The 72,089-nt window shown below is 33.7% G+C and overlaps 4 protein-coding genes and 1 long non-coding RNA gene across 5 annotated transcripts; 2 read left to right on the forward strand and 3 right to left on the reverse strand.

The window, feature by feature from the left end:
- Positions 1–1,081: 1,081 nt before the first annotated feature.
- Positions 1,082–16,251, reverse strand: LOC134719811 (uncharacterized). The gene is made up of 2 exons (XM_063582766.1): positions 16,156–16,251; positions 1,082–3,167 (listed from the first exon to the last, which is right to left on the reverse strand). Exon 2 carries the CDS (start codon positions 3,147–3,149, stop codon positions 1,449–1,451), a length of 1,701 nt encoding a protein of 566 aa, XP_063438836.1. The 5' UTR covers positions 3,150–3,167; positions 16,156–16,251; the 3' UTR covers positions 1,082–1,448.
- A 4,207-nt stretch (positions 16,252–20,458) lies between these two features.
- On the reverse strand, positions 20,459–23,609 carry LOC134718216 (myb-related transcription factor, partner of profilin-like). Its single transcript, XM_063580709.1, has 2 exons — positions 23,192–23,609; positions 20,459–20,736 (listed from the first exon to the last, which is right to left on the reverse strand). The coding sequence occupies exons 1-2, from the start codon at positions 23,607–23,609 to the stop codon at positions 20,459–20,461; spliced, it is 696 nt and encodes a 231-aa protein (XP_063436779.1).
- Positions 23,610–26,836: 3,227 nt separating this feature from the next.
- Positions 26,837–30,217, reverse strand: LOC134719812 (uncharacterized). Its single transcript, XM_063582767.1, has 2 exons — positions 30,153–30,217; positions 26,837–28,601 (listed from the first exon to the last, which is right to left on the reverse strand). Exon 2 carries the CDS (start codon positions 28,589–28,591, stop codon positions 26,894–26,896), a length of 1,698 nt encoding a protein of 565 aa, XP_063438837.1. The 5' UTR covers positions 28,592–28,601; positions 30,153–30,217; the 3' UTR covers positions 26,837–26,893.
- A 1,999-nt stretch (positions 30,218–32,216) lies between these two features.
- Positions 32,217–34,647, forward strand: LOC134719813 (uncharacterized). Its single transcript, XR_010107707.1, has 3 exons — positions 32,217–32,324; positions 32,855–32,994; positions 34,126–34,647. It is a non-coding gene; the product is annotated as an uncharacterized LOC134719813 (long non-coding RNA).
- A 13,790-nt stretch (positions 34,648–48,437) lies between these two features.
- On the forward strand, positions 48,438–67,877 carry LOC134719088 (collagen alpha-1(XXV) chain-like). Its single transcript, XM_063582032.1, has 16 exons — positions 48,438–48,648; positions 51,428–51,496; positions 52,823–52,874; positions 53,557–53,628; positions 55,076–55,291; positions 55,459–55,600; positions 56,505–56,892; positions 57,194–57,347; positions 57,767–57,846; positions 58,773–58,929; positions 59,734–60,000; positions 62,490–62,744; positions 63,527–63,599; positions 64,096–64,159; positions 65,392–65,477; positions 67,749–67,877. Exons 1-16 carry the CDS (start codon positions 48,454–48,456, stop codon positions 67,789–67,791), a joined length of 2,313 nt encoding a protein of 770 aa, XP_063438102.1. The 5' UTR covers positions 48,438–48,453; the 3' UTR covers positions 67,792–67,877.
- Positions 67,878–72,089: the final 4,212 nt, after the last annotated feature.

Here is a 72,089-nt window from a genome sequence, read left to right on the forward strand (position 1 = left end):
GATTTTATAAGATTACAAACGGCTTTTAATTATCAATGTAAAAGATTGATAAAAAGAAAAATGGGGGTCAATGTGCAAATTGTTTAAAGGCATTTCAATGGCTAAAACAAGAGAATTTCGAAAATCATACAAAAATTCCAAAACATGACCAGAAAACATCCTCAAGCTGGTGTATATTATAATTTTAAGGGGTACATGACAGTTTGGCATGTTTCATATGATCCGAATTCTAAATTCATGGTTCATTGGTCAATATAAGGTGTTGTATTTTGGTCTGTTTTGTATGTACAGAACTATACAATAGATATATATATGGTGGATAAAAAGATTGCATGTAAGGTGTACATGGCTGACTTCCAGGTATAATAATACCTTGACCTTTTCATCATAGTTCTTTGGTCAATGTTAAGTTTAATATTTTAGTATGGTTTTGCAATTGCTATAATCATTATGTCAAGTGTATTGAATTAAATGTAAGGTGTCCATATCTACCTGACATAATTTATCTGACTTTAACCTTATTGTAGTGCGTCTTTGGAATGTTAAATTGTGTGATACTTGTAGTAAAACCTTTATCTTTTTTCCTTTCAACATCAATGTTATAGCGAGACACATGCAAGTGCACACTAAATTCTAATTTTGGTACATGACTGTCATTAAAATACTCCGGGCTTGGTCTTTTCTTCAGGTATTTATTAATAAAGAAGAAACTCGAATTTTTATCCCCATCCATGCATCAGTTGACTTTCAGTTGTGTTTGGCTATTCTGTCTATGAGTCTAATTATCATTAACACAGCTCTAGTATTCTACTATTGAAAAGTAAAATCACAAAAAAAACTGACCTCGGAGGAACATTTTAAAAGGAAAGTTCCTAATCAGAAGACAAAATGAAAAACTCAAATACATCCAACAAGAGATTAACAGCTCTTATATTACTGACTTGGTACAGGCATTTTCTTATGTAGAAAATGGTGGATTAAATCTGGGTTTAAAGCTAGCTAAAACTGTAACTTGGCATTGTTTGGTTCTAATGGTTATACATACTGAAGGTGATTTTAATTCAAATTCAAAGCAGGATAACATAAAACAAATACATACAATCTTGTATAAAATGAAAGGCCAAAATCAATTTCAAGCACATTTTGCTACATGAATGGTTGAAACTCAATAATGACAAAAGTTAAAATCTTTAAACTAAAACTAGACTTGACCGTCGTTTACTCACTGTAGACAACATATCTTAATTCGAAAATATTTCGTAAAAGTATAATCAAGTTATTGCAAAGACAGTGTTTGTCAGCCGACCACCCGCCTGTCAACTTTATAGTATAAGATTTATTTTCTTTGGAATTCCAGTGTCTTTTATCACAAGTAAAACTACCAAACACTAGAAGATAAATTGATTTTGATATCAGATATAATTCGATTCAAAACATAAATTCAAATTTTAAATCTTATAAACAAAAGCTGTTTCATAATCTGTATTTCTATCTTCACTTATTTTAGTAGACACTATCATCATTCCTGTTTCTTTGTTTATGTCTATTCCATAAGGATGCTTGATTCCATCATCTTCTGATAGTATGGTCTTACAGATTTTACCATGTGGAGATACTACCACGACACTGTTTTTTTTAGAAGAAGCTATATAAACAAAGCCCTTTTTGTCTAATGTAATTCCTACTGGGTTGTCAATATCCTGGTGCTGATATATCCACAGAGTTTCTCTACTATTATAGCAACAGACTTTATTTTTTGAGAAATTTGAACCATAGATATTTCCTTGGAATAATGAAATATTCCCAACGTTTTCCTTTACGTAAAAGGATGTATGCGACCCGTCATTCAGATTCACTCTAGTAATCTGGTTGCAATCACTGATGAACAAAGTTTCACCAATACTTGCTACTCCATTACAAACATGTGAAATTTTGAATGTTTGAATAATTTTGTTCTTTTCTATATCCACCAGTTTTATCTGATGGGCTGTTCCTAAAGTGACAGCTACTGTATTATTTCTGACAAAGCAGGCATCAAATGGAACTTGTTTGAATGTAACTACTATTCTGATGAAGATCCCACCACTACTGAACAGCAGTAGTTGTCCTTTGTTGCTATCAAGTATAATACATTTACCATCAGACAATATACAACATGCATATATACTTAAAGTCCTCATATCTTTGGGAATCGTCAATCTGGTCAACAAGGATGGCTTTATTTCTTCAAATCCCGGAACTTTTGAAATCAAATGCTGGGCTTGATCTTTTCTTCCAGCCTTTATTTGGAGGGTAGAGGAGGTGGTATTGATAGCGATTTCTCCAAAGGATTTGATATCGAATAAAAGTGATTGAAGACCAGATGAAATGATAACCTCGAGATTCTTTTCAATGAAATTGTCTCCACTTTGTAAATCGTCTATATATTTCGCCGTTTGTGATGTAGTTTTCTCAATTTCTCTAAGACCAATATATATCTGTAGCTCTGTTGCATATTGTGTCATTTTGGTAAACTGGCTCTGCATTTGGTTAATCTGAATAGTTCGTTGTTCCATTTCCTGCACAAGAGTGGCCATGTTTAATGTGAGCTTTGAATGTTTAGACTCTAAGTCAATAAGAATGTCCTGCTCTAATTTGTCTAAGTAATCATTGATCGACTTCCTCATATACTTGATTTCATCAACGGCTTTAGTTTTCTTGGTATTGATGGCATTGATCCTGGTTTTCATGTATTTTATGGTTGTATCTAAGTTTTCCTTCAAATCCTTCAAATCCTTTTCAAAAATTTGAACTGATGCAGATGATTTTACTTGTTTCAGGACGTCAGACAAGGCTTTCAGATCTTGACATTTCTGGTGTTTATCACTGACACATTGGACACAGCAGGGACAGGCATGGAAAGAACAATACAATTCAAATTTCTTCTTGTGGTCTTTGCACTGACTGCTTATTTCTTGGATGAATGCAGGTAACTTATGATAGTCTTCAGATGACAGAGTTTTATGGTTCTTAGAAAGTCTTGACTTGCTGTGAGGTTTTGCACAGTCTTCACAAAACAAAACCTCACATTCTGTGCACCATGTGACTGCTCTGTTTGATAACCCATCATCATGGCAAATTGTACAAAAGTTGTTGACTGATGAGGCCATAACTTTATATATTTATCGCTGAAATATATGAAAAAACTCTCTAAAATAAAACTGTACATCTAAACATAAAATAGATATAAAAAATAATGCTGTAGGATAATTAAATACTAGTAATATCATGCTTTTTCAAAGGATGCATTATGTCCAGATATGGAAGTACAAATACACATAATAACACCTATTTAAATATTCACAATTATATCAGACAAGTGAAATGTTTAATCCTCCATTTTTCTGTATAAGGAAATGCCTATACCACGTCAGAAATATGACAGGAATTGTCCTTTTGTTTAATTTGTGTGAGCTTTTGATTTTTAGGTCTTTCCACTTTTCTGTGGAAAGCCCTATTGTATTTCTTCTGATAATTACTAGGTCCTTCCACTTTCCTATGGAAAAACCAATTGTATTTGTTCTGATTATTATTATTAGGTCTTTCCACTTTTCTGTGGAAAGGCTTATTGTATTTGTTCTGATTATTATTATGTCACCCGATCGACAATGTGGGGTGACATATTGCTTTTCCTCTGTTTCTGTATTATTATGTCACCCGATCGACAATGTCGGGTGACATATTGCTATTCCTCTGTTTCTTTTTCCCTGTTATTATTTTTCTTCAACATAATTTTGTCCGCCCGTTTCCTAGGAACCAAAGGAACCAATCTAAATGATAGTTCACTATAACAAAGAACCCTGACTCTCGAGCAGTGCAACTTTGGAACTAAAAAAAGGCTGCCGATACCATGGAAACAGAACAAATGTGAAAAAATCCATTTTTTGGTTTTAATGAATTATTTGGATTATCTTAAACTCAGAATCATTATATTTTGATACAATGTAGGTGCCCAATATATACTGATTTCGGAGGATTTTTGCAATCATTGGAACTACTATGTTGCCATGGAAACTACACCAAAAGTATCAAAAATATGGAAATGGTCCAAATTTTTGGAAACTTTACAGTAATGATGAGCAACATTGGTTGATGTGGAATTTGGCGTTAGAATTTCAAAAATGTCTGCCGTTACCATGGAAACAATGCAAAACAGGTCAAAATGGTTTAAAAACCTTAAAGTGCCCTTTACTTTCTTAAAATGGTAGGTCAAATTGATCAAAACTGTGATGGTATGGTCCCTCCTATGTACCAATGTGGTATATGTCATTAAGTTTTGGAAAGGGTCTCTGTTGCCAAAGGAACCAATCAAATGTCAAAAATTTCAAAATGCTCCAAAATTGATGAAACTTAATAAGATTGTTGACTGTCAAGTCTGCATGAGACTTATTAAGTTGGAATTTCCAAAATGGCCACCGTTGCCATGTAAACTGCAAAAATGTCAAATATTTTCAAATGCTCCAAACTTAATGAAACTGAACATTAATGTAAACTGGCATGTATAGAAAAGACTTTCGAATTTGAAACAATCAAAATGGCTGCCGTTACCATGAAAACAGCAAAAATATCATGTTTTTAAAATGATCTAAATGTACTTAAAATTAACAGAAAAATGTATAGCCATGCAAATATGTGCATTCACTGTTAAAAGTTTTTGAAATGGCTGCCGGTTAGTGGCAATTGGGGGAAGGGTGACATCCGCTATTGCTTGCAATAGCAATTCTAGTTATGTCACCCGATCGACAATGTCGGGTGACATATTGCTTTTCCTCTGTTTCTTTTATTTTTCTTACACCTAATTTTGTCCGCCCGCTTTCTCAATGCCAAAGGAACCAATCTGAATGATGGTGCACTATAACAAGGAACCCTGACTTTCCAGTTGCAGAGCAACTTTGGAACTAAAAAATGGCTGCCATCATCATGGAAACCGAAAAAAAGTGAAAAAATATAATTTTGGAGTTAGGTGAATTATTTGAGAATGCTTAAGCTTAAAATCTTTAGATTTTAATACAATGTAGGTGCCCACTATATACTGCTTTGGGATGATTTTAGCAATCATTGGATCTGCTATGTTGCCATGGATACTACACCAAAAATTTCCAAAATGTGGAAATGCTCTAAATTTTATAAAACTTCACAGTAACGATGAGCAGCATTGGTATTGGTGGAATTTGGCGTTGGAATTTCGAAAATGTCTGCCGTTACCATGGAAACAATGCAAAACAGGTCAAAATGCTCCAAAAACTTCAGGGTTTGGTGAATAATTTTGGTATGCCTTAATTTAGAATAATCTAATTTTCATACAATATAGTTTTCAACTATATACAGGTTTTGAATGATTTTGACAATCATTGGAACTACAATGTTACCATGGATACAGCAGCAGAAATTGCAAAAAATTCAAAATGCTCTAAACTTAATGAAACTTCCCAATGATGTTGACTGTCATGTGTTGAAGCAGAATTTGAAGTTGGAATTTCCAAAATGGCTGCCGTTGCCATGGAAACATAAACAATTTCAAAATTTTCAAAATGCTTCAAATGTTCTGAAAATTTGTAGAAAGATGAATTACCATGCATATATGTGCATTCACTGTTAAAAATTTTGAAATGCCTGCCGCTTAGTGGCAATGGGGGGAAGGGTGGCATCCGCTATTGCTTGCAATAGCAATTCTAGTTATGTCACCCGATCGACAATGTCGGGTGACATATTGCTTTTCCTCTGTTTCTTTTTCCCTATTCTTATTATTATTTTTCTTCCACCTACTTTTGTCCGGCAGTTTTCTCAGAGCCAATGGAACCAATCTTAATGATAGTTCACTATAACAAGGACCACTGACTTTAGAGTTGCAGTGCAACTTTGGAACTTTAAAATGGCTGCCGTTACCATGGAAACAGCAAAAATGTGAAAAAAAATCAAAATTGCAAATACATTCAATCTTTCATTATAAGACCCAACCTAATGAAACTTTATTGGAATGTTGCCTGAGATGCCAAGATGTGTTGACCATATTAATACATTCCAAAATGGCTGCCATTAGCATGGAAACTGGATACACATTTACCATTAGACCCTACGGGTAATTCTTAAAAGTAGCATTTACTCCCTTATAATGGTAGGTCAAATCCATTGAAACTTTTATGGTATGTTCCCTCCCATGAACCAGTGTTGCATCTGTCATTAAAATTTTGAAATTGTCTCTGTTACCATAGAAACACCAGCCAAAATGTCAAAAATTTCAAAAATTTCATAATGCTTCAAAATTGATGAAACTTATTATGATTGTTGACTGACAAGCCTGGATGAGACTTTTGAAGTTTGAATTTCCAAAATGGCCACCGTTGCCAAGGAAACTTCAAAAAAGTCAAATATTTTCAAAATTCTCAAAATTTAATGAAACTTAATATTATTGTTAACTGACATGCATAGATAAGACTATTGACTTTGGAATTTTCAAAATGGCTGTCGTTGCCATGAAAACAGTAGAAATGTGAAATTTTTAACAATGCTCTAAATGTACAGAGAATTCACAGAAAGATATAACGCAATTCATAGATCTGCATTCACTGTTAAATTGTTGTGAAATGGCTGCGGCTTAGTGGCAATGGGGGGAAGGGTGACATCCGCTATTGCTTGCAATAGCAATTCTAGTTATTATTATTGTTCCACCTATTTTGTCCGGCGGTTTTCTCGGATCCAATGGAACCAATCAATATGATAGTCAACTTTAATGAGGAACACAAAATTCCGGGTTGCAGTAGGTCTTAAGACCTTTATAAATGGCTACATTTACCATGGAAACGGAACAAGTGTGAAAAATTCCAGTTTTTTGTTTTGGTGAAATATTTGGAGATGCTTAAACTTAGAATCATTTTATACCTATAACTTTCAGAACAATAGAAGTCTCCTTGAACACTGACAAGTCTAATATACCATACCAATAAAACAGTAGATGTCTTCTTAAGCACACTAACAAGTCTCCTATACCATACCACAAGGAACAATAGATGTCTCCTAATAAATGCTACCAATTTGTATATACCATACCACATACAAATGTAAATGTCTTTAAAGTACATACATAAGTCTCAAGTACCATACCACATAGAACAAGTAGAAATCTCCGCCTAAAACCTAACAAGTCTCATATACCATACCACAAGAACAGTTGATGTGTCCTTATAGAGAATAACTAGTCTCATGCATCATACCACATTTATCTATACTTCTATAGATGCTTAGAGTAGAAAAGGAAATGTTCAACTAGGATGGAACATATATCTTGCCGTACTGGATACTTGATATCATACGCAAAACTTTAAAATAACTATTCTAATTTTATTAACAAACTAATGTACTAAAACACTATTGTATACACAGTATACTAAAATCATATTCACAATCATTTCTACATCTTTTATACTAAATACATATGAAAATAATAATAAATGTATCATTTGGCTTTCTAGGGGGCTACTCGTTAAAACTTACAATAAAACAAATAAAAATAACCATATGAAAAACACTACCTACTCAAATTTTTTTTTTTAATTAATCAAAAAGTAAATTGTCTTAATTATGCAATTTAAGAACCTACAGTAGAGCCCTGACAGGTGAAAAATTAATTTAAGAAACCTGACTGGTAGAGCCCAAACAGGTATAAATTTGAAAAATGAGAATATCTGCGGCAGATCCCAGCAGGTACTTTTAGAACCTGAATGGTAGAGCCCAAACAGGTATAAATTTGAAAAATGAGAATATCTGCGGTAGATCCCAACAGGTACTTTTAGAACCTGAATGGTAGAGCCCAGACAAGTATGAATTTTGAAAACTGAGAATTCCTGCGGTAGATCCCAACAGGTAATTTTAGAACCTGAGTGGTAGAGCCCAGACAAGTATGAATTTTGAAAACTGAGAATTCCTGCTGTAGATCCCAACAGGTACTTTTAGAACCTGAATGGTAGAGCCCAGACAAGTATGAATTTTGAAAACTGAGAATTCCTGCGGTAGATTCCAACAGGTACAAAAAATAACTTAATTATCACCCTTAAATAAAACAAAGCCTTAATAAATTATAAAATGTATTAATGAAATGGGGGAAAATAATTTCCCTGAAATTAAGTAGGCCAAATTGAAACGAGTAGCATGAGTGAAAGCCCCCAAGAATTAATTATATACACCAAAAATATCAATAATATCAAAATGCTCCAAATTTTTTGAAACTTCACAGTAACGATGAGCAACATTGGAAGATGTGCAAATTGGTGTTTGAATTTCCAAAATGTCTGCCGTTACCATGGAAACAATGCAAAACAGGTCAAAATGGTCCAAAAACCTAAAAGTGGCATTTACTTTCTTAAAATGGTAGGTCAAATTGATTGAAACTTTGATGGTATGGTCCCTCCCACGTACCAATGTACCATATGCCATTAAATTTTGAGAATGGTCTCTGTTGCCATAGGAACCAATCAAAATGTCAAAAATTTCAAAAATTTTCAAAATGCTTCAAAATTAATAAGATAATCTTTATTTGTCATATAAGTAACATTATACTTGTGACATAAACAAAAGTAACAACAACAATAAAATAACTGAGTTGAACACACACATATCTATATATATACAAGTAAAACTAACTAAGAGTCCCCTGTCCTCAGCTCTAAAGACTGTTTTATAAAGGAACCTGTTTTTTTCACTTGGTTTATATTAGAAGGATTTAGTAGAATTACTAGTTTTTGTGTATCAGATAGATTTGGAAACATAAGATTATCTATTGCCATGTCATTACAAAGTTTTATACGTAAAACGTTATTAATTTGACAGTGGAGGAGAAAGTGATTTTCATCTTCTAAGGTATTAATGAAACTTCATAGGATTTTTTACTGGCAAGTCTGCATGAGACTGTTGAAGTTGGAATTTTCAAAATGGCCACAGTTGCCATGGAAACTGCAAAAATGTCAAAAATTTTCTTAGTGCTCCAAACTTTATGAAAATTAATAGTATTGTAAACTGGCATGTAAAGATGTGACTTTTGACTTTGGAATTTTCAAAATGGCTGCCGTTGTCATGGAAACAGCAAAAATGTGAAATTTTTCTAAAATGTTCTGAATGTACTGAAAATGTAGAGAAAGATGTAGTGCCATGCATATATGTGCATTTACTGTTAAACAATTTTGAAATGGCTGCCACTTAGTGGCAATAGGGGGAGGGTGACATGCGCTATTGCCTGCAATAGCAATTCTAGTTATCATTATTATTTTTTGTTCCGCCGAATTTTGTTCTTGCGATATATATTTGATCGGCAATATTTCGCTAAGATATTTCATATATTTTATCTAACAGTGTTTTCGACAAATTTCTATTTCTAACTTGTTCGTTACATCATCAGAAATATTTGGCCAATTTGGATCGAAGCGATTTGATGAAATTTTATAGGAGTCATCTTCCTTTACCAAATAAATTTGTCGGTATGTTTTTTTTAACTCATAAACCAATAACCGCATAACCCTGGTATGTTTTTATTTTAGGCCCCTGGGTCCTAACTTAAAAAATGAGGTCAAGGCCAAAGGTCAAGGTCAAGTTCTCAATATTGAATTTTCCTCATTTTGGCATTTTCTCCAACACCTTAAATGATATAAATAAAAGAACAAGTGCAAAATGTTTGCATTATTGTAATGAATATATGTTACATATGGTCTGAAACAAATTAATGGCATCTTATAGGAGTTAGTGCCCCTGAAATGTGTAATTATCAGGTTTCTTCTACCATAACTTACGCCCATAGACTACCCAACTCTATACACATAACACTAATAAAAACCAAACTAAAGTTCAAATTGAATACCCACCGCAGTGCCATGTGCTGATTTTAATTGCACAATTTGATACATAATATTATGTCGACAAAATATATTCAGTAATTGACAATTAATACTGAAATCAAAAAATTAAATATAACATCAAAAAAATTCACATGAGCAAGATAAAAATTTAACTGGGAAAATACGTCTAATCGAGTCGGCCCTGTCGTGCTGAATGGTTATATCCAATGAAGCCGCGGGAATACAAATAATGGTCTATAGGCACACAACTAAAAGAAATAATTTCGATTTAATTCAGTTTCTTCAAACGGTTGAAATTACCTTTATTGATTATTCATTCAACTTGGTTCTTTATAGAGCCATTTGACCTGGAAACAAAAAGCTTGGCGACATATGACGTTGAAAAATGACAACCGGAAGTGACCTTGAGAAAACTAGAAGTAGCTATTTTTGGACTTTTTTCATAAAAAGGTTCTCGGAATTCATATTTTTTTTAAAATTTGAATACATTAAGTTATCACAAAAGTCTACAAGTGACTTTCAATTAACCGGAAGTGGCCAATTATCTCCTGATTTACAGGCAAAAGTATAAAGAAACTATATATTTTTGGAATCAGAGTGGAATAAGCAATCATATGAGTCCGGAACTGATATTTACTTCATCGGAAGTAGCACATTATCTCCATTATTTCACTCTAAAGTATATAATAACCACTTATTCTTCGCATCAGTATAAAGAAACGATGCCAATTTCAACTTTGAGTAAGCAGGAACTAGCTTCTTCTCAATAACATTGAAAATTGATGTGGACAGACCTTCAATTGTTCTCTAAACAATTGGTTTTTAAATATTAATTTCATTTTTTCCCTGCCTAATTTTGAAATTTTTGTTTTGCAATATGTCGCTTCGATATTTCTTATATTGCATAGTACAATTTATTCGCTTTTAAATTTCACCCTGTTTAGAAGAACAATTTTCTTTGTAAGAGTTATCTCCCTATTAAATGTTTATCAAATGTGTGCATCTCCTTCGTAACAAAAAAAGATATCGACAAATAAAATTGAGAATGGAAATGGGGAATGTGTCAAAGAGACAACAACCCGACCAAATAAAAAAACAACAGCAGAAGGTCACCAACAGGTCTTCAATGTAGCGAGAAATTCCCGCACCCGGAGGCCTCCTTCAGCTGTCCCCTAAACAAATATATACTAGTTCAGTGATAATGAACGCCATACTAATTTCCAAATTGTACACAAGAAACTAAACTTAAAATAATACAAGACTAACAAAGGCCAGAGGCTCCTGACTTGGGACGTTCTTTTCACAAATTGTTCGTTACATCCTCTGGAATTTTTGGCTAATTGTATCGAAGTGATTTGATGGAATTGTATCGGAGATGTTTACCTTTACACAATAAATTTGTCGGTATGTTTTTTTAACTCATAAACTGTTGACTGTGTAACCCTGTAATGTTTTTATTTGAGGCATTATATAGATATTACTCTGAAGTAAATAATAACACTTATTCTTCGCATCAGTATAAAAAAACTTATGATTTTAAGACCTTTAATTGTTCTCGGAACAATTGATGTTTAATTATGTCTATCCACTTTTCTGTGGAAAACCCTATGGTATTTGTTCTAATTATATTTTTTTTTGTTTTTTCTTCCGCCTAGTTTTGTTCTTGCGATAAATATTTGTTTCGAAATATGTCCCTTAGATATTTCTCATAATGTATCATATAGTTCATGTGCTTTTAAATTTCACCCTGCTAAGACGAACACCTTTCTTTGTAAGAGTTATATCCCCGAACACTGTTTTACTTGTGACTACATCTCCTCCGTTACGGTAAAACAAAGCGACAAATTTGTTTTATAATATTGTTCATTATATCCTTGGCATTTGTCCCATTTGATCGAAGCGATATGAACACTCCATATGAGAGTTATTTCCCCTTATGCATGTGATATAAGTGAAAGGCATTTCTATTTTGTAAACCATAAGTGATAGAAACCTAGGATCTTTTGATTTGAGGTTCTTGATCCAAAAATAAGAAAATTAGGTCAAGGTCAGATGTCTAGGTCAAGGTCATATTTTAAATTTTGAGATTGGCTTATTTTCATTTCTTTTTAAAAACCGTATAAGATATCGACAACATATTTTTACTAAATTGTAAGTTGCGATATGTCAACACATCTATTTTGGTTGAAAGTGTACGCTTATATTAAATTGGAGTTTTCTTCCCTCTTATATAAAAAAAAATAGGCAAATAGTGATATAACTCATTAACCATATATAATTAGGACCTTTGGGCATTTGATTTGAAGCCCTTGTGTTTTATGACCTTGAAATTGAAATCAAGGTCATAGGTTAAATTGAAGTTCTAGAGTTTGACCTTTGCTTTTACCTCATATGAATACATGATAAAGCAATGGGACTTTTGCATTACGTTGCGACACTTGACCATGGAAAAGCCAACCTGAAGCGACCTTGTGTAAACCGAAAGTAGCTACTTTTTTGTACTTATTTAATGTAAAACTATATTGAACATTATTTTTTTTAATCAGTATCAAGTAAACTGTAAAATAAAACCGGATGTGACATATTTCAAACCGGAAGTAACAATTTATCTCCCTTACTTAGAACAAAATGTATAAAAACCATATATACACCTGGAAAAAAGTATTGCAACACCTGATTTTTTTCATTAGACAAATTTCAAACCTTACGTGTACCAATAGTTTCTAAAATATGGTTATATGTTCATAGTTTTGGGGTGAATTGTTTTTTTGTTTAAAGGTGATAGACATGGTGAACACTGAAAAGGTCAAATTTAATAATACAAAATTTTATTTAAAAAAAGACACAATTTTTTAGCACATATGCACTGTTTACAACTATTGGTCTACGCGATTCCAATTCCAATCGGACAACTTCGAATTGATGTCAAACACACCCATGTTGGTCCATTTTGTCAATTTAAACCGGAAATTTCAATATTTTGTATAACTTCCGTTCACACGGATCACTGCGTCCAGCCGCCTTCTCATACCACCACATAACCGTCGTTTTTGTGTTTGTGTTAACTGTTGTTCATGGTGCAGTGCATTGTCCAATTCTGCAAGATTTTGCACAGGAGGTGTCATTTTTCGCACTTCTCGACCGACGATATCCCAAATGTGCTCTATCGGGTATAAATCTGGAATACATGCTGGCCAGCGCAATGTCTCCACTGACTCGTCGTGAAGATACGCTGTTACAGTCCTTGATCGATGCGGTCGTGCATTATCGTCCATGAAAATGGGCCTTGTCCTCAACGGGTGATTGTCAAAATGCGGCAGTACACAGGATTTCCTGCTGGTATATTTGCCCTTTAAGGTTACCACGAACAGTTTTCAGGTCCAACTTGCAGTCATAAGACATTCATACCCACACCATTACGGAGCCACCACCGAAAGCGACTGTCTTAACAATGTTCCTTTCAGCATATGCGGTATTTGGCTATATGCCTTAACGACATTCCAGCTTCTCGCATCGCAATTATTTGCCATCTAACATCAGTAGAAAGTTGAGGAGGACCCATTTCATCAACTGTTGATAAGTTTTTCACAAACAAGCTAACATACAGCATACATTTTGACCCGTACCTTAAACTTGACTTTTGAAAGGTTTAAGTGACGGCAACGCACGGACAGATCAAGGGGAAATGCATGGGTGAAAACAATTAATTTAAGATCAATAAGAAGGAAAGGGGGTACTCTATCAGATAAATAAAAAAATTAAAAAAAAACAAAAAAAAACCAGTTTTTTATTTTCATTTTATATTTGGTGTTGCAATACTTTTTTCCAGGTGTATATTTTTGTAATCAGTGTACAATAAGCTATCATTTGACGATGGATATGACATTTCAAACTGAATTTTCATATATAGTTCTATATCAAAATTGATCTTTATTAAAATTATTCATTTTTTTTCTTCCGCCAAATTCCGCGGCATATTTGGTAGATTTTTTCATATTTGAGCTTGAATCAGATCGTGTTTAATGACTAAATCAGTTAAAATATTTCATATACATTAATTGATTCAAATGAAATAGACACTTAAGTGTTTAAAAAGAGGCCAACATCTTTCGCCAGATGAACCTGAAATTTTGGGCCAAAATCGGTCCTTACCAGACCTTCTCCTTTTATATGAGTTATCTACTTTTACGAAATAGATTTTTCGGTATGTTATTAACTCATAACCGGTTAACCGTATTACCCTGGAATGTTTTTTATTTGAGACCCCTAGGTTCTAACTTAGGAAATGGGGTTAATTTCAAGTTCTCAATTGAGACTTTTCCTTGTTTTTGCATTTTCTCCAACACTTTTAAAGATATGTATGAGTTGGGTGACATATGACCTTGAACAATGACAACCAGAAGTGACCTTGAGAAAAGTGGAAGTAGCCTTTTTGCACTTTTTTCTTTAAAAGGTTCTCGGAATCCATATATTTTGTGTAATTCATATAGCTTAACTTATCATAAATGACTAGAAGTAACTTTCGATCAACCGGAATTGGTCAATTATCTCCTGATTTACAAGCAAAAGTATATAGAAACTATATATTTTTGGAATCAGTGTGAGAGAAGCTCTGATATGAGATCGGAAGTGACATTTACTTCACCAGAAGTAGCACATTATCCCCCTTGATTTACTCTGAAGTAAATAATAACAACTTATTCTTTGCATCAGTATAAAGAAACTGATGGTTTGATGCCAATTTCAACATTGAGTAAACAGGAACTAGCGTATTTTCAATAATTTGAAAATTAATGTGGAAAGACATTCAATTGTTCTCTGAACAATTGGTTTTTAATTCGTTTTTTTTCTTCCGCCAAACTTTTATTTTCAGGCAAAAGCATATAGAAACTATAAATTTTTGGAATCAGTGTGAAAGAAGCTATCATATGAGACCGGAAGGGAGATCGAATTCACCGGAAGAGCACATTATTTCCCTCATTTCACTCAAAAGTATATCGAAACCATTTATTCATTGCATCAGTATAAAGAAACTAGCTTCCTTTCCAAATTTCTTTGATGTGGAAAGACTTTCAGTTGTTTTCAGAACAATTGGTTTTTATTTTTATTTATTTCTGAATCGATTTTTTCCTTGGAGTTCAGTATTAGTGTTTATGATTTCATACAGAACATATTTATCTGGGAATTAATAAACACTGTTTTACGGCTTTAACCTTTACATTCTTATAATCAGATGTGAAAATTAAGTGTGAAAAGAAGATCTCTCTCTCCCTCTTTGTTTGTCTTTTGTTGTGTATCATTTTACATTTAAAAAAAAAAATACATATACCAGACTGTTATAGTTTTTCCGTTTGAATTGTTTTACATTTGCCATTTGTGAGTCATTTACAGTTGACTGTTTGGAATGGGTTATACTCATTGTTAAAGTCCGTACAGTGACATGTAGTTGTTATCTTCTATGTTATTTGGTCTTTGGTGGAGTGTTGTCACATTGCAATAATACCATATCATCTTAGTTTTATATTAAAACTGTACAAAGAAAGACAATTGTAGGTGTCTATGCAGGAAATCGTGTGAACTATATTATTTCTTGTTCTATACAATCATCTTTTAAAAGATTGAAATCCTATAAATTAACTATGATTCTTTTTTAAAATTTTTGCCAACAACAAAGTAAATGGTATTTTTTTGAAAACATTCACAATCATTTGTTTGTTTCTAAATAATTAAAGGCCAGATAATTGATTTTCAGATTTTAAAAGGAATATAATATACTGGTTTGAGCAATTAAAAATGGTTTTCCCTTGCTATAATACAGCTCTCAGATTCATTGAATAAATAAAGTGTAATAATTAAGTTTGGTATATTTAAAAAGGACACATCTTTAATTGAACTAGGATACTTATGAATATTCAAAAGTTCTTCTCTTTTCAAATACATAAGTACTTAAGCCACCACACCCTTCTTTTATATTCTGCGTTGCAGATAATAAGAAAAAAAAGAGAAAATACGAGACTGACTGGAGATATTATATACACAATTTGTATTGTGTCCGAATGAGCAATAATTACCCATAAAGGGTAAATTCTCCAAATTCGTTTGATTTCAGTCAAGGTGAACTTTATCATGTTTCCACTTTCTGTTTTGATTAAACATTGATTAAACATTGATTGATCTTTTTATCATAAATGTTATGCACCTATTATGGACAGTTTAATAAAATATGAATTTTAAGTAACATAAATGAACAATTTGATTATTTGAACATTCTTACCATGAACATGTTGACGAAAAGGAATTCGCACAGGGAAGTAAAATGTCCAATATCGGGGACACTTCTGAAGAATTATTGATTTAAATTTAAATACTTGTCTGACCAGTTTAGTATTTTGTTTTGTGTACACGCAAATTTGACATGAATTAAATGTATTGATTAAATGTATGTTCTGTTCATTTGACAAAAGCACTATATAAACTTTCAAGTATCGTATTTCTTTATAAAAAAAAAATCTTTTTGTGCTTTAAATAAAGACAACGCTTTTTATTGTATAAAACACTTAAACAAATATTGAATTGAAATTAGTTTTAGTAAAAACAAGTGGGATTTTCAAGACGAGATGCGTGTAGTTCTTTTAGTGAGGTAAGAAATTACTATGATGGACTTTTGCCCGAGTTTAAAAAATTACGATTTTTTTTTAATATGAAATCAATGCGCAATTGGATTATTTAAATATTCTTACAATAAACATGCTAACAGAAAAGTATTTGAACAGGGAAAACTAATTCTGATATCTGGGACACTTATGTAGATGTATTGATTATAATTTAAAAAAATGTCTCAACAGTTTAATAGTTTGTTTTGTATCAACTCAAATAAGATATGTACTGATTAAACACGTTAAATTATGTACTTTTCAGAAAGTAAAAGCATTAACAATTATCTGTCTGTACATGAAACAACAACTTACACATTTTCAATGAATTTAACAATTAAAAGAACCTTTGACTTGGAATTTGTGTGTACATGTTTGGTTTGAAACGCGCGTCTGTCATTTCAAATTATAAGCCTGGTACCCTTGATAACTAATAAGTATAAACATGTCGGACTATCATTACATAACATGTAGCTTTTATTGTTGGATGAATTCGAAGAAATTACTAAATTAAATTTTATTTCATAATTCAGATAAAATATTTTTGAGACTAAAACGGGCGGATATAGAAATGACAATTTTATTTTTCAGACGAGAGTATCAAAAACATGTTAGAATTTCTCAAACAGCATAAGTTTCACGGAAGTGTAAGCACAAAAGCTGACAGACATAGCTGTGTACGTCTACGGGAAAATTCGTATATCCTTAGACAAACCAAAAGTTGTTATAGATAATGCATATTTTAAAGGTTTTTCTCGTCGTACTGAACTTCGGATAACCACAAGTTCTGGTGGAGGTTACAAACACTTGTCTTAGAAAAAAAACAGGACTGGGTTGCACAAACGTTATTTAAATTTAAGTGTCATTTAAATATACGTTAAACCTTAATTAAAATTAAGCAACCGTTATTCCTGTTGCACAAATGATTATTAGAGGTAATTAACACTTAAAGGTTACTTAAACTTAAATGTGGCAAAGGGGTAATTTTAAATATTTAGATATCGATAAAATATGGAAGACATGCTGCTTTTCGGCAACCTTGCTGGTAATATAAGGCCACCATTGGCACCTAGAAAGTATAGAGAAAGGCTTCTCACCCTAAATGATTTGACAGACAGGCAGCTTCGTTCCAGATATAGAATTGGGAGACAATCTATCCAAAGGATAACTGATATTGTTCGTGATGATATTACACACCCGACCCAGAGAAGTCACGCACTAAGCGCAGAAATGCAGGTACTAAATGTAGATTTAAAAATTCTTGTAAACATGGTTTTGAAAAACAAGCACATTCTCCAATGTTTGTTTCTATTTTTGTGTGTTTTACGAACATAACCATCATTTGCGACATCCTAGAATAAAATCAGCTACACAAGGTCATCTGCACACTGAGTATTAAATCCTTCCATAAATGCCGAAATCAAAAATATTTGTCAAACATTTCCCACCATAAACTTTGTTTACGTTTTTTCAAAGGGACGTAATACATTTTACGGGGTTCATTAAGGGATACACTTTCCTTTAAAATTAAACGTTATGTAAAGTCATTGGGGGAGGGTAGGGAAACCCGGAAACGGGTTATTATATCTATGAAATTCGTTACATATTCATGTGACATTAATAGTGATATCAAAGGGACACACTGTTAAAAAACAATAATTATTTTTAACACATAACTTCAACATGCACAACTTTATACCTACTAGCTTTGTTATTATTTTAGAAATAATACGAATTAATATGAAGTGGGGGCAGGACCTTTTTCGGACGTCAGGATCGGGTGTTTTTATGCTCGGGATTTCGGGATTGATCCTTTCGGGATCCTGGAATTCTTGTTTCGAATTTTAGGATGCCGGGATTTTAATTTTTTTAAATTCTGGACCTCGGGATTTCATTGGTTTAAGCCCGGGATTTCGCGATAAGGACATTCTATTAAGTATCAATATATATATATATGTATAGTAATTAATAATTAACAATTATTCATTTAATCGCTTAACTAAGAAACGTTCCTGCATGTTTAATCTTGAAAATATGAATATAGATATTAAAATACATATATTTTTGTATAAAGAGAATGTTTCGAACATCATACGGTTGTGTGCAAACGTGTCAAAATACGAAAAGGACCCGATACTTGTACCTTATTTCGGGGTTGAGGGTTAAATTCTTGCAATAAAATGCATGTATATAATTTTGAAATTTTGTATCTAAGCAGCATTTTTAGTCTATAATATATATGGGTTAATGAACTGTTAACACGTAAGTTTTACAAATAAACTCATCATAGAAAATGTTTTAACATGTGCTTGTTGCTTTGAGGTTATTTGCATCTGGTAGTTTCATGCAGGTCATAGAAGATACTGCGGGTATAGACAAATCAACAGTTAGTAGATGTGTTAACAAAGTATCAAAAGCCCTTGCTTCTAAATCTGACCAGTACATCAAATGGCCGTCAGAACAGAGGAAACGTGATATAAAGCAAGTTTTTTATGACAATGGATGATTCCCCGGAGTAATTGTTTGTATAGATGGCACCCATTTGAGAATTGCAGCACCCTCCAGCGATAAACCATCATTTGTCAACCGAAAGGGCTTTAATAGCATAAATGTGCAGGCCATTTGTGATAGTGAGGGTATTTATCAACATAAAATAATTTTTATTTTCCATTGATGCCACGCATATAGAACTATAAACATGCAGCCGCAATGAATACCTAACATTACTTTATCATTATTAGTTCCTAAAAAAAATGTCAATATTTTTTTAAGTATATAAAAATATCATCGAGTGAATCCCATAAAAAATCAAATTCATCTTGAATTAGTTAAATATTCAAACAGTTATAAGCATAGCAAAAAATCATGCAGATCGTTCGTCCATTTCACTGACAAATGCCAGAAAATAAACCCACTGCTTAACTTGACCGGTCAATTGTAATTTCGTGGACTTCTGGATGTTTGGCTGTTTGAGCGTTCCTGATAAAGTAAAATCCAGACCAGCGCTTACAAAGAAAATTCTATGAAAAGTATAAGTTCTAACAAAACATTTGAAAAGGCATTTCAAAACCTTTTAATGGTGTCATAAAATTCTCAATTCGGAATTTGCTACGAATTAAAATTATGTTGTTTTAAAAATCAATAAAAATCTAAGTTAGCTCTCAAAAATTATTTTTTTTGATTTAGTATTTCTTGATTTATATTATACAACTATTGTTTTCGTAGGTAAATTTACAAACATTGTAGCGAGGTGGTCTGGAAGTGTTCATGACAGTCATATCATGAGATGTTCACAAATATCTGAACATTTGGAGCAAGCTCATAAATGTGTAGAAGATGGATTAATACTCGGTGACAGCGGCTACGCATGTAGAGGTTTCCTGCTGACGCCTTATATCAGACCGACAGAGCCGTACCGCGAGAGATTTAATACAGCTCACACGCGCACAAGATGCTGCATTGAAAGAACCTTTGGGTGGTGGAAGAAAACGATTTTATTGCTTACACGCAGAATTAAGACTGCAACCAGAGAAAGTATGTACCTTGATTATGGCCTGTGCAGTTTTGCACAATCTTGCAATAGAGATGAGAGAACCGATGGAGGATCCTGACGATGAAGTTCAAATGTTTTGGAACATCAAAAAAGATTTCCAAGGACCAGACGAAGGACGTGTTGTGAGTGATCACATTGCCAAGACATTTTTTGCATAACAATTTTATTATATTGTACTAAAGCACATTAAAGAATAAAAAAATAATCACAGATAACATAAATGATTAAAATTGTACATCATTTTTTTCTTTGTTTTATTGTTCATACATTTAATGCATCAAGAGTTAGTAGGGCTTCGTTCTCTTGTATTTCCCACTGGTTCAGCCTTCTAATTTCAAGTTTAAGTTTTTCATTTTCCAGTTTTATTTTCTCTACCTCAAGTTTATTTTAAATTTTTCTTCCTGGACATCATATTGTTTCCTTGCTAGCATTTCCTGAGTTATAACATGTGAAGTCCTCGATGGGTTTTTCTTAGAGTATGGAGTGCTTGTGTATCTTGGTAAAGAAATTGCAGTAGCGGGAGTGCATGTAATAGTATCAGAGGTATCATTGTTTACTGACAAACAACTTTCTGGTTGAACTTCAACCTCACACGCTGAGAAAGATTCAACTGGAGATATATCTGGTGAAAAGATTGAGTCTGAAGTACCTGAAAATGTAAAGATTAAAACTGCATGAATTATACGGTATCGATTAGACATGAAGAGTGTAGTGTTTGAATATATTACAGAAAGAAAGTAAAATACTTAGTGTTTTAACCTGTCAAAAGATTTTATACTTTGTCCAATCTTCAATAAAATGTCAATTAAAATTTTGATATATATAAATATATTGAATTGCCGTCAGTAAAATTAAAACTAGATATATACATCATGGGCCATAGTTCATTCTGATTAAAATCACCGTTTATTTGTGTATATTGTGGTTTACAGGCAGGGGCGGATCCAGCCATTTAAAAACTAGAGGCTCTTAAGACCCTGTGTTGCTTACCTTGGTCTATGTGCATATAAAACAAAGGACACGGATGGATTCATGACAAAATTGTTTTTGGTGATGGTGATGTGTTTGTAGATATTACTTTACTGAACGTTCTTGCTACTTACAATTATCTCCATCTATAATGAACTTTGCCCATTAGTAACAGAGTAAATTTACAATAAATGTTGTTAAAAATTACCAATTTGAGCCCAACAACCGGAATCCAATTCATCTGAAAATTTCAACCTTTTAAGTATTAATTTCTGACTGCAAGATGTTTTGAGGAAGATGTACTGTATACGAATTCAATGTTCAATGATCAGAGTAAAGTATAATTGCTAATGAGAGAACTAACCAGCAAAGTTCGAATACATTAGATGTATGCACTGATGGGCAACCGTGCGGCCTTTAATAATGATGAGAGAGAGAAAAAAATATAATGCAAATGCCCCGACATGGAAAATATGAAGCAATACATTCAACTTAGGAAACTGATGTTGTTCAGCCTAATTGACAATAAAACAATGATTTAAGAAAATTGATTGAATGCACGACCTTTCGCAGTCTAAGCAACGATATGTTTGTTCTATGATATGACTATTATTTTTGACTCAGCAAAAAGGTAACTGCAAAATTACCAATTTTGTGTTGTAGCAATAAACTGATAATAATGGAGGGGGAGGACAGGGGTAAGGGAGACAGGGAGAAAGGGGGTAGGGGAAAGGAGAAAGGGGGTGGGAGAAAGGAGAAAGGAGAGGAAGGCTGGGAGAAAGGAGAAAAAGTTGGAGAAAGGAGAAAAAATAAAATATCTCTCCTTTTAAAAAATGATCTAATATTTCAAGAAAAAATATCTCAAAAGGAGATGTTTTATTCTAATGGGAGAAAGGAGAACGGGGGTAGGAGAAAGGAGAAGAGGGTGGGAGAAGGGGGAAGGGTACCCCCCTGTCCTCCCCCTTATAGTGACCAACATCTAAATTATGTGTTAATGTTTATTGCATAGATTTCTTTCTATTGGCATAAATATTTTCCAGGACTACATTATTTTGAACTATGGCTACACAAATGCTCCTTGAGTGACGAAAAGCATTAATATTTGGAAAAAAAAACATGATATATATATGCTCCATTTAATTTTTGCGTAGTAAAAAGGTGGGGTTGGAGGGGTCCTGATTCCGAATTCCCGAGCTTAAAGACACAAAATCCCGAGGTCCCGATTTTAAATAAACTTAATTCCCGACGATCCCAAATTAGAAAAAAAGAATTCCCGGATCCCGAAAGGGTCAATCCTGAAATCCCGAGCTTAAAAACACCCGATCCTAAAGACCCGATAAAGGTCCTATCCCCTCTCTAGTATGAAAATACTTTTAAAATAATAAAAAAAAAATCATTTATCTCAGAACAGGTCGATTGTTTCTTTTAAAACTCAATGTTTAAATAACGTTTACCCAAATTATTAATTGTGTTTATGCAAGAGATATACTAGTATATATATCACTTTATAAATGTTAGAAATGATACTAAATATTCAAGTAAAATAAAACAATCGATAGTGGTGTGCTTTAAAAACACCAACAATTGTACCTCATTACTTCTGTGTGACGTCATGATAAAAATTGAAACGCTAAAATACTTCAGTAAGAGGCATTAGTGCAGGAGAATTGAATTAAAAATAATAATATTTGTGAGAGTAAGAATATAGGGAAATATTGGATTATTACACAGAAACCGGTAAGGTTTTTTTTCTATTTCTGAAGTAAGCTAAAGTGAATATCCATTCGACTTTATTGACGGTTGCGAAATGTGATTGGTCACAGTCATATGGTTTCATTTTGACTTATAATTGAGAGGTCAGAGAATAAGAAATCGTAAATATTGAAAAATTAGTAAATAGCGAATGACGATATTCATTCCACAAGCAGTGTGTGAGCGTCCTTATATATACAATTAATTTTATTATTATACAAATGTAGACTACCCTTCAAAAAGGCCCCAAAATTTATTTTAGGAATTTGTTTACAAATATTGATCAGCTGATGCGTAGTTGAGAGAATTAGAATGTGTATTTCCTTTATTTTTAACTTTAAGAGCAATGCGATAAGAGAATTTAAAGAGAAAAGATTAAGCACCCTCAGAAGTTACAAGGATCACTGAAGATTCACAACCATTCAGGCCAACGAAACTGGAACAATCCTTCATCATTTCAACTATTTTCTCTGTTTCATTTGACATTGGTTTAGGTGCCGGCCCACCACCTGTTTGCTTTGAATATTTGTTTTTTTCAGCATACTGTGTTTTTGCCTTTGATTGCAAGTTCTGCCATTTGGTTTTAACTTCTTTGCCTGTACGACAGTGTAACCCAAGAGCATTGATTTGGCATGCTATGGTCTTCCAGACCCCGGTCTTCTGTGCATTTGTAATAGCGTTGGTCAATTTGCTTCTTATTATAGTTAAATTTTGTTCAACAAGTTGCCTGAGTAAAGAAATTTCTGATGAATTCCAGTTTGATGATCTTTTTTTTCTATCAGCGTCTACTTGGTTCTCCATTTTGATTCCGTACAAAATTCGCGAAAATGCACGTGAATAAGGGAACTGTTTCAGAACCTGTTAATTCTGGATTAAATAATACTGAAAATTGTTAAACAACTCTTAAGTAAGTGAAGGCCTAATTAAGCTTTGAGCAACGGATTTTAAACTGTTGTTGAACTAATTATTATTTAAGAACTTAAGTATCATTTATCTTTTAAATAACGTTTAACTTAAATGAAGTTTGTGCAACCCAGTCCACATCTCTAAACCTGAAAGTTCGGATACGGTACAAAAATGTATTTTTGTTCTGAGTCAAATTCGTGCGTTGATGATAAATAAATTACAGGGAGTTCAACCTCATCGTAATAACTATCATTTTGTAGTGATATAATCATTTGTTATCAGTATACTCTGGTTTGTTGCTATATATTATATTAATATTTGTATAACAGTTATATATGATTGTCATCCATTTATATATCAATCTATTCCACTATTCTAATGATAGTGCAATGCAAGTGCACGTTGGATACTCTTCTGCACTTATTCGGTTTTCTAATAAATTGGACTTGAGAAGGCGTTCATATTTTCTGCGTTTGTTGCAAAACGTTCTTGAGATTTTCTTCCGAATGCGTTTGCACAAATTTTTGATATTCTTAATTTGTTATTGATATATAATTTCTTACTGAGCAGACAAATTATTTGACAAAGTGTAAAATTCCAGTTTAATGATAGATTTCTCAATTGCTATATTGGTTTTAATTAGTAATTTTTCAGGGAAACATCATTTTTACTCCACAGGTCAGTTGTGTATATTTGTTTTAACTTTATGTTAATAGTCTTAGAGATTTTAACATAGTCATGATAGTGTGCAAGATTTTGTATACAACGTAGTGTGAAACAGATCTTGATAGTTTAAACATATTTTATTGTTCAAAATGACAAATGGATCAGACACATGTTTTGTCCATACATAAGTGATATATCAGTACATTTGCCATTTTTGCTATAAAAGGCCCCGAAATGACAAAAATAAACAATTCAAACGAGTTAACTAACGGCCTAATTTATGTACAAAAAAAAAACAAATAGGTAACACATAAACAAACGACAACCACCGAGTTACAAGCTCCTGACTTCGGACAGGCACAAACATACTAAATGTGGCGGATGTGTGTCAGGTCAATGAATCTATCTGACAGGATTTATCTGATCTTTCTTGTGATACTTGTAGTAAAAACTGTATTTTAAAAAACTTCACCATAAAGTTAATGGTCAGTTTAGCAGACGAGACTTTTTTTCTTTTGTAATTCCTTATTTTGGCACATGGCACACTATAAAATACTTTTTAATGTATTTATTGATCAATTTAGAAATAATTAAGAAACCAGAATATTTATCCCACTCCATTCTTTAATCGGCTTTAGGTTGATTTTTTTGGGCTATTCCTTTTCATGGTTTTTTTTTGTCATGGGTATAGGTCAAGTTTTCAACTTTTGATATATCCTTGACATTGACATTGTTTGGTTCTAATGGTGGTAAATACTGAGAGTGCATTCAACGAATACTTTATTTACTTCTTTCTTATCCAATCTTTAATCATATGTGATTTGAGAGTAAAACATATTGCTGTCAGATTTTCCTGCATGGAGATGATATTTGAAAATCTGGACCCCAAACAGGATCAAGTAAAAAATAAAACATGTGTAGTGTCAGACATGGAAAGGCCAAAATGAATCTAAGTATCACTTTTTGCTACTTATAGTTCTGCAACTCAAGAACGATAAAGGCTAAAAATTGAACTTCATTTACTCAAACACCATTGAAAATATTTACTTAAAGCGTACTCAAGTTATTACACAGACACATTTTGGCAGCCGACCACCTGCCTGTCCGCCGTAAACCACTAGATTAATTACCGATTATTTTCCTTTGGAAATCCAGTTAGAAAGTTAAATTTTTATCAAAAGAAAATTGAACTAACATTTTCTGGCAATAAATCGTATGCAATAATGAAATACGTCCAATGTTTTCCATTTCTTCTAAGATTGTATGAGTCATGTCATTCAGATTCACTCTAATACTCTGTCTGGCATTACTACTTATGACTAAAGTTTCACCATCACTTGCTACTATATAACAATCATGAGAAAGTTTATGTGATACGTAAAACCTTTATCTTTTAAACATTCAACATAAACATGATAAAGTTAATGGTAAGGAAAGCAGGCGAGATATTTCAGCGTGTGCACTTTTGTAATTCCTAATTTTGACATATGACCGTTTTTGAACGCGCGTCTGGCGTACTAAATTATAATCCCGGTACCTTTGATAACTATTTACACCACTAGGTCGATGCCACTGCTGGTGGACGTTTCGTCCCCGAGGGTATCACTAGCCCAGTAGTCAACATTTCGGTGTTGACATGAATATCAATAATGTGGTCATTTTTATAAATTTCCTGTTTACAAAACTTTGAATTTTACGAAAAACTAAGAATTTTCTTATCCCAGGCATAGATAACCTTAGCCGTATTTGGCACAATTTTTTGGACTTTTGGATCCTCAATGCTCTTCAACTTTGTACTTGTTTGGCTTTATAAATATTTTGATATGAGCGTCACTGATGAGTCTTATGTAGACGAAATGCGCGTCTGGCGTACTGAATTATAATCCTGGTACCTTTGATAACTATTGAATATACTTTCAAGATATCTATTGATAAATTTATGAATTAATACTTAAGTGTCTATCCCCCCTCCATGCATCAGTTGACTTTTAGTTAAGTTTGGCTATTCTTTTTATGGGTCTTGTTGGCATGCACATAGCTCTAGTTTTCTACTTTTGTTATATCCTTTACATTGACATTAATGTTATAAATGCTGAAGGTGATACAATTTACACCAAAAACAGGATCACGTAAAATAAATACATGAAATCTTGTAGAAATTGAAAAGCCAAAATCAATCTCAAGCACTTTTTGCTACTTGATGGTCTACAACTCAACACCAATAAAAGTTAAAAGATGAAAGCTAAAACAAAACTTACTCACAGAAAACAACATATCTTAATTCGAAAATGCAAGACACCGTTCATCAACCGACCACCCGCCTGTCCACCATACAACACCAGATTAATTACCGATACTTTTCCATCGGAAATCCGTGTAAAAATTAAAATATTTCATGATAAGAAAAATGAACACACATGTATTCTAATAAGTAATTATTTGCACGGCTTAATAAGGAAGGCGTAATGATCTTGATATCAGATATACTTTTCTTCAAAAAAATAAAACTCATTTCAAATTTTATAAAAAAAAACTGTGTCATAGTTTGTATAACTGCTATCATCACTTATTTCACTAGACACTATCATCATTCCTGTTTTTTTGTGTATGTCTATTGCCCAAGGACGTTTGATTCCATCGGCCTCTGTCAGTATGGTCTTACAGGTTTTACCATCTGGTGATACTACAACAACATTATTGTTTCTTTGAGAAGCTATATAAACAAAACCCTTCTTGTCTAATGTAATTCCTCTTGGATAGTCAATGTCCTGGTGGTGAAATGTCCACAGAGGTTCACCAGTACTGTCATAGCAGCAGACGTTGTTTTGATGGTTTATGGTGCCATAGATATTCCCTTGGAACAGTGAAATTCGGCTCACTCCTTCCATGCCTGCTAATATTGTATTAGACATTTCATTCAGATTCACTCTGGTACTCTGTTTGTCTCCACTACTGATGACCAAAGTTTCACCATCACTTGCTACTCCATAACAAACATGAGAAAGTTGTATTGTTTGAATAATTGTATTCTTTTCTAAATCCACCAGTGTTGTCCTGTTGACTGGTCCTAATGAAACAGCTACTGTATTATATCTGACAAAGCAGGCATCATATGGACCTTGTTTGAATGTAACTACTTTTCTGATGAAGATGCCATCTTTACTGAACAGCAGTAGTTGTTTTTTGTTCTTATCAAGTATTATAAAGTTACTATCAGGTAATATACGACAGGCATATATATTTAAACCATTCATATCTTCTGGAATGGTCAGTTTTGTCAACAAGGATGGTTTTATCTCTTCAATTCCAGGAACTTTTGAAATCAAGTGCTTGGCTTGATCTTTTCTTCCAGCCTTTATTTGGAGGGTAGAAGAGGTGGTATTGATAGCGATATCTCCAAAGCATTTGACATCGCGTAAAATAGATCGAAGAGCAGACGAAAAGTTAACTTCCAGACTTTTTTCAGAAAAGCGGTCCCCTCTCTCTAAATCTTCTATATATTTTGCCGTTTGTGATGTAGTTTTTTCAATTTCTCTTAGACCAATATGCATCTGTAGCGCTGTTGCATATTGCGTCATTATGGTAAACTGGCTTTGCATTTGGTTTATCTGACTAACTCGCTGTTCCAATTTCTGCACGAGAGTATCCATGTCTAATTTCAGCTTTGAATGTTTAGACTCTAAGTCATTAAGTATGTCTTGCTCTAATTTGTTTAAATAATCATTGATCGACTTCCTCATATAACGGACTTCCTCTACGGCTTTAGTTTTTTGTTTATAGATGGTACTGATCCTGGTTTTCATGTATTTTATGGTTGTATCTAAGTTTTCCTTCACATCCTTCAAATCTTTTTCAAAAACAGATGAGTTTACCTGCTTTAGTATATCAGACAAAGGTTTGAGGTCTTGACATTTCTGGTGTTCATCGGTGATGCACTGGACACAGCATGGACAGGCGTGGAAAGAACAATAAAGTTCAAACTTCTTCTCGTGGTCCTTGCACTGACTGCTTATTTCTTGCATGCATGAAGGTAACTTGTGGTAATCTTCAGATGACATGGTTTTATGGTTCTTATAAAGTCTTGACTTGCTGTGAAGTTTTGCACAGTCTTTACAAAACAAAACCTCACATTCTGTGCACCATGTGACTGCTCTGTTGGAGATTCCATCATCATGGCAAATTGTACAAAAGTTGTTGACCGATGAGGCCATAACTTTATCTCTGAAATATATGAAAAAAACTCTGTAAAATAAAACTTTACAGCGATACATAAAATAGTTATAAAATTAATACTGCAAGATAATTAAATGCAAGTAATATCATGATTTTTCAAAGGATGCATTATGTCCAGATATGTACTGACAAATATACATAATAACACATATTAATATAATCAAAATTATATCAGACAAGTGAAATGTTTAATCCACCATTTTCTGTATAAGGAAATACCTGTACCACGTTTGATGTGTATGAGCTTTTGATTTTTCTATTTGATAATAGACTTTCTGATTCGAATTTTCCTTGGAGTTCAGTATTTGTTGTTATTTTACTTCATACATAACATATTTATCTGGGAAGTAATAAATTATGTTCCTTGCCTTTAACCTTTGACATTCTTATAATCAGATGTTAAAACTAGGCGTTAAAAGGAAGATCTCTCTCACTCTCTCTTTGTTTGTCGTTTGTTGCTTATCATATTTGCATTTCGGTTTTTTTTTACATATATCAGACTGTTAGTTTTCCCGTTTGAATTGTTTTACATTTGCCATTTGGGGATCTTTTACAGTTGACTATTTGGTATGGGTTATGCTCATTGTTGAAGGCCGTACATTGACCTATAGTTGTTAACTTCTATGTTATTTGGTCTCTGGTGGAGTTTTGTCACATTGCAATAATACTATATATTCTTAGTTTTATATTAAAACTGTACAAAGAAAGACAATTGTAGGTGTCTATGCGGGAAATACATTTGAACTATATTATTTCTTTTACAATAGAACTATTGTTTTAAAGATTGAAATCTAATAAATTAATTATGATCCTTTTTTTTCAAATTTGCAAAGAACACGGTAAATGGTATATGCACCAACATTTGTTTTTAATTGTTTGAAAACATTCAAAATCATCAGTCAAATAATTAAAGGGCAGATAATGATTTATAGAGTTAAAAAGGAATATAATATACTGGTTTGAGCAAGTAGACATGATGTTTCTTTGCTATACTACAGCTCTCAAATTCATTGAATGAATCAAGTGTAAAAGTTCTTTTCTGGCACTCCTTTTTGGAATTTAAGGTCCTTAATGCTCTTCAACTTTGAACTTGTTTAGCTTTTATAATATTTTGATCTGAGCGTCACTGATGAGTCTTTTGTAGACGAAACGCGCTGGCGTATTAAATCATAATCCTGGTACTTTTGAAGTATATTTAATTACGTGAGCACTTGAACCACCACACCCATTTTTTGCATTCTGTGTTGCAGATAATAAGAAGAAAAAAGAAAATACGAGACTGACCTGAGATATTATCTACATAATTTGTACTGCGTCAGAATGATCAATAATTACTCAAAGAGGGTAAATTCTCCAAATTCATTTGTTTTCAGTCATTGTGAAGTTTATCAAGATTCTACTTTCTGTTTTACTTAAACATGTATTGATCATTTTGTCATGAATGGTATGCGGTTATCATGGACAGTTGCCAGAGTTTAATAAAATATGAATTTGAAGCAATAAAATAAATGAACAATTTGATTATTTGAACATTCTTACCATGAACATGTTGACAGAAAAGAATTTCCTCAAGGAAGTAAAATGTCCAACATCGGGGACAGTTCCGTAGACTTATTCATTTAAATTTAAATACTTGTGTGACTAGATTAATGTTTTGTGTTGTGTATTCACAAATAAAACATTTATTAAAGGTATTGATGAAATGTTTATACTTTTCAGCAAAAATAAGCATTATAAATGTTCAAGTATCGTATTCAATTATAAGAAATTAATAATGGTAGGATCTTGGCTATACTAAAAGTAATAACAATTCGAAAGTGTTTTATACAATAAAAGTGTTGTATAATTATTAAAAGTACAAACACGTTTTTTCTCCTAAAATTAAATACGATACTTGAAAATTTATATAGGGCTTTCTTTGTCTGCTTAAAAATACTACATACATTGAACCAACTTTTAATTCATGTCAAAACAAAACATTATACTACACTGGTCAGAAAGGTTTTTAAATTTAAATTGAAATAAATAATTCTTCTGAAGTGTATCCGATATTATTTCCGTCTGCAAATTCATTTCTCATGTTTCTGTGTACAGGTTTATGGTAAGAATTTTGAAATATTCCTCATTGATTTTAAATCTATATAATATGTTTCTGTGTACAGGTTTATGGTAAGAATTTTGAAATAATCCTCATTGATTTTAAATCTATAAATTCCTTTTTGAACTTTTTTCGGAGTTCAGTATTATTGTGATTTTACTTTTTTCGTCAATTATTAAACTCTGGCAATTGTCCATAATAATAATTTCTTGCTCCACATATAGACGCGTTTATCTATAACTGACCTAGAAAACATGGGTGCATCCATAAACCTTTCACGTGACCGATCCGCCATTACAACCGTGAAAAATAACGCACGTGGAATAGGATCCCAGTTACGGTAACCAGTCCAGTACGAATGTAGTTCTTAAAAAAAAACTATAACTTTTCTCTAAAATGGTGTAGTGTCATTATTACACAAGTTCTGAAACTGAATGTAGATTTATTTGAAAGGGTAGGCTTTCTAGTTTGAATTTCTGTAAAAAAAATGATTGATTTAAATAAAATCTGGCGTCAGTGCATGGATTAAATTGTCTAAATTCTAGCCTTTATTCTTCACCGGAAGTAGACTGAGTGACCCTGTTGTCAATCAAAACAAAATTTTGCAACGGAATGCCGGTCATGAGGCACTGAGATTGCACTCAGAAACTTGGAACCTAATGCCTAACATGAAACAGAAGTCCCAAGGTGGCTATCAAAATTATTTAACGAACAGCACCCCATTTATTTACTATGACTTTCAATGCGTTCCAATAGGGCAAATAACTGGGTCCCCGTTCCTGTCAGAAGGCATATATTGAACACTTCAATCTACAACTGTAAGCTTATTTTTCGAGTAACATGGATGAAATTTTGCTACAAACTTCAAAATTTAATAAGGAAAACAATGGTGTAATTATTTTTTAAATTTGAATTAAACTTTTTAAATTAAATTGAAATTTAAATTTATGAAATTTTAAAAAAGTTTTTTTTTCATTTGAAAGTTTAAAAAGAGGTCACAGTGAGGTCATTTGTTGGAAATTTAAATTCATACACTTGTAAGTTAAAATGGAGGGATTTTTTGAAAAATATAGGCAAAAAATAATAGAAAAGAGCCACCTGGCAAGAAATCATGAATGCTTTTTATGGGATCAGGGAACAACAAAAGATGGAAAATATGGGCTTATTTCTTTTCTAGATCCTATTTCTGGTACCTGGAAAAAGAAAAAAGCCCATAGATTCAGTTACATGGTTTATAACAATTATTTAGAGTTAAATAAAATATTTGATGCCAGTCATTTGTGTCATAATAGTTTGTGTGTGAATGCGGCTCACATTAATTTAGAGCCGCATCACATAAATAACAACAGGATTTATTGTAAGCACCGCAATTCTTGCCAGGGCCATGCCAATTATCCAGATTGCCGCCTGGATTTATTTTTAGAAGATATTTAAGGGGTAGGGCTATAGCTTATATATAAAGAATTTTGACTAAATGTACAACAATTTTAGACTCTTTTTGAAAGATTTGGTGGTCCTTAAAAGAACCTTTAATTTTGTCTTTATCTTTTTCAGATGTAGATGGATGCAGCTATGTCTTCTTTGACTTTGGAATTTTTGAAGTACAGCTTCTGGTAGGTATATTCTTCTTAGCAGGCATTACTCTCCCATATGAATGATCGTCCTTTGTGCTTTGAACAAATGCCGTATTAAGTTTGGGATCAAGTTGTCCTTTTTGATATCGGTCTTTAAATTTACTTTGTTCCTTTTCTTCCACATGATCCTTAATTTTCTGTCCGGTTTGTTGTAAATTTTTCTTTTTCCTTTCTGGAGTATTTTGGTATACTTTGTTCCTTTCACACTCCCTTTGCATCTGCTCTAAGTGTTTAAATGAACCTTGTGATATTTTAAAACCAATACATTCTGCTTTTTGTTTCCAGGAATTAGCTATACCATTATTCAAAGTGTGAATTATTGCTGATGCCCTCCCTTCAAAATTTCTAGAAAAGTTCACATTTTTTGGTAAGGATACACTTAGTGCTCTGTTAACGGCTTCACATTTTTGAGTGTTGAAATTAAATTTCATTTTCATTAATGCTTCCTCACTAAGTTTCATTTTTAAAAGTTCCTGCATTATTAATTTGTCATTGTCATCCATATTCAGGTTGGTTAACTTGTTTGCACCCAAGTACATGGATCTCAGCCACCAACAGTTTGTGTGACCACCACCACACACGTATGAGCTAGTGGGACATTTAGAGCAGTCGCCGGTATAACACCGCACAGTAGCATCAAGCACTCTAGGTAAGCATTTTTAATCTTTTCCAAATTTCCACAGTTTTCTTTCCACATTTCATTGAAAACTAAGCTACATCTGGCTTTCAAATCTTGACTTAAAACTTTCTGTCCTTGTTTTTTCTTTTCACGTGTCGAACCATAAAACATGTTCAAACTAAAATTTGCAGAATTACTTTGTCGAAACTGTGATCTTCCGAGATGAATTGGGTCAGCTTGGCGTTCAACTTTCCACAACGGGTGTAAAACTTTGAGTGCATCATTTATACCTTCTGCTCCACGTCCGTCTCCATCTGTAACTGCATACTTTACCAGCACATTTTGCCTATCAATCTGAAGTCCAATTTCTTTACCCATGAGATATTCACTTAAAGGGTTGGTTGGCTTAACATTGGCTGTACATGTACCAGCATGTCCATCTGGACAGGTTACATTAAGTCCCTTCCCTTTAAGCCAAGAACCTGTCCAGCAAAGTTTATTGTGAAAAACTGATGCAACAATGAACTTATGGTCAGTCATTTGCTCACATGCCAATGATATTGCCTGGGAAGCATTTTGTCCGGTTTTTTTTGTGCTTACTATATGCATACTGTTATAACGTGTGTCGATTGCTACAGGAATATGTGACGGCTCTTTTACACCACGAATTCTGTTAACTTCTTTCACAGTTTCAAGTTTTTTCTTCATATCATTGTCATTTAACTCTTTAATATCATTCGCAACAAAATTAGAATGCCTCTGCAGTGTTCTTTTAGTGGGTGGTGGTATATTTAGTCCTGCGGCCATCAGAAATCTTCCTCTTTTTATTCCAATAGGAGTCTCCTGTAAGGCAGATACAAGCATGCGGGTTAACTCTCCAGGGTTAGGTCCACGTTTTGGAGTTTTAATTTCATCGAACAGGTTAACACATGGTGATGTAAACTTGCATTCTGTACATTTATATATGCACTTTACACAAGATCCATACTTAATTAACTTTGTCAGTTCAAAGTTTGGGTTATCACATTTAATGTCTTGTAAATTGTGAAATTTAACAACTACATTAAGTAGCAGAGTAACTTTATTCATCTTAACAACTCTATATGACTCATCTGTAACATGTGTTGCATCATGAGACTCAGATTTAGCTTCTTCTTTCAGAACCTTCAAACATTTTGGCTGTGGACGTAATAACTTGGCAGATCCAGGATTTCCCTCGACATCTGGTAAACTGTAGGAGGTGCCGTCTTGACCGGATTTAGCTACAAGTGAGAACTTCTCTGCATCTAGCCTCTTCCATTGTGTATTAGATGAACTTGGCTGACTGTTTGAAGACTGTGTTTCATGCTTTATTCCCTTGTTATGGGGTCTGTTACCCGCTTTGAAGCAAGATTTACGTCGATTTTTGCCACCTTTCATGTTAATTTACAGTACCATTGACTGATAATTTATGATGTTCTACATTTTCTTGCATTATTTATATCACTGGAAGATGCTGTCAGCTTCCTTGACACAATTTTGCCACTAATTGCTGACAGTGACACTTTTATGGGGATTTACAGGTGCTGGACAGTGTATTCTAAGAGATCATGTGTGTGTACAGTAGGGCTTACATTTTATTGGATTACCACTAATTGCATTACCATGTAAACTACTGCTTTTCATATATGATAAGGAACTTATTTGCCTTCATAGATATACATTTTTTGTAAGTTTTTCACTTTTAACTTCTTTCCTTTTGTAATTCCTATAAACAAAATAAGGATTTTTTATTTTTTTAATTAAAAAATGATTTTAATTAAAAAAAATTTCATTAAAATTTAATTTTTACTAAATTTTCATACAATGAATGAATTTATCTACCATGTGCAATTTACAGAATGTAAATATCTTTTCAAATAAAAATGTTGTGCTGATTTTAAGCAAATTTACTTCATGAATATATGATTTTATCCGACCAATTTTCTGATATTTGAGGAGAAATGAGACGTTATAGATAAGGATCAATAACTCTGTAACTGTTCGATGAAATTTATTAAAACTTTTCAGAATAACTACTGAGATGTATATCTTTATTTTAAAAGTAAAGTTTTAAGTCTGGAACAAAAGTTAAAGTCTGACAGGAATAGGATCCCAGTTACGGTAACCAGTCCAGTACCCACGAATGTAGTTCTTAAAAAAAAACTATAACTTTTCTCTAAAATGGTGTAGTGTCATTATTACACAAGTTCTGAAACTGAATGTAGATTTATTTGAAAGGGTAGGCTTTCTAGTTTGAATTTCTGTAAAAAAAATGATTGATTTAAATAAAATCTGGCGTCAGTGCATGGAGTAAATTGTCTAAATTCTAGCCTTTATTCTTCACCGGAAGTAGACTGAGTGACCCTGTTGTCAATCAAAACAAAATTTTGCAACGGAATGCCGGTCATGAGGCACTGAGATTGCACTCAGAAACTTGGAACCTAATGCCTAACATGAAACAGAAGTCCCAAGGTGGCTATCAAAATTATTTAACGAACAGCACCCCATTTATTTACTATGACTTTCAATGCGTTCCAATAGGGCAAATAACTGGGTCCCCGTTCCACGTGTATTGATGAAAACATTATCGATTTTCTGTTTACGTAATTTTGTTATTTATTTTACTATGAATACTGCCGAAAGTTATTAAAAGGTGGAGGTATTTCTAGTGCAGTTAAAGGTTGTACAAATAACCGTAGAAAATTTCAGATGTGGAAAAACTCAATAAATAAAATATGTAAAAATACAAGATGTGCCGACTACACACAATACGTTTTTTTAAAAATAAAACTTGATACACTGGCAGAAGAATGTTGACACTTCATCAAACTTAAATTATGAAAATTATTCCGATGATTATAGTTCATCTGCCTCTGTTTGTATCGAATACCTGCACATCAGATGCAAATCCAGGATTTTGAAAAGGGGGGACCACGGGTCCTCAAACAAGACACAATTTGTAGTGGAAGCGGTAAAAAATTGGATTCACCATAAATGAAGCTTCATAAGGGGGCCCGGACACCCTTCTCAATCCGTTCCTGCACATTTCTTTAGATAATAACAACGAAACCTTCCCCGAGTCCACATGAAGTGTTACGTAATTATAATCTGTTGCATATCAACCAAGAATGAAGAGACGATTTTTTTATACGTACTAGTAGATGACTATTTTTATGCTCCAAAATGGACAGACATTACGACAACATACGCTTAGACAAACATATTGTTAACTGCAGACGAATGAGGAGACGAGTAAGGAGCTTAATCTTTAATAAAAGGGGGAAACCAAGTTAGCGTATAGACATATTACGCATCGTTCTGATGAAATTAACACTTAGTTTGATATTTGGTTATTTATGATGGCGCATTTATATTTCGAAAATAAGCGGCTTGTAAAATATTTTTTTTCAGTAGTGTCAGGTCTTGATGAAAAACTAAGTTTTTACAAACAGCTGCATCCATAGACAAATCCCAACAAAACTTACTATTAAGGCCACTTCTCCATAAACCTCGTTTTGATGGTCCATATATGAAGGCACGTGTGCTTAAAGTATATATCCCCTTTGTATACAGTATTTCCTGTTGAAACTTGATTTGAACTTTCCTCAGTCGATTATTATGTGCATGAATTATGAAATTTTACACATTAGAAAAGATTTTTCAAAGGTCTTTGTGATCAACTAGATTACTAGAACATACGGAAGCATAGCCATAATGTAACAACCAGAAATTCCGACAGTTCACTGAGTAGGATGATGGTCCAATATACATCCCTAATGTCATACTTTCATACTGTACTATATACATTGGAAATTTATAGAGGGGTCTAATACCAATAGGTCTTCGACACATCGAGAAAATTCCGCACCCGGCAGCGGGCATCCGCTCGCCCTTAAACAAATATATGTACTAGTTCAGTAAAAATGGACGTCAAACTAAACTCCTAAGCATATAAATGAACTAACTTAAAAAAAACAATCATACAAGACTATAAACAAAGGCCTGAGGGTACTGACTTGGACCAGGCGCAAAATGCGGCGGGGTTAAACATGTTTAATGAGATATCAACCCTCCCCTATACATCTAGCCAATGAAGATTAAACAAACACACAGCAATATGCTAAGTAAAACTCGGTTTAAAAGAAGTCCAGTAATTTTTCTGCAAAAGAAATCAGAATCGAACACCTAATAACTATATGATAACATGGGTCGTAAAATTTCAAAACTTCTTCGCAAAAAAAAAATCGCAAATTTTACATATGTCCCGACGCCATACGAAAACGTCACTCAATTTTGAGCACTATACGTGAGTCGAACCACAAGCAAAAAAGGTCGCTTCTGTGAAAAAGCTTATCATCAAACGGTACATGTGTCTATAGGTATATTTTTTTCAGATTATGTAAGTAACCACGCGCCGGAGAAAAGGCATGCTGTCGAATTATAGGACCGTCGGATTACAAGATTGTTGAATTTTAGGTCCGACCACAGAAATGTATTTGAGTTAAATAAAATTGCATCTGGGTTTTTTTTCGGATTTATCACATTTGATCCGGCAAGACATTTTATTTTATTTATGAATGTGTTATAATAACAAATATATTTTAATCGATTTGTAACCTGTGTATTAACAATCATATGTATTTTGTCAGGGTTAAAACGTATCAAATACCGTGAGTTATATTTTAGGACAGCGGACACATGGCCTGAAACACACTTATACTTTTAATAATTTTAATCTTCATTCCTTTAAAACTTATTACTTTATTATTTTTTTTCTGTAATTTACCGAGATCAAGTACGCTTCACTTTCTTGTGTTTACGTTAATTGCATGCGGTCTGGAAGATAGATGTATATCTTGTTTACATTTTCACGGTTGTAATGGCAATCGCTACTACCACGACGCCTAGGAGTCGCATTACAAACTAAGGCAGATAATTGGAAAAACCTGTCTATAAGAGCTACATGTATCTTGTTATGGTAGTTCCACGTGGTTATACTAAAAGTAATAACAATTCAAATGTTTTATACAATAAAAAGTGTTATTTTTTTAATAGTACATATTTTTTTTTCCTAAAACGAAATACGATACTTGAAAGTTTGTTTAGGTTGCACTTTGTATATACAGCTGTTTCCCAAACCACGCCTCTTTTGGGGAGATTTAGAATATTAATTTTGTTTACATACTGGTTCCCAGTATTGCTCCTTGTGTTCCATCTCATAGAGACATAATTTGGGAATGTTACCAGTAAATGCACATGTGCATATTGTTTACATTGAAATCTGTGGTAACCCTTCATTCGCGGTAGGGGTAGTTAAGAAGATTAGTGTTACTTTAAACTCTGAAAAGTTCAGGGCATATAATCGTTGAAAATATGCCGCACAGCCCTATATTTTCACCTTTGAAAAAAATTGTAGTGCATATGAACTTTCAATTCTAGGATACGATTTTTTTTCAAAACTTCATAGTAAAAGTGGTACAGTTTTAGCCGCAAAAGGAGTTCCTATGGGAAATTGCATTGTCAATATTTACAGAAATGCAACCTATAGTGCTTTTTTCTGTTGTAATGTAAATACAATTGAGAATAACAACCAATGGGTCATACATTTAATCTCTACACTTAATTCATGTCAAAGATGTTTGTACACATAACAAAATACTTCACTGGTCAGACAGGTGTTTAATTTCAAATTTAAATCAATAATTCTTCAGAAGTGTCTCCGATATTATTTCTATAAATTCGTAAATTATTAAACCCTGGCGCCTGTCCATAATAAAAATTTCTTCCTCCACATAGAAGAGTTACAGGTATCTTGGCATGATAGTCCCACGTGGTTATATTAAAAATAACTCTACCTATAAGAGCTACAGGTATATTGGCATGATAGTCCCATGTGGTTATACTAAAAGTAACTCAACCTATAAGAGCCACAGGTATCTTGGCATGATAGTCCCACGTGGTTATACTAAAAGTAATAACAATATAAATGTTTTATACAATAAAAAGTGCTGTATTTTTCTTAAAAGTACAAATTAACAATATCTATTTTTTCTAATAATAAAATACGATACTTGAAAATATGTATAGTGCTTTCGTATACGGATAAATAAACTGATCGTAGATCTTTGTTGACAAGACTGACAATTCCAAAAGATTTGAATACGCTAAGAATATCTGCCTGTCGTAATTTACCTGATGGTAAATTCATAATACTTGAGTATAATGAAAATCAGCTACTGCTGTTTAGAAAAGATGGCATTTTCATCAAAATTGTAGTTGCATTTACACAAGAAACATATGATGCCTGCTTTGTCAGAAATAATACAGTTGCTGTTGCATTATGAACTGAAAATCAGACAAAATTGTTCAAACAATTACACTTTCTCATTATTGTGATGGAGTAGCAAGTGATGGTGAAACTTTGGTCATCAGTAGTGCTGACAGACAGAGTACAAGAGTGAATCTGAATGACATGTCTCTTACCATGTTAGAAGGAATTGGAGGAGTAGGTTGTATATCATTATTCCAAGGAAATATCTACGGTATCATTCCTTTAGAAAACAAAGTCTGCTGCTTTAAAAGTACTGGTGAACCTCTGTGGACATTTACGCACCAGGACATTGATAGTCCAGTAGGAATTGCACCAGACATGAACGGTTTTGTTTATATAGCTTCCTATGAAAACAGCAGTATCGTGGTAGTATCACTAGACGTAAAACCTGTAAGACCACACTATCAGAGTCTGATGGAATCGAAAGTCCTTATGGAATAGACACAAACAAAGAATCAGGAATGCTGATTGTGTCCAGTAAAATAAGGGAAAATAGCAATACAGACTATGACACAGCTTTTGTTTACAAGATTTAAAATTTCATTATTATTTTTGAATAAATATAAAATGTAGGAATAACAAGAGTGCATTTTCGCTATACTGTACTGACCATTTAACTTATGATGAAAGTTTTAAAGATGAAGGTTTTACTGCAAGTATCACAAAGCTTAACATTTCAAAGACCGGTAACACAGAAGTCAAGGCCAGAAAAATCTTCTCACATAAATATGTACACCTTAAAATTATTCCATTCGCCTGCCCTATTGCTTATGGTAACAGACAAAAATACTAAAACTGAACGTTTACCAAAGAAACATAAATTTAAGGGTAGGGTCATATGACACTTGCCAGAGTAGTCATGTACATTTTCAATTAATTATATACACCAGATTCAGCTGTCTTACTACCTATAGTATCAGAGAAACAGAACTTATGTTAGTTGACCCATGACATGATGTCAAGGTCAGGTGAACTCTGTCTGGAAGACATGTTTACCTAGCAAAGAACCCATATATCATAGTTATTACTCATTATAAGTGAGAAATACACATGACAAAAAAAATGTTTGTTATTCAATTAGTCGCTGAACCATGATAATTAGTACGAAAACAGTCACTGAATCATCTACGAGAAACTAGAAGAATGTATATATGACAGATGGAAATTTCGTAACCTAAAGTATCTGCACACAGAGTATAAAGCATCCAGGTCTTCCAACTTCTAGAGCTTTATACCAAAAGTTTTCGCAACCACTTGACAGTAATTCCCATGTCCCACATGAGACAAAAACTGATGCCACATAACTACAAGCTATACTGCTACCGTTTCTCCCTCAAGTTCTAAAACAACAGCTATTGTCATTAAAAATCAAATGTCATCAACTGAATTAAATTTAAAAAATCAACTTAAGTCCAAATGGACGATAATAGGACTACACAAAAATTAAAATTGGTATAATACAAGGGACAAGTACAACCGATATTTGACATATAAGAGGCGTAATAATATAAGCACTAGAACTTACTTGCGGGTCCACAACCGAGTTAAAATACCTACACTTTATGTTTAACTTGTTTTTTTTTTAATTTCGTATTGTCATCTTATAAAGTCATGCAGATTATAAGGTGCACATTTTTCTCATTCCCATTCATAATCATTCAATTTTTATTTATTTCCACAACGGGCATAGTATTTGTGTATATCTGTCATCATTAATCCATGGATCAAAAGTATCATCGAATCAAGAATGTTAACGCGAGCAGACGTGAAAGTGTTTGCAGAGAAAATCCTTATCATAATTTTATGTTTGGGATTTTATGTGTTTGTTGAGGAAAGTTTCTTTAGATATTTCCAGGATTGTGCGAGGCATGTGGTCAGATGAGATCCATTAGAAGTTTCAATGCCGAAAACTATCAGGCCGAAATGTTTGATGTCTGATGATTTTAGCTGTTACCCAAATTGATCACTAGTTTCCTTCAGAGGTAGATGAGATTAATTAGTAGTTTCAATATTTGAAACTATCAGGCTATTTTTTGTTATGTCTGATGGTTTTTAGGTGTGCCATTGGTGGATTAGCAGTTTCATTCTGATGTCCTTTATCGTTGGCTCCCCCCTACCAAGAATACAGCTGGGCACTTTTGAATCAAAGTGTGTTCTTACCAATTTTCCGTTGGTTGTCATGGAATTATTACGGAATCTGTGGTGACCTTTTCTCATATTTTGCACGTTTATATTTTCAAAAAGAAAAAATCAGGTGAACTGGTGTGTTCTTCTTTTTAGATTTGTTTCAGTGATCTTTTGAGAAGGGTAACTTCCTGGAAGTAAGTCGTGTCAGGGCCAGACTATAGGAATAGGCAGGTAAAATATATAATTAAATCTGGGCCGCTTCAGTGTTTGTTAAGTGTCCTCCTCATGGTTGTTCTTGAATGTTGCAATAAAATATTGGTATCGCAATCGGGTTCGATCCTGAACTTGATGATTATCTGAAATCTTTAAAAATTATCTTAGTTATTTCAGTAGTATAGACAGATATTTTAGCTAATGACTTAATTAATCAATTGCAAAAGAGACATTGTATGGAGCTCATCAATAACAATACCTTCCATGGGAATAGTTTACTCCTACGATTGATTTTGATTTGATTTCTGGTGTTTTAACTCCACTTCTAAAAGTTAAGACTATTTCATGGCAGCCAGTTTTTATAGGTGGAGGAAGCCGGAGTGCCCGGAGAAAATCACCGACCTTTGATAGGAAAACTGACAATCATACGATCGGGGTTCGAACTGATCACAACATCAGTGTTAATTGGCTAGTGATTACAGTAGTAGTTGCTTTTAACAACCACTTTGCCGCCGAGGCCCCTACGAGCATTCAGTGGTAATTATTATAGGGTCAGAACTATTTGAGTGAAGTCTTCGATGATTTTCCTTCCACTAGTTAAACATGTTAAAAGAGTCAATATTTAAACATTTTCTCATCTGTTATTGCATGTATTGTGACTTCGTTTATTTCAACTTTTTGACACCATGTTTTATACATTGTAGACAGGTTACCTACTCTAGGGTGTAAAAACCAATGAACTGGAATCAATTCTGATTTAAGGCTATGTTTGCATTGGTTTGTGCAATGTTTTATATTACCAACTTTTGACACCAGTTTTTATACATTTTAGACAGGTTACCTACTCTATAGTAGAACATTCTGGTTTATGCATCATTGTTATTTTGCTAGTTACTTGTGTTATCAATTCTAATATCGGACTCGGACTTCTTTTAAACTTAGTTTTACTGTGCGTATTGCTGTGTGTTTGTTTTCTACATTGGCTAGATGTATAGGGGGAGGGTTGAGATCTTACCCCTTAGACTTAGGGACCAGCTGAAGCACGACTCCGAGTGCAGAATTATCTCCCTGTTAAAGACCCATTTGTGTTTTTTCGGCTGTTTCCTGCTCTTTGAAGGGGTTGTTGTATCATGACACATTACCCATTTCCATTCGCAGTTGTAATATTCTCCCTAAATTTTAAAGCTTCTAAGTTTGAATTTTCTTCTTCAGGTTGCAATTACTGGACCCAATACCAGAATTACCTCCAACAGAGTAGGTAACATTTCGGGAAAAAAATAATCTCCGGAGTCAAAAGTCGGTAATAAGCATATTTCATCATTGTTCTTTGTGGAGAGCTCAGTATTAACAATCATACCACATCTCCTGGTGGTCTCAATGTTTCCATATGCTTTGTAATTCTTTTGTCTGTTTCGAATTCCCTCTAGTAAGTGTTTCATACTCCTTCCCAATGGCCATGATGACATTAACTTAAGTGTTATGGTTTCGCAAAGGAACACAGTGCAAATATTAAAATTAAAGCGTATTTGAATTATCATTGATATGGTCATACTTATGAATTTACTGTTTACAAAACTTTTGAATTTTAAATACTAAGGCTTTTTTTTTACCTCAGAAATAGACAAGCTGAGCTGAATTTGGCAAAACTATTCGAAACTTCGGTCCTCAATGCTGTTAAACATCGTAATTTATTCGGTCTTTTAAACTTAGATTCGAGCGTCACTGATGATAGTTATCAAAGGTACCAGGATTACTAATTTAGTCCGCCAGACGCGCGTTTCGTCTACATTATACTCATCAGTGGCGCTCATATCAAAATAATAATAACGCCAAACAAGTAAAAAGTTGAAGAGCATTGAGGATTCAAAACTCCAAAAAGTTGTGCCAAATACGGCTAAGGTAATCTATGCCTGGGATAAGAAAATCCGTAGTTTTTCGACAAAAATCTAAATTTTGTTAACAGGAAATTTGTAAATGACCACATTATTGATATTCATGTCAACACCGAAATGTTGACTACTGGTCTGCTGATACCCTCGGGGACGAAACGTCCACCAGCAGTGGCATCGACCCAGCGGTGTAAATAGTTAACAAATGTATCAGGATTATAATGTAGTCCGCCAGACGCGCGTTTCGTCTACATAAGACTCATCAGTGACGCTCATATCAAAATATTTATAAAGCCAAACAAGTAAAAAGTTGAAGAGCATTGAGGATCCAAAACTCTAAAAAGTTGTGCCAAATACAGCTAAGGTAATCTATACCTGGATGAGTCTTTTGTAGACGAAGTGTTCGTATGGCATAAATACAAAATCTAATCCTGGTATCTATGTTGATAGAGTATGAGTGCCAATGAGACAACTCTCCATCCAAGTAATTATAGTTTATAAAAGTAAACTATTACAGGTCAAGGCACGGCCTTCAACACGGATCCAAGACTCGCACCGAACAGCAACCTATGAAGGACCCCAAAAAAAATACTAGTGTTAAACCATTCAAACAGGAAAACCAACGGTCAAATCTATATAAAATCTATTATTTTATTTAGTCCCCTTTGAAAACATTTTTTTATACAGATGAATTGTGGATATTTTTTGTAAAATACCCTTGTATACCACATCCTGATCACACAGATTTTCCCTTTGTTTACAAAGTTTTTATCTGTATGTCTGAAGAATTTTAATCAATGGCACTTTCAGTTTGTAATTTGACCAGTTCTGAGTGAAGAAAAACACAAATGTATAGAACGCAGATAAGACTTGTTTCAAATGTGTATTCTGGAACAAACACCACTAATGCATAGCATTCTGTGTTAAGATGGTATTGGAGAATTAATAAACATGATAAAGAATGTTCATAATTTGCCAAAAGCTGACATTGTAGTATACGTTGTATTTCATGTTCAAAAATATAGTAACAATAATAGGTCACCGAGCATTTTTCAAGTTACAGTTTGTGACAAAGTGACACATTTCATGATTTGGTATGGATTAAACAGGAAAAACAACATTATGTGATCAAAACTTAAATGATAAAATTGTAAAATAGAATACGAATAGATAGCTTTCAGGGAACGCGTTGAGAAAATCGAAAGAAACGATAGTCTGATCGTATTTTTTTCCGGTTAATAGCTAAAATAGCAAAAGATCATACAGATTCCTTTGGAAACATTTACTTTTTCAGAGTTACCTCCCCTTGAAATGCAAATTTAAAAAAAACATTAAAAAAACAAGCAAAAACTAACTTTGCTGGTAAAAGTATTAATATTTATATGTTAAAGTCTTATAAATTCGGTCTTTTGAATAAGAATGCACATTAGTTATCTGCATTCGTCATCAAATTTTGCTAACTTGATTGAAAATCTGGACCTTTGGCTCTCTGTTATTTTCAATCCAAGATGGCAAAAGACACTCATATCACCTTAAATTGTGAAATGTTGACATGTAAAGCTATGTTTTCTACAGTTATAAAAAATATAGCTGTTCAGTAATGATGGCATATTTGTTAGAACAGTTATTACATTCAAACAAGATCAAGATTGGCATTATTTATTTTGTATACATATACCGACTTGACAGTGCTGAAAAATTTAACACATCTTAATTTGCATTTTATAACAGAGCATTAGGTCCTGAAAGTTTGGCCGTACTATAATAACCAGGTACTTCTGTCCTGAGTAGCAGGGCAAATATATATTACCCTTATCGAAGTTGTATATATTTATCTATTATACAAGAGAATCTCGGTCTATTTCTGAAATTTATTCTTACATACTTTTGATTTTTTAACCCTATATGCTAACATTGCCTAGTATGTAAATTTTAAAATTGTTTGTATGCACATTGAATGACAAATCTATTGGAGGTATAAAATTTTCTGACACACAAATCAAAGAATGTGTTTGTAGGTAGATGTTTTTGTGTTCTGTTAAATTGTTCCTTTTAAATTGTTATACTATGAAGAAAGAGGGACGAAAGATACCTAAGGGACAGTCAAACTCATAAATCTAAAACAAACTGACAACGCCATGGCTAAAAATGAAAAGGACAAACAAACAACAGCACACACGACACAACATAGAAAACTAAAGGATAAACAACACGAACCCCACCAAAAAACTAGGGGTGATCTCAGGTGTTCCGGAAGGGTAAGCAGATCCTGCTCCACATGTGGCACCCGTCGTGTTGCTTATGTGATAACAAATCCGGTAAATAGTCTAATTCGGTAGGTCACATTCATGAAAGGGAAGGGGATTGTAGTTACGACGTAAGGAACATATCCGATATCATTCGTGAAACGGTTATTCCATAACGGTCAACCAACTCGTGATGGCGTCCGTAAAATTTACGAAGGGATAATTTCAACTTCACCATTTGGAACTCTTGGTTCAATAGCGTCATTTTGAGCAGCAACCCTCTATCAAGAAAATCATGATAGGAAATACAAGCACGAAAATATCGTATAAATTGGGAGATATATACCCCGTATGTAGGTGCTGCTGGAATGTTGCTACTTAGAAATGGAAAGTTGACAATTGGAAAGCTGAAATCATCTTTTTTGTCGTAAAGTTTTGTTTTCAACCGACCCTCATTGTCAATTTCTAGATGTAAGTCAAGATATGAGGCCGATGATTGATGTGCCCATATTTGGCTATTTTATTTATTGTGTCTGTTTAGTTAACGCATCAATGTAAATATAACGGAATTTGATGAGACTGTCATTAAAGTGAGAGGGTTAGCGCTATAAAACCAGGTTTAATCCACCATTTTCTACATTCGAAAATGCCTGTACCAAGTCAGGAACATGACAGTTCGTGTCCATTCGTTTTTGATGCGTTTTGTTATTTGATTTTGCCATGTTATTATGGACTTTCCGAATTGATTTTCCTCTAAGTTCAGTATTTTTGTGATTTTACTTTTTCATCAATGATCTTTCATTCAACACAAAAATATCCTTTTTTTTCTTTACTTTTTGACAAAGTTAGAGGTATGCGTAGGAATCATTTTGTTTAACATGTGAAGCACTTTCTTTGTAATGTTCTATGTGACAGGGCCCGAAATTGGGCTTCAAGCAAAAAATAAAATGAATTGACATAAACTCTATTTTGGGTAATAAGCGGAGACGTAAATTCACCCTTTACGTGAGTGTCTTATTAATTTTCTGGAGTAAACCTTACATACGCGAAATCTAAAGAAAAGACTAAAGGGACGGGACAACAATCTCAATTCTTACGTAGGTATGTATTGTATCATTCAACGAAATTATAATCTTTTTGAAATGATATAGGGACTCTAAAAAAAGCCGATTTCAATATGCTTTAACAATAATATTAGTAGTAGAAAACATCATTAAAATTCACCTCTTTGCACGTAAAACGTGATGTATATTTGGACTGAAAAAAAACCAACAGAAAACTTCATGTCGTTCTGTTTGTGTTGCTTGTTGCTATTAACAAATAACGTGCATCTTCTTTTTTCATATTTTATGTTCATGTATCAAAAAGTTGTAATTTATTTACTAAAACATTGAATCTCTTGAAATAACATTCTGGCAACTCTCTACAAGAGACAGGGATAGATTCAGCCATTTTAAAAAGGGGTGTTTCTAACCCAGGATAAAAGGGGGGCTCCAACTAAACGTCTAAATTCAAACGCATTGATAGTCAAAAAAGGGGTTGTTCTAGGGGTTACCCCCCCCCCCCCATGACCCGCTACTGAGATACCAATTGACTCGGAAATTGATAATAAAGCTTGCACCTGTCGTATCATAGAAAAATGCGAAGAAAATATCAAACATGTAAAGCAACATCCGCTCACTAGTATGTTTCACATTTTATTTTTCTAATTACCGGCTGTTTAGAGGAAAAGTAGCAATAGATTAACTAAAACTTACTTCTCAAAAAAACTATGAATCAAAATACTTTTATCTGGGCTGGTTTTTATGCCCCACCTACGATACTAGAGGGGTATTATGTTTTCTGGTCTGTGCGTCCGATCGTCCGTCCGTCTGTTCGTCCGTTCGTCCGTCCGTTCGTTCGTTCGTTCGTTCGTCCGTCTGTCCCGCTTCAGGTTAAAGTTTTTGGTCAAGGTAGTTTTTGATGAAGTTGAAGTCCATACGACTTCAAACTTAGTATACATGTTCCCTATGATATGATCTTTCTAATTGTAATGCCAAATTAGAGGGTTTATCCCAATTTCACGGTCCACTGAACATAGAAAATGATAGTGCGAGTGGGGCATTCGTGTACTGGGGACACATTCTTGTTTTTAAACAATTTTTGTTTGATGTCAGCAAGTAGTTTTTAGTCTTTATCTTTTGAATGAGGTCTGATGGGGTTTACTGAATATGAATAGATAATATTGGCAAAATAATATAATGAATATAGCAAAAGTTAATGAATAAGATAATAATGGGATGGAGATTCAAAAGGAATAACTGTGGGCAATAAAAGAATTAAGCAACACAATACCGATCATACAAATGAACAATATACAGAATAAAGAAATCATTTAATTGCAGAAAATTAATAATAAAATCATTTGAATGAGAATTTTACAAAATATGCATTATTTTATAAGATAAAGAAAAATGCCCTAAAACTATAAAGACAACAAAAATTAAGGACCCTCTAACAAACCCTCGTTTATGGAGTCGATGCCCTGTATTCTAGATACTAATCCGATTCCATCAATTTTCACACGTTTAATTACGAAACGAAATTAAAGATAAGACTATGAAACCTCTTATCTTTGTCACTTACATTCTTGACCAATATTGTACTATAGTCCAACCGAACAATGAAAGGTGAAAGATCACTGGACGCGAGCTCGAAAAGCTCCGGTCCAAAATTGCCGATATTTGGTTTATGTTTTATGATTTTGTGCATAGGCGGACTATCAATGTACGAGCTATACGAGATTATAGAATTGAAAGGAGAAGTGCAAATGCTTAAATTGGAGTCTAGTCTCAACCTTGTTATCGAAGAACCAAAGGTATTTATATAATAACACTTTCATTATCATGGAATTTATGTTGTGTTTTGTGTTCTACTATTTGTCTGTTTGTCCTTTTTTTATCCCCCTTTTTTGTTAGCCATGGCGTTGTCAGTTTATTTTCGATTAATGAGTTTGACTTTGGTATTCTTTAACCTACTCTAATGGTTGATCAATGATTTACCCCTCTCTAATGGTTGATCAATGATTTACCCCTCTCTAATGGTTGATCAATGATTTACCCCTCTCTAATGGTTGATCAATGATTTACCCCTCACTAATGGTTGATCAATGATTTACCCCTCTCTAATGGTTGATCAATGATTTACCCCTCTCTAATGGTTGATCAATGATTTACCCCTCTCTAATGGTTGATCAATGATTTACCCCTCTCTAATGGTTGATCAATGATTTACCCCTCACTAATGGTTGATCAATGATTTACCCCTCTCTAATGGTTGATCAATGATTTACCCCTCTCTAATGGTTGATCAATGATTTACCCCTCTCTAATGGTTGATCAATGATTTAATATCAACATTTTGCATGTTTGTGGGTAGGAGGGCATTGCTGTGTATGGTTGCTTAGCACAATACTGTATTGTCAGGGAGGAATTGAATGGGTAAACCTTTAAAAAGTCAGGAATCTCGAAAGTATTTGTCTTTGTTTTTGTTGTTGTTCTTGTTGTCTAGGCAATTATTGTGTTATAAGGGAGCTACCATTTGATTTTTATGGGGGGGGGGGAGGGGGGGGGGGGGGGGGGGGCTAGGATGAAAAATGTTTTTTTTAGCTGTAATCTCTGTCCTGCCTTTTTATTTTTCACTCTGTTCGGTCCTGCCTTTTTTTTACCTAAATTGTCGTCCTGACTTCTTCTTTTTGCAAGTGTCTCATCCTGCCTTTTTTTTTTTTACTCAAAACTCCTGTTCTGCCTATTTTTTCAAATTTCATCCTAGCCCCCCCATAAAAATCAAATAGTAGCTCCTTAATGGATAATCCAGTAGAAAACACAAAGGATAGTAGTGTCTGCTTATTTCAATTCAACCTTTTTAGGTTTGCAACGATTTAGAGCTTGACATTCTTATCTATTTATAAAAATGGTTCTATAATTAATTGAAAAGCTCTCCGAATGCTTCAAGTTTATAAAGTGTAATTTTTATATTAAAAAGCTAGTATTGGTAGTTAGTTACGTTGTTCTTTATTCGTTGGGCTGCTGTATACCATTGACGAACACCCCGCATCTCCTTATATTTATAGGAAATTTATGTTAAGTTATGTAGCTATCAATTTGTCTTATTTTAAAGTACAAGTGTGGACACATATCAGTGTGGATAGTAATAGTTTGGTTTATTTCAAGTAAGCTTTCGATTTTCGCACTGACGTTTGCACAATATAATACATAATACAAATATTATACAATGAAGAAAGTCCTTTTTTTTAATATAATAAACATATAATAGAAGATGTGGTATAATTGCCAATTAGACAACTCTCTATCTAAATCACAATTTATAAAAGTAAGCCATGAAAAAAATTACCCTTCAATAAAATCCCAATGTTCTGAATGACATGTGACCTTACTTATAGTGTTTCACGTTATCAGAACAGTTCACAATGTGTGTGAATATAATTATACTTCTATAGTGATTATCAATACCGACGCCGTCTAAAAATAGTTGACCAGATTAGGAATGATAGGTCAAGTTTGAAGAACTGAGAACTTTTGTTCTAAACCATTAAGAAAGAGAGATTTGTTCAGCAATGTGATGGGGCTATTTATTGACATTCAACGGTTTATTTTAAGTATTCTCATTTAGTATGAGATGTTTCTGAATCATTAATTTATAAATAAATTCATCTTGTGTGTAAATCTGTTGGCCTGGAAATTTCTGTTTCAGATCAATTGTTTTTTTTTTTTCGACCCTACGTTATGCTTTCATTGTTAAAATGGTATTTTAAGAACAATTGTGCAAAATTTATATATTTTTTTCAAATAAAGAAATACTTGGCAGGAGAAAAGTTTTTTCCTGTCCAGTACTATTAACATTTCATTGCATATAAGAAAATTACCATCACTGGAAGTTCACCGATCAAATTTCCACCTCTTTTTTTAACCGTGTATAAGCTTCAGTAACCATGTAACCTCAAGTTTCCGAAATATTTTATACAAACCCCCCAAAATGGTGCTTTGAGATACTCCAAAAATATGTGTGTGATCCAGTCTAGAAATGTTTTCCTGCAATGAAATGTAGGATTAATTATCTACAACTGTCAAATTCAGGGGAATATTTGTTTTCGATCTATTAGCAACCGGATGTGACGTGCTATGATTTGTGGGTATTACACCTACATATAGTATTCATTTATCTACCATTCTATAAAGTTTTAGCATACAAAGATCACAATTCGAGAAAGCCTATGTTATCTGAGCAATACTATAGTATATCGTATGCATTCATACGAAATATTGCATAGTTTCAAATAGTAGATATTTTACACTTGGTGATATGAGAAAGTCTCGATCATGACCTTAACAAGAAAAAAAAGATATTAAATATAAAAAAGAAGATGTGGTATGATTGCCAATGAGACAACTATCCACAAAAGACAAAAATGACACAGACATTAACAACTATAGGTCACCGTACGGCCTTCAACAATGAACAAAGCCCATACCACATAGTCAGCTATAAAAGGCCCCGATAAGATAATGTAAAACAATTCAAACGAGAAAACTAACGGCCTTATTTATGTAAAAAAAAGTTGTGTTTTTACATTTCAGGATAGAAGTAAACGACAAGCTGGGCCAACATTAAGTCCTACAGAGATTGGTCAAATATCTGTCATTGCGGTAAGCTTTTTAACATTTCTAGGAAAATCATTGGTTAAACGCGAACGCATGGAGACCGTGTATATGTAATATTTGGTTAGTGGGCGTGTTTTGTTTTGATAGACGCTTAGTTATAGTGACAAGTACCTTTATAAAGACAACAATACATCGAAGAAAGGTCTGAACGTTTCACTGACTACAATAAAATTAATGAAGCAATGGATGATTTATAATTGATAGTAAATGCAGAAAACACACTACGGCCAACATTTGGAAGTAGGTTCATAATATTGATGACATGATCACTTTGATATGCAATTAGTCTAAAAGCCATATGTGAAGAAAGTCGGTATGACAAATTCGTTACAGTGTACTCTGACTTACCGAATATAGAATTTTCTGACTCAATATATATCGTATTAGATAACTAGCATTGTTATTTATTATACTTCACATTAAAATGCCATACTTTGATTGGCTAATACGAGGCTGTTAATTTACTCTATCACATGACTGAGCGGATGACAATTTTTGTGCATGTTACCTTCTCGTCTAGTCCAATAAAAAATCGATAATTTCAAGGATAATAAATTGAAATTATACCAAGTAATTGAATACAATGCTTAAATTATATGTTTTTGGTTCAGATTTTATTATTTGACTGTAAAAAATATAAAATAAAACATCTTGCTTAACTTTTCCCCGCTAATACCCGTAACGTTATTATGTACGTGACGGCAGGGAAAATACTTTTGAAATAAAACTGATCTGCAAAAGACAATATTGATAGGACATTCAGTATAAAAAATTAAATAACACATAGCCGAGAGGGTGATAGAGCAGATTGGAACACATCGAAAAAGCATTGTCAACCTTGGCTTCGCAACTTTTATGTGTAATACCTTCGCCGGGCTACATTTTATATGTTAAACCTTCACCGAACTACATTTTATATGTAAAACCTTCGCCGGACTACATTTTTATATGTTAAACCTTCACCGAACTACATTTTATATGTTAAACCTTCGCCGGACTACATTTTATATGTTAAACCTTCACCGAACTACATTTTATATGTTAAACCTTCGCCGGACTACATTTTATATGTTAAACCTTCACCGAAGTACATTTTATATGTTAAACCTTCGACTGACTACATTTTTTTTCGCTATATCTCTGCTTTACTACATTTCATATGATATGCTTTCGCTGGGCTACATTGTAAATTCCTCGAGGTGCCACATTTTATACTTTAGAGTGGCTAAATTTATTTGTTATTCTTTTGCGCGAGGCTACATTTTATATGCTGCTACATTTAAAACATTACGATGCATTTTATTTTTCCAGAGTCAACTTATATCTCAGCAGTGTACATCAAATACTACTGTATGTCAGACAGGTATTTATTATAATCTTATTGGATGACGTTAAACAGAATGGATAAATGAGTTTACCCCCCCCCCCCAAAAAAAAAAAAACAAAAAAACACACACACACAAACTAAAAATTTAAATACTAACAACAAAGAACAGAGGAGAATGCACCATACCATATCAACATACAGCAGATGTTTGGCAGCTATGGCTTTGGAATGAAAAATTAACTGCGTCTTTTTTTAATCATCAAATTAATAATCCATGACTGCTTTTGTATGGCAATATAATAATCACTATGCTATTTTTGTTTTTTTTCTGATTTAATTGCTAAAATCTTTTTTTTTTTAAAAACATTTTTTTTGATAAAAATGATAATCTTTTTTTTTTTTAAAACAATTTTTGTTGATAAAAATGATAACACTTTTATGTAAGTTTGCCGATATATTTAGAAAAATTTCCTTTGATCCTACTGACTGACAATGTCCTTACCCAGCACAATAGAGTGATATGAAAAAAATGCTAGAAACTAAGGGCGCACGTTCCCGTTGTCCATGAAAATAACATTGTCGTTATAGGTAAAATAGCGATAATCTATAATTATAATATAATATATTATCTCAATTGTATTGCGATCATCCTAATTTGGTTCTATTTATTAAATCATGGTCTTTTGTTTTCATTGCATATTTTTCATGTTTTTACTAGGACCAAAAGGAGATAAGGGTGACCTCGGACAAAAAGGAGATCTCGGAAGTTCTGGTACACCTGGATTGAAGGGTAAATATATCGGGAGAAATCCGTTTGCGCCTAAAATGCGTCCTTTTGCGCCACAACTTTTTTCCTCTAATAATTCGTTTGCGCCACTTGTTTTAAAATTACATAGTACTATCATTTGCGCCAAAAAATATAATATACGATTGCACCAATTAATAGGAAAATGACTTCACTCTTCCTTCATTCTAAGTCATTTAATAGAATACTTAATTTTTGTTATCTACAGTCGGACAACATATACATTAAAGGCTGGAATTTGTAACTCATTGCACACACAACGTCTCTGCGGCCTTGTTCTCCTGCATATTTTGACACTTTTGAACGGCAAATATTTCCTTTACTGAAACCTTCTCTTTTAACTGCTGCTGCATGGGTACTGTATTTTATTATGTAGTAGCTTGTAGCTTCACTATTTTGTCAAAAACACATGCGTTGAAGGATGGGATGCATAAAACAGTTCATTGTAATTTTCTTTGGAATGCCTCTGCTCCATTATCGGTAATCTCAAACTGATTTTTTTTGTATTCCTTACTGAACACTTTTAATAAGATAAGGGAGCTACCATTTGATTTTTATGGGGGGGGCTAGGATGAAAAATTTTGTCCTGCATTTTTTTTTAGTTGTAATCTCTGTCCTGCATTTTTATTTTTCACTCTATCCGGTCCTGCTTTTTTTTTTTTTTAGTTTATCGTGACTTTTTTTACATAAATTGTCATCCTGACTTTTTTTTTTGCAAGTGTCTCATCCTGCCTTTTTTTTTACTCAAAACTCCTGTCCTGCCTATTTTTTTCAAATTTCATCCTAGCCCCCCCCCCCCCATAAAAATCAAATGGTAGCTCCCTAAGTTTTTCATCTGTGGGTTTGATTACATTCCTTTAGCCTAGACATTCGTGTTCCTTTAGTCTAGACATTCGTGTTCCTTTAGTCTAGACATTCGTGTTCCTTTAGTCTAGACATTCGTGTTCCTTTAGTCTAGACATTCGTGTAACAATTATTTCATGAATGGTACCTTATAAGCCTAAAATAAGAATAAATATATATTAATCATTAATATTTATGATAGATATGTGTACAGGTAAATTGGCGCAAATGAGTTCCGAATATTGGCGCAATTGATACATTTGAAAAACAAAATTTGGCGGAAATGATACCCCCGAAAAACAGTTATTGGCGCAAAAGGACTGCTGCCAATATATCGTAGACCAATCTCCCACAATCGTCTGTTTAGTCTCCTTTTTATTTTAACGCTATGGTTTCTAAATATTTATGCTCAGTTTACCTGATAGAAAATTCCGGTTTTTGGTATGGTATTTTGTTTTCTCTGATGTGTTTGTAAACTGTATCAGTCTAAAATCATTACTTTTATATAATTTACTCTTTTTCTTTTTATTCTTCGTATGACTCTGACAAAACTTTTTATCTTATCGTAAATACTTCAAATTTATTACAGGTGAATTAGGCTCTAAAGGGGACACTGGTCGTCCGGGACTAAAGGGAGAATTCGGACCGTTAGGTTATACAGGACCAAAGGGCGAACCCGGACAGAATGGACTTCAAGGTCTGAAAGGGGACCAAGGTACACAGGGCATACAAGGGCTTCAAGGATTGACAGGGTTCAAAGGTGAAGCAGGGACCAATGGTTCAGTTGGACCTTCCGGGCCTAAAGGTATCTGTTATCATCTTACCTGCTGTACAGTTCTAAAAATGTCACGTGGTTGTTAAAAGAGAACGAGTTGAGTCTCTGTATATTTAATAATGGGTCAGTGAGCGTGTTTTATTTCAAAACAACTAAATGGTCCTAACAATAAGTTATGTTTACACATTTTTTTATAGGAGAAGTAGGAGCAACTGGAAGTCAAGGATTACCTGGACTAAGAGGAGACCAAGGACCTCAAGGAAATATTGGCAGCAAAGGGGAATCTGGTCCGTTCGGACCTTTTGGACCACAGGGAGAAAAGGGTGTACAAGGCCCAATGTAAGTACCGGCAAACAATAACAAGCACCTTGACAATCGTAAGTAGCGAGAATTGTCGAGTAGTTACGATTGGAACATCATCAGACAGACCATTGAAACATTCAAAAACAATTTCTTTAAATTGCTTTTATTAAGGGAAGCATGTGTTTTCGAAAACTTGTGACTTTTGTTAACAACTGAAATTGTTCTTCTGAAATAAAGGTACAGTGAAACCTGATAAAACCGAACCCCGAATAAACCGAAAACCTGTCTAATCCAAACTTGTTCTGAAGACCAATCATATCACATTTTATGCATTGTGAACCTGATCAAACCGAATACCTGCCAAAACCGAACAAAATCTCAAGTCCCGAAAGGGTTGGTTTAGTCAGGTTTCACTGTACTAACACTGAAAGGAAACATACGGAAATATGTCCTCCAACAAAGATGGATATGTTCGTGTTTATGTTGATCACATCAATCAAATCTGATTCAATGATGTGCTTGAAAAAAAAAATATAGTATCCTTGCAAGTACCTAGTAAACAATTCAATTCTTATGAATCAATAAAATTCAATTATTGCAAAAAAACTAAATTCAATACTTACACTCATTAACTGAGACAAATATATAGAAGTTGATTTAGACAGTAAATTGGTAGGGTGGTCTATAGTTAGTTCAGATCTAAGTCTTTACATCAGTAAAACGTTTGTAAAGGCAAGTTTAACCAAATCTTTAAAAAAAATCCTGTGAAACAGACTGAATAAACTCTGTGTTTCTAAGAAGCTAGGAGTATGTATTTATTAAAATGGTTCACAAAAGCGAACCAGTATTTTTGGAGAGTTATCTTTCTTAACCTGAGAGCTATTTCCCTTCATCTAGGTCTACTGTCCTAATGAGTTTAAACTGATAATTGGTTTTACAGAGGTCTGACAGGTAGTAAAGGCGACCAAGGAATTCAGGGATTATCAGGAAATCAAGGACAAAAGGGGGAATCTGGAGAAAAAGGATTACCGGGTCTGACGGGAGGTAATGGACGGGATGGACTTCCGGGTAAAAAAGGTGAAACCGGACAAACAGGAAGTGCTGGAACTGCCGGAAGCAATGGTAGGGACGGGCCTCAGGGACTTAAGGGTGAATTGGGAGAAAAGGGAACACCAGGTTTGACAGGAAGTAACGGTTTGACTGGACTTCCGGGTCAACGAGGTCAAGCTGGAGAAAAAGGATCTTCTGGCGCAATAGGAAGTACCGGAAGAGACGGACTTCCGGGACAAAAGGGTGAAAGGGGCGAACGAGGAATTCAAGGAATAAAGGTACTTCTATTAAGTTAAGAAATCTCATAAAAAGGAGGCGTAAAACGTATAGCCAAAACTTGCACAACAATAACATACCGATAATCGGTTTCACTGACTGAACAACCGTGCCACAATTCTAACTACTGTATGATTATTTTAAACCAGCAACTGCAACATGCTTGATTGTTGGAGAGTTGAAAAAATTGAGACATTTATCTCCTGTTTCAAAGTTTGATAAATATAAAAATAATGTAATGTGGTATAATTTGAATTTTCATTGCAGTTCGTTTTCAATTTTCAATTTGACTTTTTCAAACAGGGAAGCGATGGAGAACCTGGTCCATTTGGTCCTCAAGGCCCTAAAGGTGGGCAAGGCCCAATTGGTCAACAGGGGCTACAGGGACTACAGGGAGCTAAAGGTGACGTTGGACAACAAGGTGTTACTGGACTACCAGGTCTCAACGGAATGCAAGGTAGATAGATTCGAAAACAATTTACCCTCTTACCACTTCGATGATCTTGTTGTAGCCTCAATGGCAAAATAAAATAAAAAAATGTTATCGCACTTTGCTGGGGAATAAATCTGACTCATAACCACCCATTTGAATTTAAGACTGTACAAAGTTTTTGTTATTGCCGAAGCCGACGTAATTTAAACATGATAGCAAATTAAAAAAAGAATGATTGAATCTTCTGAAAAGTTTATAAATAAGGTAAAGGAGGGTCATATAAGATTGCAAAATAGCAGAATCGATATTTTTTTCTTTTAATCTTGATATTTGTTCTCTAGGCGATACTCTATGGATATTTCAGAAACAGGTCAAAGTCGATAAACATGATAGTTGGATAATGAGGAGTACGTTATTAAAGATATATTTTAATCTTTTTCTAGGTCCGAAGGGTGGAACTGGTATTCAGGGTCCACAGGGACCAAGTGGAGTTCAAGGTCGAGCTGGAGGACCAGGACCAAAGGTAATAGATTTTAAACCAGTCCATGTATTGGAGAGACGCTTTTATAGTTGTTCTGGCATCAGAATAGTGGTTATTATTAGTTACATAGTGTGCTAGTGAAAAAGTCTTCAATACAGTTAACATTCATAAAGAAACAATACTGCCGTTGATATTTCATAAACAAGTACAAACAATAACAACTTGTTAGCTTTGAATGTGTTTTGTGATTTTTTTTATCAATCTTTATTCGTCTGTTGAAACCTTTTATAAGAATTGTTTTTCAGTACAGTTTTGTTTTTAAAAAGGGACGTACGTGACACCAATTCTGACCGTGTATTAAAATAAGCCTATATTCTAACCTGATATGGAATCTACACGGTCTCCACGCGGTTGCTTTTAACCAATCATATTCCTAGAAATGTATAGAAGGTAAGATAAATGATAAGTATTGGTCTACCATGTCTATGAGTGTAATCAACATAAAGTGATTGCTAATGAAACTACTCTCCACCAGAGTTTAGCGTCTAATACATTCGTGATCATTCGTCACAACTCGGCCGATTCCGTACCTTTATCTGGCTGATTCATCCGAAGATTGCATAAGATTGCCGATTGCGACCAATAGTCTCCTTAATTTAGGTTTTAATAACTCTGTTACATTCTTAGGGACGACATCAAAAGTTCAATGTAGGATGAAAAAAACTTCATTCATATAGTTTTTTTTCACTGACCCCCCCATCCTTAACTTAATTTGGGGGAACATTGATTGACCTATAAGGATATATATAAAATCGATGTCAATAAACAAAACTTGTAGCAATTTTGACCCAACCTCCAAATTATTTGAATTAAGTTTTCCTTCCTTGATTTTGATTGATGTCGTCCTTTACCTTTGAATGTAACATATATGTTTACCAAAATGTCAAATGTGTCACGGTATATTTTAGGGAGAGATTGGAACAATTGGACTACAGGGTACAGCTGGACCTCAAGGTTTACAAGGTCCACAAGGACCAAAAGGTGTAGTTGGGCCGTCAGGTCAACCGGGCTTAAAGGGCGAAAGAGGAAATGATGGTAGCTCTATGAGTTGTTGTAATAACTTAGGTACGTAATTTTATATATGAAGGTCTGGATTAGGATCCTTCATTTTTGTATTTTTATTTGAAATAATATTAATCTTATAACATAAAACATTCGGGCCATCATTTAACTTCAGGTGGAGGGTATGGTAAATTCTGACTCAGAAAATATTGTTCGCGCTTCATGCTAACATATTTTTATTTTGTTTTATAACGCATTTATTCAAATTATTTTCTATATTTAACATATAGGGTTCAGAATATTTGTTTTCATCAAATTGGGAATCAGAATTTTTTTCAGAAAAAAAACCCCCAAAAAACCCCGCTCCCTTTTGAAGTTTAATTGTCGTACTCTTATTCTGTAAAATTCTTATACAATTTGTTTTAGTTTTATGTGTTTCTGTAATTATATGATTTCTTTATTATGTTCGTCATTCATTTCTGTTTTATATTTATTTACTTCATTCTTTTATTTTCAACATCTATTCTACCCAATTATTCAGTATCTTTAAAGTCTTTTGGGAGGATCAGTCTGATTTCGGTTTGTTATGCTTTTTCTGTTGAGGTTCGTGTTGCTCGGGTTTTAGCTTTCTAAGCAGTGCATTACAGACTGTTGATAGTGTGTTTTTTTGTGTGTCCAGGTTTTGATATTTTTTTCGACATATGATTAGGCTTTCAGTGTCTGTCTCTCTTTCATCCCTTGTAAGTGTTCCCTTTATCAACGGTGTGAAAAAAACCTATAATTATTCTAATTTTTTTTTAAATCCATTTTCAAAATCAATCAGTCATATAATTATATAATAATATTTAATACTATTCTTTTTTTTAGTGAAACCATATATAGACGGTGACGAAACATTTTACGTAAAAGCTAAATTAGGTTCGACCATTTTCTTACCATGCCATGGTCACGGTTCCCCAACCCCAGACAAGAAATGGACGAAGAATAAAGCGACCACAGAAGTTTCGAGAGGAGCACAAACAATAGACGGCCTCATCATACCTAACGCACAGATAAGTGACAACGGGGTCTATCATTGTAAGATTGAGAGTGGTCTAGGGATGGCCGAAAAATTGGTCACAGTTGATATTTATGGTACGTGGAAAACTACAGAAAATGGAGATAGTGCTAGAGATCTCACAAAAAATTATTAACCCCGCCGCATTGTAGCGCTTGTCCCAAGTCAGGAACCTCTGGCCTATGCATGTTTTTAAATTCAATTCATTTATATGTTTGGAGGTTAGTATGACGTAGTGAACTAGTACACAATTTTTATTTGGGGCCAGCTGAGGATCATCTCCGGTTGCGGGACTTTCTTGCTGCATTGAAGATCCATTAATGGCATTAATTCGGCTGTTGTCTGCTCTTTGGTCGCGTTGTTGTCTCTTTGACATTTTCCCCATTTCCATTCTCAATTTTATAATGATAATGATAATTCTAATGTTTTGATGGTATAGAGTAGCCTTTGTTATCAACGTAATATTATAGATTTTATATAGTACGTCAATCTGTAGGCAAAGTTTACATAACCTCCCAATTCAACTTTCCACAATCTACTGATTTCTTGAATCTTTTTTTCAAAGGCGTACACCAACACGTTGAGATTGAATACCAATGGTAAAAAGGCTAATTACTTCATATGTGTAGGTATTAAGGAGATTAAAGATTTATTTTGACCTGTTTACAAAAATATGAATATTTCTAGAAATTTGAACTGCTCGATTTACAAGAAAAATTTGGTTAGCTATATAGCACTTTGACAAACACTATATTAATATTGTATTGTAAATTATTGTCATTCGGAGCGGACTTCATAAGTATGGCTTACTTGTGTCATATTCATTTTACTTTGAGTAAATAAAATATGTTTAAACTAAACAAACACTAATTTGATCGTAGAAAAACTTGGAAACTTGAATCTCCAAACTAGCAGTATATGATTAAAACACTCTGCTGATTTTTCAGAGTTAACTCCCTTAGTCGTTCTGTACCCCTTAATTAGCTTTTTTAGCTCACCTGGCCTAAAAGGCCATGTGAGCTTTTCTCATCACTTGGCGTCCGTCGTCGTCGTCGTCGACGTCGTCGTCGTCGTCGTCGTCTGTCGTCGTTAACAATTTTTCAAACATCTTCTCCTCTGAAACTACTGAATGGATTTGAATGAAACTTAACATGATTGTTCCTTAGTATATCCTGCACAAAATGTGCGCTTCGATTTTTGATCCGTCAAAAAACATGGCCGCCGTTACTTAAAATAGAACATAGGGGTCAAATGCAGTGTTTGGCTTATATCTCAAAAACGAAAGCATTTAGAGCAAATCTGACCTGGGGTAAAAATGTTCATTAGGTCAAGATCTATCAGCCTTAAAATTTTCAGATGAATCAAACAAACCATTGTTGGGTTGCTGCCACTTAATTGGTAATTTTAAGGAAATTTTGCAGTTTTTGGTCATTATCTTGAATATTATTATAGATAAAGATAAACTGTAAACAGCAAAAAAGATCAGCAAAGTAAGATCTACAAATAAGTTAATATGACCAAAATTGTCAATTGACCCCTTAAGGGGTTATTGTCCTTTAATGACAATTTTTCACAATTTGTTCATCATATTTGCTAACTTTAAAAAATCTTCTCCTCTGAAACTACTGAATGGATTTGGTTAAAACTTAGCATGATTGTTCCTTAGATTATCCTGCACAAAGTGTGTGCTTTGATTTTTGATCCGTCAAAAAACATGGCCGCCGTTACTTAAAATAGAACATAGGGGTCAAATGCAGTTTTTGGCTTATATCTCAAAAACGAAAGCATTAAGAGCAAATCTGACTGGAGTAAAAATGTTCATTAGGTCAATATCTATCAGCCCTGAAATTTTCAGATGAATCAAACATCCAATTGTTGGGTTGCTGCCACTTAATTGGTAATTTTAAGGAAATTTTGCAGTTTTTGGTCATTATCTTGAATATTATTATAGATAAAGATAAACTGTAAACAGCAAATATGATCAGCAAAGTAAGATCTACAAATAAGTCAATTTGACCAAAATTGTCAATTGACCTCTTTAGGAGTTATTGCCCTTTAAAGACTTTTTTTCACAATTTGTTCATCATGTTGACTTACTTTAAAAAATCTTCTCTTATGAAACTGCTGTATCAATTTCAGCCAAACTTAGGCTAAATGAGTTTCAGAGTTTCAGAGTATCTAGTATAAATTTTATATTTCATTTCCTTGTATGTCAAGAAACATAGCTCCTATGGCTAAAATAGAACATAGGAGAAAATGATTTTTTTTGGCTTTTGAAGAAAATAGGACAATTCAAAGAACATTTAAATAAATTGGAAAGCCAAAATAATCATTGATGAGAGATTAAACCAAAAAAATTCAGGTGAGCGATTCAGGCTCTTGAGAGCCTTTTGTTTTTTTATCAACGTAATACTATTTGAATAGTACGTCAATCTGTATGTGAATTTTACCGAACGTCCCACAATTAAGTGGTCACAAGGTTTATTGGGCCTCAACTAATAGAAAAACTCAACGAGAAATCTGACTAAAAACCTTCACCCGTTTCTGTTTTGCCTTTTGATTGCAGATAACCGTTTACATATTGAACCAATGCAGAAGTATTACGAGGTTGCACGTGGTAATACAGTCAGTGCTATTTGCAATGTTACAAGCGCCGACAGGTATACTGTCCAGTACAATAAGGTCGTTGGAGGCATGCCTTCTAATTCACAAGTTCTACAAAATGGCGCCCTAGTTTTTCGACTTTCATCGTCTGCTGGTTCAGGAGAATACACATGTGCAGCCACCTCAAGTACCGGAACACATTCAGCCTCGTTTTTTGGTAAGATTTTTAAAATTATCAACAGTATTTTTAACTGTAAAATGCATCTTTATCTATACATCTAAAAATATCGTTATAAATTTTTACGGGCTTTGATTTTTCTTTTGTATTCTCAGCTTTAATAAGTTGTTTATATTTATCAAACATTTGTTGATTTGTAAATTTTGATTTATTAAGCAATAAAAAAGACTTTCGAAAGGTTCATGCCACATTTTTTAATTGCATATATTACACAACATGAGTGACGGAAGGATACAACAGGTATAGTCAGTCTCAAACGTAAAACTGACAATGCCAAGTCAAAAAAGAAAGACTAAAAGAAAAACAATAGTATACAAATACAGCCGATTCCAATGAGTACATGTATGTAGCTAAAGATAATATCTTAGGTTAGCTTGCTTGCTAGCTGAACCGTGAAGTCATTGGTACAATGTAGGTAAGGTAAACTAACCTCCTTTTGAAGTAGCCTAGTCCTACAAACAGATAGATTGGTTACCTGTCGGACTAGTCTACTCTTAAAGGAGGATAGTTTACCTTACCTAACAATGACTTCACGGTTCAGCTAGCAAGCAAGCTAACCTAAGATATTACCTTAAGCTACCTCTTCAATGAAATCGACTGTAACAACATTGAAAACTAAAGATTAATCAACACAAACACCACCAAAAACCTGTAGGTATCTAGGGTGCTCCGGACGGGTATGCAGATTTTGTTGACCATGTGACACAAACCTCAGAACTTTTAAAACTTTGTTTAATGATGACGTCACATATTGATTTTAGTTGTAGAGACAATAACTTTGACATGTTCCACTAAATTCTCCGACTGTGGCGTAGAGGACAAAGCAATGTGCAGGTAACCTATTATATGATGATAGTTTAAAAAGCCGTATTTAAGAATCCTATAAAATTTCTGTTATTTTTTCATAATTTTTGAAAGAAAAAGGATGCCAATGTTTAAAGAGAGATTTTTTTCAGCCAAATTTTCTATGGCTTATTTCTCAGAAACAAGCAAATGGACACTTAGTATTCTTTCTGCTTTTTCAGTTCCTTCATTTATATACTACTCATCTATAACAACAGTCTTCTAAAAAGCTTTCATTTTGTGACTTTAAGGTAAAGATCGAGAGCGTTACGTTAACATTTTCATAAGTCATACATAACACATACTTTTTTCCGACTAGTTCTCGACTGACAACTCCACTCTGTTTGAATGTGCCGAAGCAGAGTGCAGCGTAAATAAAAGCGGAACCCAGTTTAGCAAATACAGGAAGCACTGTTTGGTACTGGGGAAAATAACAGCTGTAACAACTGTAGCTAGTATTATATATTGATTCCGTCTTTTTTTCCAGCGGTGACTGTCCTGCAGGTTGTACAGATCTGAATCCTAACTATCATGCACATAGATTTTCATTGGTATGTTATTTTCAAATGAGACAAAATCGTAATATGCTGGTACTGCTAACTTACATTTTGCTATTGGATTTTACATATTTTGGCCACGAGCATCACTGAAGAGACATGTATTGTCGAAATGCGCATCTGGTGCAGAAAAATTGGTACCGTTAATGTAAATACATTTTGCTATTCAATGACCCTTTCGTTTTTCCTAATAGTCCTTTACTATTATCCGTTTACTATCGTGGGAAAATGGAAGATTACTTATCAATGGTGTTATTTCTACAAGAAATTCTTAGCAAAACAAAGATTAAGCTCTCACCTTGTTGTCAATATAATAGAATTTATGCGACTGTCAGACAAGTGAGATGTTGAGGTAGCTATTAAACTAGGTTTAATTAAGAAATAATTGATGCAAGCTATACTTTATTGTAGTATTAACCTTGGAAGACATTATATTCGTGATTAGTTTTGCCCGAGCGATAGGGAGGGCTAAGATAACACGAATATGATGCCTATCCATGTTAAAACTACATTAAAGTATAGCTTGCATCAATTAATCGATTCTGATTTGGACAATAAAGGTAATTTCTATGTCCGATGTATCTAAGTGTAAAATGAGTGTGTAGGCTCTTCCATGTTTTTTTTGTAAACAAACAAACGACTGGCAATGTGATTTTTAAATTGGAGGAGTGTTTGAACAGCTAGCATGAACGGTTGTCGTATCTAGGTCAAATATGTCAATTTCGGAATGCTACATATTACAGTCATTAGAATGAATTAGTAACAACATGTGCACCATTTAAGAGTTTGAAAGTGTTTTAAGTTAATGAAATGTATTAAATGCATCCAATTTGATAAAATTCATTATTCTGCAGTAGTCAATATACGCATGTGCAAAACAAATATTGGATTTAGAGCATGGATTTATTCATAAAGCGAAAGAAGCACGTCATATTTGAATCCACCATTTTCTACAGCTAAACTGAATAATAGAATTGTAAAATAAAAGACAAGAAGATAGCTTTTCGAAAAGGCTTACAGAATATTAAAAGATAGCTAGGGTCACCGTCAGTTGTTTTTTTTCTGGCTAAAATACAAAGCAACAAAATGGTATGTAAATTCCTTCAGAAAATGCAGAATATATAGAATATTTGTACTTAAAATTCAAAATTATACACATATTGACCACATATACAACATTACTACGGAACTGTGTAAGTCTTTATGACATTTTTTATTACTTTTAGAATTTACCAGTATGTAGATCAGCAATAAATAGCGGCGATATAACAACAAATGGCGGCCATATTGTTTGGAAAAATGAACACGTGGGGTATGTATTTCTACAGAGAAAAATATCCAAGATAACAAACAAAAGGAAATTGGGCAATGTCGTTTTAAATTAAATCCGCATACACGGTAAGATAAAATTCACTCATAAAAGCCAATGTCATACATCATGTTAAGCATGATATGCAGATAAATTTAGGATGAAATTTCAACTTGTTTTAAAACCACTGACATTACCCAGAAGATGATTGAAACACTATTTAGGCGGATGTCTTCGACTTCTACAATTCGGTCACTGCTTAAGTTTTAAACTCTCTAGACAAGATAATTAGGTCAATATTTTGGCCCTCAGTGGTGGACATAGCAATGAACATGTCCAGAAGTATCACATTAACTGCGAAAAACACATTTTCTGCAATTTCAAGACGAGAAAGTATATAAAAAAATCTTTAATCAGCTTATGTGAATATAAACAAGAGGCTCTCAAGAGCCTGAATCGCTCACCTGGTAAACAATGCCTTCGGCCATGTTTTTTGACGAAATAGAAAATAAAACACAAACTTTATTTTATACACCCTGCTGATCATTCAGTTGAAGTTTGTTGGATTTGGTTGAGTAGTTTTAGAGGAGAAGATTTTTTAAAGTTAGCAAATATGATGAACAAATTGTGAAAAAAATTGTCATTAAAGGACAATAACCCCTTAAGGGGTCAATTTTGGTCATATTTAACTTATTTGTAGATCTTACTTTGCTGATAATTTTTGCTGTTTACAGATTATCTTTATCTATAATGATATTCAAGATAATGACCAAAAACTGCAAAATTTCCTTAAAATTACCTATTAAGTGGCAGCAACCCAACAATGGTTTGTTTGATTCGTCTGAAAATTTCAGGGCTGATAGATTTTGACCTAATGAACATTTTTACCCCATGTCAGATTTGCTCTAAATGCTTTCGTTTTTGAGATATAAGCCAAAAACTGCATTTGACCCATATGTTCTATTTAAAGTAAGGGCGGCCATGTTTTTTGACGGATCAAAAATCGAAGCACACACTTTGTGCAGGATAATCTAAGGAACTATCATGCTAAGTTTCATCCAAATCCATTCAGTAGTTTCAGAGGAGAAGATTTTTTTAAAGTAAGCAAATATGATGAACAAATTGTGAAAAATTGTCATTAAAGGACATTTACCCCTTAAGGGGTCAATTGACAATTTTGGTCATTTAACCTATTTGTAGATCTTACTTTGCTGATCATTTTTGCTGTTTACAGTTTATCTTCATCTATAATAATATTCAAGATAATGAGCAAAAACTGCAAAATTTCCTTAAAATTACCAATTAAGTGGCAGCAACCCAACAATGGTTTGTTTGATTCATCTGAAAATTTCTGGGCTGATAGATCTTGACCTAATGAACATTTTTACCCATGTCAGATTTGCTCTAAATGCTTCCGTTTTTGAGATATAAGCCAAAAACTGCATTTGACCTCTATGTTCTATTTTAAGTAACGGCGGCCATGTTTTTTGACGGATCAAAAATCGAAGCACACACTTTGTGCAGGACAATCTAAGGAACAATCATTTTAAGTTTCATTCAAATCCATTCAGTAGTTTCAGAGGAGAAGATGTTTGAAAAATTGTTAACGACGACAGACGACGACGACGACGGACGCCAAGTGATGAGAAAAGCTCACATGGCCTTTTAGGCCAGGTGAGCTAAAAAGAAGATGTGATATGATTGTCAATGAGAAAACTCTCAACAAGAGACCAAATGATACAGAAATTAACAACAATAGGTCACCGCACGGCCTTCAACAATGAGTAAAGCCCATACCGCATAGTCAACTATAAAAGGCCCCGAAATGACAAATGTAAAACAATTCAAACGAAAAAAATAACGGCCTAATCTATGTACAAAAATTGAACGAAAAGCAATTATGTAAACTCATTCAAATGTATAACAAATTGTCACTGAACACTCGTTTCTCAATACCTAGGATTCATTTCTTTCGTGGGAACCAATTTTCGTGGTTTGAGGAAAAATCGTATTTTCGTGGTTTTCCAAAAGACTGCATAAAATCCCTTAAAAGTTTTGTACTTCGTTGAACATTTAATTCGTGGTTCATTGTAACAACGAATTCCACGAAAATTGGTATCCCACGAATATTTATGAGTCCACAGTAGCTTTCATATTCTTCGATAAATTGAAAATTCGATAGTTACTCTGTCTAGTGAAGAAAACACGATAAGCTAAATTATATTAAGATTGTAAAAGTTTGCGGAGTTGTAAGATTAATTTTATTTTTTTCAGCGGTGGTGGTGAAGCAGCACAGTTTACTACGCTGAAAATATAACTACGTTCAAAAGATAATAAACTATTCATGTTGTCTAAACGTCGTGCTTGCATACAACGAATTGTAATAGACAAAATATTAAAGTATAATTCTTATATGATTTGCATATCTATAAATACTTGAAGTGGATTGGTTCATTAGGATGTTTCTCTTAGTTTACACTTCGGTAAACCATGTTTCCGAAACTACTTTCGAAATCTATTCATGCGCGATACACATTTTGCTGGGATACTGGGATTTTCGGCAAATTGGGATTTAAAAAAATAAATGCATAACAGTTGTTTCCATTCTAATGCATATATAACAAAGCATATGCACTAAAGCTTCAAAAATGTATAAAAGTAAAAATAAAATTCCGCGAAACTTCATTTACGAAATTTGGCGAATTTACGTCATGGCAAAAAACGACGTCATATATGAATGAAATCTTTCAAGGGAATGCTTATTTCGTTACGTGTACGCTTCAAATTCGGATAATATCTCATTAAAAAGAAGTTTTGTAGGTAGGTGCTATTTTATTTTAGATTTCGTAGCATTAATCGAACATTTATGGATTTTAGAAAGTCAATATGGCGGGAAACTCCTTAGTTACGACCTGTCAGTTGTGAGGCATGTGAAGGTGATTACAGTAGCCTTTTACACAACAAATGTTAATAAATATCGAGAATATTTGTCTTCAGAATTATAAGGATTAAACACATTTTTTCTAGAGGTTATTGATGTGTAAACCGAGGCTCTTACTCACAACCTTTACATAAAAGTCCTTCTAGAAAAAAATGTGTTTAATCCTATAGTTTTGCCAAATGCTATGAAAATATATTGCCAAATACTAAGGTTCCATGGTGAAGGCCATACTCTATCCAATACGTGTTTACTTTTTACATATTGCGACTTGGGCGTTGAGTTTCCTTATTGGCACTGATACCACATCTTCTTCGAGGGCGGATCCAGCCATTTTAAAATGTGGGGTTCCCAACCCTGGATAAAGGGGGGGGGGGGGGGGAGTGTGTTCCAACCATTATAGGTCCCAATTCAAATGCATTGATTGTTCAAAAACTTAAATGTAAATGCATTGAACCCCTCTGGGTCCGCCACTTTTCTTCTTTCTAAATACTAGTACGTTTAATCTTTTCATGAACTATATATCTCGCCAAAGCGACATTCATTGGTTAACAAAAACTTGACTAACATGAAAATCTTCTAAAATTAGACATTGGAATAAACATCTTCGTATACCAAACAATAGACAACTTTCGAGTTCGTTGCATTAATGTCAAAAACATTGGTTTTAACCTCCTTTCTGCCATAGGGCCGATTTGGCCGATGCAGAAACAGTACCTTTGACTGCCAAGGATCGGCCCAAACATTATTCGTGCGTTTAGGGGGGTCGTCACTTCCGTTTCTATTATGTTGTGCGATTGGTTGAAAACATTATAATGCAATATTGCAAAAATTATTCGGCAACTCTAATTCTTATCATTGATATTCAGAACTTCTTTTATTTGGGAATTGTTATTAAGTACTTACGGAACAAGTATTATTTCTGGTTTGTCCTGCATAATGGCAATCATAAAGACACTTGAACAACTTTGATAGAGCAGGGATACAGGTAATCCCCTCTATCTTGTTAATGACTTCACAAAGGCGCACAAAATTGACATTTTTTTCCGGTGAAAGACATAACCCAAAACGTGGTCTTTTATTTGAAATGCAGAATAAGGCTATCAGTATTTATCAAGAGTAAGAAAAAATGTCTCCTTAATATAAACGCACGTTACCAGTGTTACGACACGATGTTTAGAGAGTTATAAGCTGTTTTATGCAATGTCACGTTAGAAATTCTAAATCAATCAAATATTTATTTAAATATCAATAGAGGAATGAAATACTTTGTTGTCATTCAATAGAAATTATGAAACTAGAGACAAAGTATTATAACGTAATATTTGATGTCTCTAGTGACACTAACATGGATGTGAAATATGTATTATAAATATATCGATGATCGAAAGCATAATGGTTAGATAGGAGCAAACATTTGAAAGTCATTACTTATGACACTTCTTGTAAAGGATCTCTATTCGAGTGATCATCAACAACTGCATCCGGAGAACACTTTTTAGCTCACCTGGCCCGAAGGGCCAAGTGAGCTTTTCCCATCACTTGGCGTCCGGCGTCCGTCGTCGTCGTCGTCGTCGTCGTCCGTCGTCTGTCGTCCGTCGTCGTCCGTCGTCGTTAACTTTTACAAAAATCTTCTCCTCTGAAACTACTGGGCCAAATTAAACCAAACTTGGCCACAATCATCATTGGGGTATCTAGTTTAAAAAATGTGTGGTGTGACCCGGCCAACCAACCAAGATGGCCGCCATGGCTAAAAATAGAACATAGGGGTAAAATGCAGTTTTTGGCTTATAACTCAAAAACCAAAGCATTTAGAGCAAATCTGACAGGGGTAAAATTGTTTATCAGGTCAAGATCTATCTGCCCTCAAATTTTCAGATGAATCCGACAACCCGTTATTGGGTTGCTGCCCTGAACTGGTAATTTTAGGGAATTTTTGCTGTTTTTGGCTATTATCTTGAATATTATTATAGATAGAGATAAACTGTAAACAGCAATAATGTTCAGCAAAGTACGATTTACAAATAAGTCAACATGACCAAAATGGTCAGTTGACCCCTTTAGGAGTTATTGACCTTTATAGTCAATTTTTAACCATTTTTCGTGATCTTAGTAATCTTTTACAAAAATCTTCTCCTCTGAAACAACTGGGCCAAATTAATCCAAACTTGGCCACAATCATCTTTGGGATATCTAGTTTAAAAAATGTGTGGCGTGACCCGGCCAACCAACCAAGATGGCCGCCATGGCTAAAAATAGAACATAGAGGTAAAATGCAGTTTTTGGCTTATAACTCAAAAACCAAAGCATTTAGGGCAAATCTGACAGCGGTAAAAGTGTTTATCAGGTCAAGATCTACCTGTCCTGAAATTTTCAGATGAATCGGACAACCTGTTGTTGGGTTGCTGCCCCTGAATTGGTAATTTTAAGGAAATTTTGCTGTTTTTGGCTATTATCTTGAATATTATTATAGATAGAGATAAACTGTAAACAGCAATAATGTTCAGCAAAGTAAGATTTACAAATAAGTCAACATGACCAAAATGGTCAGTTGACCCCTTTAGGAGTTATTGACCCTTATAGTCAATTTTTAACCATTTTTCGTAAATCTTAGTAATCTTTTACAAAAATCTTCTTCTCTGAAACAACTGGGCCAAATTAATCCAAACTTGGCCACAATCATCTTTGGGATATGTAGTTTAAAAAATGTGTGGCAAGACCCGGCCAACCAACCAAGATGGCTGCCATGGCTAAAAATAGAACATAGGGGTAAAATGCAGTTTTTGGCTTATAACTCAAAAACCAAAGCATTTAGAGCAAATCTGACATTGGTAAAAGTGTTTATCAGGTCAAGATCTATCTGTTCTGAAATTTTCAGATGAATCAGACAACCTGTTGTTGGGTTGCTGCCCCTGAATTGGTAATTTTAAGGAAATTTTGCTGTTTTTGGTTATTATCTTGAATATTATTATAGATAGAGATAAACTGTAAACAGCAATAATGTTCAGCAAAGTAAGATTTACAAATAAGTCAACATGACCAAAATGGTCAGTTGACCCCTTTAGGAGTTATTGCCCTTTATAGTCAATTTTTAACCATTTTTTCGTAAATCTTAGTAATCTTTTACAAAAATCTTCTTCTGTGAAACTACTGGGCCAAATTAAACTAAACTTGGCCACAATCATCATAGGGGTAACTTGTTTAAAAAATGTGTGGCATGACCCGGCCAACCAACCAAGATAGCCGCCATGGCTAAAAATAGAACATAGGGGTAAAATGCAGTTTTTGGCTTATAACTCAAAAACCAAAGCATTTAGAGCAAATCTGACAGAGTGTAAAATTGTTAATCAGGTCAAGATCTATCTGCCCTCAAATTGCAGATGAATCCGACAACCCGTTGTTGGGTTGCTGCCCCTAAATTGGTTATTTTAAGGAAATTTTACTGTTTTGGGTTATTATCTTGAATATTATTATAGATAGAGATAAACTTTAAACAGCAGTAATGTACAGCAAAGTAAGATTTACAAATAAGTCAACATGACTGAAATGGTCAATTGACCCCCTAAGGAGTTATTGTCCTTTAAAGTCAATTTTTAACAATTTTCATAAAATTTGTAAATTTTTACAAACATTTTTTACCGAAACTACTGGGCCAAGTTCATTATAGATAGAGATAA

This window comes from Mytilus trossulus, chromosome 5 (assembly GCF_036588685.1).
Source record: "Mytilus trossulus isolate FHL-02 chromosome 5, PNRI_Mtr1.1.1.hap1, whole genome shotgun sequence".
Classification (NCBI taxonomy): domain Eukaryota; kingdom Metazoa; phylum Mollusca; class Bivalvia; order Mytilida; family Mytilidae; genus Mytilus; species Mytilus trossulus.

Coding starts and splice junctions, on each gene's coding strand:
- LOC134719812 (XM_063582767.1), bottom strand. CDS start 28,591: ATGGCCTCATCGGTCAACAACTTTTGTACAATTTGCCATGATGATGGA.
- LOC134718216 (XM_063580709.1), bottom strand. CDS start 23,609: ATGGAGAACCAAGTAGACGCTGATAGAAAAAAAAGATCATCAAACTGG. Junction 20,737..23,191: donor GATCCTTGTAACTTCTGAGG/GTGCTTAATCTT, acceptor TTACATTTTCAG/GTACTTCAGACTCAATCTTT.
- LOC134719811 (XM_063582766.1), bottom strand. CDS start 3,149: ATGGCCTCATCAGTCAACAACTTTTGTACAATTTGCCATGATGATGGG.
- LOC134719088 (XM_063582032.1), top strand. CDS start 48,454: ATGAAAGGTGAAAGATCACTGGACGCGAGCTCGAAAAGCTCCGGTCCA. Junction 48,649..51,427: donor TTGTTATCGAAGAACCAAAG/GTATTTATATAA, acceptor TTTACATTTCAG/GATAGAAGTAAACGACAAGC. Junction 57,847..58,772: donor CTGGAGGACCAGGACCAAAG/GTAATAGATTTT, acceptor GGTATATTTTAG/GGAGAGATTGGAACAATTGG.